At 40.9% G+C, this 72,089-nt stretch overlaps 1 protein-coding gene, 1 non-coding gene and 1 pseudogene across 2 annotated transcripts; 1 reads left to right on the plus strand and 2 right to left on the minus strand.

Annotated features, from left to right (window-relative positions):
* The first annotated feature begins 3,087 nt into the window (after positions 1 to 3,087).
* On the plus strand, positions 3,088 to 3,194 carry LOC141645239 (small nucleolar RNA R71). The gene has a single exon (XR_012544822.1). It is a non-coding gene; the product is annotated as a small nucleolar RNA R71 (small nucleolar RNA).
* A 6,610-nt stretch (positions 3,195 to 9,804) lies between these two features.
* LOC141643086 (BTB/POZ and MATH domain-containing protein 3) lies at positions 9,805 to 16,452 on the minus strand. The gene is made up of 4 exons (XM_074452116.1): positions 15,722 to 16,452; positions 13,484 to 13,832; positions 11,838 to 12,108; positions 9,805 to 10,213 (listed from the first exon to the last, which is right to left on the minus strand). Exons 1-4 carry the CDS (start codon positions 16,120 to 16,122, stop codon positions 9,990 to 9,992), a joined length of 1,245 nt encoding a protein of 414 aa, XP_074308217.1. The 5' UTR covers positions 16,123 to 16,452; the 3' UTR covers positions 9,805 to 9,989.
* A 2,581-nt stretch (positions 16,453 to 19,033) lies between these two features.
* On the minus strand, positions 19,034 to 21,944 carry LOC141641433 (uncharacterized; annotated as a pseudogene).
* Positions 21,945 to 72,089: the final 50,145 nt, after the last annotated feature.

The raw sequence follows: 72,089 nt of genomic DNA on the forward strand, positions 1-72,089 counted from the left end.
GTCCCCATTGTGCAAAATCATGTAATGAAATAAAAAGAAAACGGGAATTTGCGTTAAATTAACTACATAAGACATGAAGTAAGGACTCGGAAAATCACAAGACTTTAAGCGCAGCAAAAGGAAACCTCCCCAAACCAGCGTGAGCTAGGAGGTTTCAGTAGCCAGCAGTGCTACTATAAAGTACCTGAAAAGACAGAAAATACCGCACATAATTTCCGAGAAAGCAATTTATGAAACGTAAAATTATGTGCACAATAAGGAAATTGAAGAAAACAGAAATAAATCGGAGAATAAAGTGGAGAAAAGACTCCCTCAACTCTGCAAATCGACCAAACACAGCAGGGGAATGATCGAAAACAAGTACAGCAGCGGGCAGCGGTCGATCGACCACCTTACCCAGTCGATCGACCAAGATGACGGAACAAGCTCCAGGAATCAGAGCGCTCAGTCGATCGACTAAGATGGCCAGTCGATCGACTAAAATAGCTGCTGTAACTTCCTGATTTCTTCGAATTAGCTCAATAAATTGAGCTAACAAGGTTTAGAAACATGCAAATACACATAATAATGCGCCCAAAATTGCGCAAAACCCAAAGTAACAGTCTAAAGTGTTCAAAATCCTAAGTAAACTTATTAAAATGCGAAGTCTCGCGCACACGAAAGACAATAAATAGTCTTAAAAAGCAATAAAATGTTGTATGAAAAAGCCTTAATCAACTAATAGTTGATCAAGAACGGCCACGGAATGGCCCACTTGCTCGGCTTCTGGCTACAAGAAGTAGCCTCTACAGTGCTCATCTTCTCAGCTGCACTCTTCTCAACTCCAACATCCGCAGAACTCAACGGATCAACAGCTTCAGCATCTCCCCAATCAATGACCTCTTCTGGCTCATCAAGGTCCAAATCGGACTCCGTCACTTTGACTGGCTCCTCATCTGTGCCATAGCTAAGACATCCTAGGCCGCCTTTTTGAACGATTGGCTCCCTCACAGATGGAGCAACATGCGGCTCTTCCTTCCCCAAACCAACTCCTGCAATATCCAAAACAGAAGAATCTTCCTCCAATTTGCTCCCAATCTGGGGCGGAGGTGTTATAGCAGAAACAGGCATAGAGACAGGCATGTCAGATAGCATAAAATAGGATTTTTTTTTCAGAAACCGTATTACAAGTGACTGGCCACATGGGGCCTTTCTTCTTAGCTGTCTGGGCAAAGACAATGGAGTGCTTCCCTACTTTGAAGGTCAATGTTCCTGAACCAACATCAATAACTGCACCAGCAGTGTGCAGAAATGGTCTACCCAATATGATAGGAATGTGAGCATCCTCGGACATATCTAGTACAACGAAGTCAACAGGGAAAAAGAACTTTCCTATTTGCACAGGAATGTCTTCTAAGACTCCTATAGGCTGGACCGCAGATCGATCATCCATCTGTACTGTCATGTTGGTGACTGCAAACCTAGTCAGTTTTAATTTCCCAGCAAGACTCAAGGGCATGACACTAATACTGGCTCCTAGGTCACACAAGGCCTTCTCAATAGAAAAGGTGCCAATACTACATGGGACTGAAAAACTACCTGGGTCTTCTAGCATGTGAGGTGTCGTGTGGGTCAAATAAGAACACGACTCCTCAGTTAGTGCGACAGATTGCACAGTTTCAAGTGACTTCTTTTTAGATAAGAGTTGCTTCATAAATTTCATGAAGCAGGCACTTGATTAACTAACTCAAGAAAAGGAACTTGTACGTTTAAGCTACGAATAACATTTTCAAATTTGTTAAACGATACCTGTTCCTTCGTCGGCACCAATCTCTCCGGATAAGGGGCTGAAAGAAGTAACTTAGCCCTCTCCTCTAAGTCTCTCATGCCGGCATCGGTGGATTTAGGCTGAAAATCCACTATCTTCTCTTTGTTGTAGCTTGAACCTTCTTCAGACCGTCTCAAAAATGAACCATTAATCGTCATCGGGTCATATTTCGGAACGGGACTGACCCATCAGCATTTGGGTCTTGCCTCAATATTTTCGGAGTAGTCGTACCCCGAAACAAGTGATCCCTCAAGTTATTTGGTATTGGAGGACGAAAAGACTCACCATCAGCAGCGTTGTCAGTCGATCGACCATATTGGTCAGTCGATCGACTGACTTCTACAGGAACAGTAGTTGTATCTTTCCGCGGACTGGTCGATCGACTGGGTATGTCAGTCGATCGACTGACATACCTGCTGATCGTCTTTTTCTTGTTATTGTTCGTTACAGCCTTCTTCTTGCTTGGCTCCGCCTCATCTCTTTCAGTAGCTTCCTCGACCATAGCGGGCCCATCAAGGGTAGACCCACTCCTCAAGGTAATAGCATTAAGGGTCTCCTTTTGATCCGTCTGTGACGGTAAATGCCCCGGAGCTCGAGTTGCACTTTTGCTAGCCAATTGAGCAATTTGGCTTTCTAACATCTTCATCCCGGCCTCTCTAGCTTGAGACTCTTTTAGCAACAAATTTTTCAACTCGGCAAATTCGGAACCTTGGGACTGCTGCTGCTGCTGAGGGCCATACGGAGGCTTTTGATATGGCTGATGCTGCTTATGAGGGGGCACATAATTCTGCTGCTGCTGCTGTGGAGGTGGAGTCGGATTTAGGACATTTTGGCTACTCCACCTCAAATTCGGATGGACATTCGGCTCAAAATAAGTGTTTGTCTGCCTATAATGTTGAAAGGCAGCACAAGACTCATAAGGGTTAGGACAATGGTCTGAAACATGTCCCTCGGTCCCACATCTTTTACAGACGAAAGGACCATCTGACACAGCATTCACTTGATAGATCCCTCCTTTTGAAGCTCCTCCCAACTCGTACTTATCAAATCTCGCCGTAAGAGCCTCTAATGTAACTACAGAAGGGGATTTAGCACTCCTCCTTTGATTTCCCCTGGAATTTCCATATTCAGCCTTATGGGTGGCCAAATCATCAATAATTTTCCACCCCTTAGTCTCTCCAACATTCTCCTGGAATCTACCATTAGCTGTCGCATCCAGGATAGCCCTCTGATCGTCATAAAGCCCATTATAAAATTGATTGCATAGGCTCCACTTCTCAAACCCATGGTGCGGAATAGTTCGCACCAACTTCTTGAACCGGACCCATGCCTCATGAAAGTTTTCATCCGGACCCTGTTTAAAGCTCGTGATCTGAGCTCTAATGACATTTGTCTTCGAGGCAGAGAAATATTTCTTGTAGAATGCCAGGGCCAGCGACTTCCAATCAGTGATCCCGTTAACAGCTCGATCCAGGTCTCTGTACCACTCCCTTGCAGCATCACGAAGAGAGAATATGAACATAGTTTCCTTCACCTAGTCCTGGGTCACACCGGTTGGCGGGGGTATGGAACAGCAATAATCAATAAATGTCTTCATATGCTTAGCTGCATCTTCATTTGCAGCTCCCCCAAATTGGTTTCTCTCAACCAAGTTGATAAAGGACGGTTTCTGCTCGAATTTTCTGTCCGTCTCTGGTAATGCGAATCCCTTATAGAGATTCTCAGCTGTCGGCTCAGAGTGACTGGCTATACTTGCTTCTTCAGCCATGTCTGGGGATGTGACGGTCTCAGCTGAAGAAGTAGAAATAGGTGATGAGGGTGGATCCTCCTCAAAAATCTTGTTCTCGTAGTAACTAGACAGAGTACTCAGCTCTTCCTCTGTCGGCAATACTCTAGATGATCGTCTCAACTCACGCAAAGTCTTCTCAATCTCAGGATTGAACGGTAGTAATTCACCACCCTGTGACCTGCGCATAAGAAGAAACTACAAGTAGAATATGAGAATAGTTTAAGGAACATATGCCCCTTAAACTAATAGAAAGACTAACAATAGAAACAACTAAAAATTTTAAACAATTGCCTCCCCGGCAACGGCGCCAAAATTTGATGCCTGTCGTTGTGGGCACCAAAAATAATATTTATAATACCTATTAAAACTAACATAAGCTAGTGGTAACAGGGTCGAACCACAGGGAGGCGATGCAATTATTAGTTGTCTAATTTAAGTCCAAGGTAACAAATGTGTGGGGGTTTGCTTTGATTTGGTCTATAGCTAAAGGCAATAAAAGAAAAGTAAACTAAGCTAGCAGATGAAATCAAGAATAAAAAGGGTGCTAAGATGGTCGGTTCACTATAGTTTCGGCGGCAGTAAACTAGGTAGGTCTAAAACAAACACGTGAGACGGGAAAATAAGAAGTCCTCTCGGTCCATTCTTACAGGTAGCATCTTTCGATCTCGCTACAGGTCCCTAATATCACTAATACTAACTTTCGTCCTGAAAAGTGACTAAAAAGGCTAAATTAACTCATCTCTCGATCTTATTAATTTAGTCGTCTTAATTAGATAGGCTATCTCCCTTCCCTATCTTTCGATCTTTATTGGGTTGGTTAATTCCTAAACATTCAACTAGTCGCGTGCACTCGATTCGTCAAATATGGAAATTAAATTAATTAAAACGAAGGTAAAACTCACGAGGCCAGTCGATCGACCAAGGAACCCAGTCGATCGACCATGGCGCGATTCCAGGTCTACTATTCTAATGCCGCCTACTTCTACAGATTCCCTACATCCTAGCACAGGGTATTTAGCTACTCATGACTGTAACGAAAACAACATTAAGATTAAGGAATAAAACTACTGAATTCATGATTGAAATAATTAAACAAACAAATAACATAAAATGATAATTTCGGCTTCGGGAAACTAATCTAGCAATTCTATACTATCAGCAAATTAAAGCAATGAAACTGAATATAAGAACGGAAGAGTACCGTAAAGGGAATCGCAGAAGAAAGATCAAAACCGATTGCAAAACAGAAACTTTATTAATGAAAGAATCTAAACTAATGTATGTGTAGAACTTGATGATAAAACTGAATTAAAGCTTGATTCTTCTTCTGAATAACCTAGGTTCCGTTATATATAGAATATCGCGTAACACTTATTCCTAAACCTAATATACAATGGGCTTTAGAAATCTCGTTCTATTAATTCACGTCACGATTAACGGTATGGTCGATCGACCATAGCAGTCGGTCGATCGACTGAACTATGCTGAACAGTGGCTCTTGTAAGTCGTGTGTTGGTCGATCGACCATGAAGGCCAGTCGATCGACTGCTTTAGCTGATAGTCTGCTTCTAATTCTTCATAAAATTATCTTTCAGGCTTCGAAATGCGCACCAAGCTCGTTCCTTGGGTAAATACTTCGCGTCAAATGCAATGCAAGGTACTCGGGGACGGATTTAGCTTGATTTCCGCTGGATTCTTCACATTTCTGCAATAATGTACAAAAACACGAAAGTAGACGGAAATAGGGAGAATAGTAGCATAAACTACATAAATGAGCTCTGAAATGCGTGTAAAATGAGGTGTAAAACATCATATAAAAGACATGCATCATGTGGCATACGCCTAAATCAGTCAGCAGACTGACACGGCAGCTAGCTGAGTCTAAATCAGCCTTCTCAGGCTGACACAACTTACCTAAATCAACCAGCAGGCTGACACGGCAGCTCCCTAAGCTAAACATAACGGCAGGAAGCAAAACACACAAGATAGAACGAAAATTAAACTTGTCAAACTAAGGCAAGGGGAATTTCAAAATTTGGCCAAAACACGGCCCCAAGTTCAAATCGCCACCACGGTGAACAAACGAGAAAATGTTTAAAAAATCTTACAAATCTGCCCACACAGGGACAAACCACCACCCAGAAAGTTTGAAATTAAAAAACAAAAAACTTTTAACTTTAGGTCACATTGATGACCTCCACCTCTGGCACTTCTTCTGCCTCCTCCTGCTGACCTCCCGTTTCAGGTACAGAACCAGCTTGCATGCCCTCAGCAACAGCGGCCTCTTAAGCTCCCTCAGCTGCGGCAACCTCCTGGAAAGAGTCAGCATCCCCAGCAGTCGTCTGCTCCGCCAGTGCAGGAGAATTCACCTCGCCAACCTCAGGCATCAGCACGCTTAAATCAGGTTGCATGAGGTAAAGCATCTCTAGCTGCCTCTTCTCCTCCTCCTCAATGGCCTGCTGGGTTGGAGCTTCCTCAAGAGCAGCACACATTCCGCTAATTGTTCCCCGCCAGGTAGCATAGGCAACAATATTGGTGGCCAGGGTGATCAGTTTGCTGATCTTCTCTTCAGAACGCTTGAGAGAATCAGATAAGGTACTGCATACCTCCTGAGTACGTGCCAGCTGGTCAGCACCCTCCTTCAGCTTTTTCTTGGCTCCAGCAAGCTCGGCTTTTAGCTCCACCACTCGTCCTCTCAAGTCAGGACGCTGCTGCTCCAGCTCAGCAATAATTCCAGTCAGCTCCTGATTCCTAGCACTGGTGGCCCTACTGGTAGTCTGGACCACATTGATCATCTTCCTATTATATAAGGCTGACTGGAAGGCCTGCAAGCAGAAAAACGGAGAGTCAGTAGGCTTGTCATTTAAAAAAAAAAAAAAAGGGGGTTGGGAGCGAGCAACAGAGAAGGGACACCTACCATAAAGGCGTTGTGCACATCGTTCTCAGCCATCTCCTCTGGGGAGAACTCTGAGAAAGGCTCCACCAAGGAGGGGAAGAGCAGCTCGTCGATCTCAGGCCAGTATGACACCTTATCAATATTTCCAAAGCCTTCCGGAAAGTGGGCGATGATGCCATCACTGGCGCCAGCAGGAGGACTAGCAGGTGGAATAGGAGAATGTCGGGACAGCGAGCTAACCTCTAGAGGTTCAGGACAGACGGTGCTGGAATGGGTAGGAGGAGTCTGGAAGGAAGCAGCAGGGGCACTCCTCTTGGAGGCGGAAGCTACCTCAGGACTCGCAGCAGATCTCTTTCTTTTAGCACTCTGGAGGATGGCCTCCAAGGGGTTAACTTTTGAACCCGCGGGCAGCCAAGAATTCAGATGTCGGAAGCACCAGGTAGGCAGCAAGAGTACGTATAACCAAAAAAAGTACGAAGTGACCTACCAGAAGACATGCTGTGAGCGGATTGCTGTGGATTGGAAGAAGAGGCAAGTGAAAAGTCGGGTAGCAGATCAGGGAACTTTCTCTCAGACAATGGAATGCAGAACAGCTTGTTGCGAGCAGGTATCGGATCGCCCAGACGAGTCAGGTAGCAGGGACCTGCACAAAAGCAACAAAGTAAGCCAATAAGCAATGAGGTAAACAAGTCAGGCGTCAGGTGAGTCACTTACTCGAAGTAATGACCCATTTCTCGAAGATGTAGTCAGCAGGCGGCTGGATAGAAGCCTTCCTCACATAGAAGAAGTCCTCAAACCACTTCTCGTCCCTGGATTTTGACACATGCCTGAAGGGGGTCTCCCCAGAGCCCCGAAAGGAGAATTGGCCTCTTCCCAGAGACCTGATGTCATACATATGGGCCAGATCGCTCAAGGAAATGGAGCTGCCGGTGTTCTGGCTAGCTGTCAGAGAGTAGAGGAGAACCCTCCAAATATTGGTAGAAATTTGTGCCATGGCGAAGTTATTGGTGCAAAGGAAGTCTTGCATAAGCTTTGGGAAAGGAAAACTAAGGCCGTACCTAAACGGATAAAGATAAAAGCAGACCCACCCCGGCCGGATGGCGTCCGCCTTCTGACTCGGCTCCGGGATAGCAATATCAACCCCGTCGCCAAGGCCGAGCAAACCCTTAATCAAGGGTATGTCGGCAGTAGTCAAAGTAGAGTTGCAATCGTGGGGGTGAAGGAAAAGATTCCGAGAAGGGAAGACGGGGTCTGAGTTTTGGTCAGTTAAGGCGGAAGTTGAGGCGGTGTGACGGGTTTCGCCAATGGTCGGAGGAGAGAGAAAAGAAGAAGTTAAAGAAAGGTGGTAAGAAAGGAATACCTGGGGAAGAGTGGCGGCGAGGAACGTCGGCGAAGTCCGGCGAGAAAAAACAAGAGGAAGGAGGAGAGTTTTGGAAGGAAGAGAGTTTTTGAAGGGGAAGGGTTATGAGATTGTGGGGTTAAGTTGGGGGTTGAGATTATAAAGGAAGAGAGAGAGGGAAAGCGCGAGAAATGAGGGAGTAAGGGGACAAGAGCAATGATGAGTACGCAGGAAGGAGTGCAAAAGACGTCGCGGGTCATTTCAAAATAGATGCGTAATTCCTTATTCGACGCCTCGAGACGTATCTCACAAGGAATTAGGGGCAAACTGTTTGGGCCAAAATCTGCATATTGGCCTAATGGGGCAAGTCCACTTAATTCATGTGGGGCCCGGATGCGAAGAAGGATCCGCCTAAGGAGTTGGGCCAGGAGACGAGTGAAAGTGAAGAAGCCCATTGATAGAAGAGTCCCGCGTTTTGGAAAGCCTTCAGGGAGATTTTAGGGAGAAGTCAGGGAGATCAGGGAGAATGGAGGAAGATGGCCCGTTATGGAAAGAGTTGTAATAGAAGTAATATTCCTTTCCATAAACGAGGTAGGACATATCTAGGGTTCCTACCCTATAAATAGCCAAAGGAGCAATCAAGAAAAGGCATTCAAGATTTCATACATACTCACCACACATTGTGCTAGCTAGATTTACATACCGTCTCCATTGTACTCGTTCTCTCATTAATAAGCTAGTGCAATATTTTGTAGGGTACCGTCCCTCCCACGGTTGTTCCCACATTGGGTTTTCCGCGTCACCAAATCTTACGTGTCACCTTTAATTACGTTCTTCATTTCTTTATTTAGCATTGACATAAACATCCAACCAACATACAACGAGTGAGACCACATTGACCTAATAAAACCTAAATACGGTAGAAATTACCAAAACAATAAGATGAGGACGAGTGGTGATGGACGAAGATTAGAAGAGGGAAGAATGGCGAAAGAGAGATAAATAGAGGAGAAGAATGGCGGAAGAGAGAGAAAGCTAGGATTTTGTGGGAGGAGATGCGAATATAAGGCGGGAGTCATTAGGGTTAAGTGGGATTGGGCTGGTTGATTAGTGGGATGGGTTAGTGTCTTAGTAGGTTAGGTTAAGTGTGGGTTGGGTGGTAATAATAGAAAAGTTATAAGGATAATATGGTCATTTCATAAGAAAAAACTTTACCAAATAAAAAAATAGAAAAGTTATTGTAAATAGATGGAAAAAAAAAAGAAAAGAGAGAAGGTTATTTAGAATAAGAGGGTGTATTTAAAATTGGTATAATAAAACCATCTCACCAAGAATTTTCCCAAAGCCTCGCTTAACCACACTCATGAGTCATGAGTCATGTCACTCATGTGTCAATAGTCAACTGAATATGGGCACAGCAAATATGGAGCACATAAACATAATGCAGAAATCACAATCAATTACATTTAAGTGGTCGATCTTTCATTTCAAAGTATGATAATAATCCATTCATTTTATAAGTCGGCAAATCTGTAACGCGTTCCTGCCTCTGACTCTTATATAACAACAAAATCATCCACTCCATCAATGTCTTTAACATGGACACAAATTTCTTATAGTACTTGGTAATCATTTGATAGGGCCTTATAGTACGTCATATGCAACAAGATTTAAACCAATCGATATCGACTACATAGCTCAGTTGGCAAGTAAAAGATGTAAAATGATGAGATTAATATATTTAAGCAGGTGTTATATGAGACTTAACCTGCTTCGTATTAAATACACGAAATCCCCATAAAAATTACACGAGGGCAACTTATACTATGTGATACGAATCAACTAATTGTACACTCTGCTGCTAAAGACTAGAAGAAGTAGATTAACACTACGTATATATGGTTTGGTCTGACAAATGTAACACCATCTCGTACAAAATTAAAGAAAAAAAATAGAAGCTGTGGGCACTAACATTTGCTAAACAAAGACGAAATGGAGAGCATATTTCCATGAGATGCTATTGTTAAGTCACCAGTCAAAGCAGAAGAGTCATTTATGCTATCTACACCACATTAGCAACACAAACAAACAAACCTCCACATGGAGAAATTTAACAGAAAACATAACACTAATGTATCTACATTTTCAATACATTAATCTATAGAAACCGTCTTCGGACTCTCCTGCCAACAAAGTTAATTGGCTCCACAGCAGGATCAGGGTCTCCATCTGCTTCCACTCCAAGAATGCTGCTACTGCTCCTTTTCTTACTCAATGCCACACTGCCTATCTCATCTCCTGAGGCAACAGTCTGGAGTAGTTCAGAAAGAAGTGAGGGGCAACTTTGCTCCAGATACTTGTACCCATCCGAGTGCATCACCGCTGAAACAAACATAAAGCGCATCAATAAAGAATAACAAAAATTCTCAAAAGAGGCTGTGTCATATGGTATTTTTTGTTATTTACTTTAAGCCCGACATTGTTAAATGTATGTCTTATATAAATATGAGAGAGTGTCAAAAGAAACAACTCCTTTTCTGACACCCTAGAGTCGCCATATATTACTGATGAAGATCTATATATACTACTCCCTCCGTCCCAATCATTTGTTTGCCTTTAATTTAAAATAACCCCTCACAAAGAATAAAAAAGGCAAACAAATGATTGGAATAGAGGGATTAATGAAGATTAATAAGTAAAAAGTAATCACCAACCAATATGTGATTATACAGAATGGCTGCAATGTAGATAAAATAAGGTAAAAAGAGCAACAATATAAAATTTATAAAATACAACCTGCGCCTAGGAAATGCAATGAGAATGAAAAGCAAAGTCCAATAGAGCTATCTAATGAAGGTTTAGAAATTCTCAACACAAGTAGTCAGCTATATCTAAAAGCTGAAGAAAACATCCCCAAAAAGCTCCGGGCAAGTACCAATTCGTATAAACATGTCAACTAATTCAAGAGAAAAAAAATTAACTTCTAACACAAGGTCCACGACACCAGTTGTTGGCTTGTTGCCTGCCTGCCATATTACTTAAAACGCGTAGCAAGCGACCAAGAAGTTTACCACATTAACATTTTATGTAATATCAAATAGCTATACCAATGAAGTAGCTGTAACTTGTGAACAAACAAAACATAGTTCTATTCCACAAAGTGACAAGCTTTGCATTCAGCATCACAGCCAACTAGCCAAACAACCCACAAGTTTTACTATGGCTTAAAGGCTGTATGAGACCCTCTCTCTCTAACTATGAGTTAAGAGAGCATAACATCAAACAAGTCCTTTCCAGAAGAACCAAAATTCAGTGGCATTAAATGACATTCCAGTATAAAGCACTATAAATCAAAATCTCCATCAAAATAATCAGGAGATATTACAACTGCTACAAAATCAGTAACCAAAAATATAGATTGACTTAAGATTGAAGTATTGCCATGGAGCGGAGCATCAAATTGTGGGTTCATGGACAACATGGCTCATTTCCAGTCATTGGACTACTAGACATTGACAAGGCCACAAGGGAGAGACATTGTGCACAGCTCGACAACTACTAACCAACTCAGCCAGCACCAACTAAAAGTCTAGATCATGCCACACAATTACGACCGAAAAAGGTCAAGGCTTGCTTAGAAATGAAGCTACGTAACCACAGTATCAGTCAAGAATCCATCACTTAATATCCAACGCCTTTGTATTAAATCTTCAATGACAAAATATCACTAAAACATATATGCATGGTTAAACCATAAGTTACGCACAAATATAATCTTGGATTTAATAAATAGAGAGAAAAAAAAATATTAAATAACTGATGCCAGAAAGCCCGCCACAGCTTTACTTGCATGCAGTGTAAAACTAAAATTATATCATGTCCTCAAAGATTAGTCATGAAATATTAAGTTCACTTTCATCTCATGGTTTACTCCATATATATAATTTATTAAGTTCAACAGAAAGAAAGCAATTAAAGAATGATTTATTTATAGGGGTAGACGCACCATTCAAGTTTGCTGCAGCAAATTTTAAACAGGCACTCTTCAACTGCTTGCATCTGTGCTGTTCCGCTAAGGAGAGGGTAGTAGCAACAGTATCTACTGTGATTTCATCACATAACTTTGATTCACAAATAACTTTCAGTCTATCTAGGCCAAACCGATCAGCAGAAGCCAACAAATGTTGCACCATAAATGCCATTGAGCTTGAAGAAGTAGATCCTGATATCTCACGAAGATCTGGAAAGTTATCAGAGTATATGTACAGTAGCATAACCTGCAGGCCATTATCAGCAAATTAGGATATGGACATTGGAATAATAAAAGTTATAAAACAACAAAACCTTGTACTTTGTTTGGATACATATTGAAGAAGGAAGGGGAGGGAAAGGGAGGAAGGGGAAATGAAGAGGGATGGAACAATGTCATTTTCCTTCCAAATTTTCTCTGTCGATTTTAGTTTGGTTCGTAGGAAGTAAAAGGGATCCATCTATTTCCCACACCTTTAAATCCTTCCAATTCAACTTCCTAACCAAATAAGGGAATTTGTCGCCCTCCCTTTTTCTCCAAATCCCTCGATACAAACAAAGGGTTATTTTCAACCCTAAAAAAACGGTTTCTCTGAAACTGGTAATATAATTGTGCGCATGACAAATACCAGCATAATCCACACTAAGGCCTTGTTTGGATACCAAAAATGGAGGGAAAGGGAGGGGAGGGGGAAAGAGGGATGGGAAAGGGAGGGAAGCGGATGGGAGGGGAAATGGTGGGCGAGAGTTTTCCCTCCAAATCTTTCCTTTGTTGGAGGGGAAACACTTCGCCTTGCAGGAGGAAAATAGAGGGATCCATTTTCCCACCCCTCCAAATCCCTACACCCCCATTTTGCTATCCAAACAATGGAAATTGCCTCCTTCCAAATCCATTCCTTTTCTCTCCTTCCAAATCCCCTTGTCCAAACAAGACCTAACCCTTGCCAAGATGCTAAAGTATTCCTCATCAGTCGATTACTCAACCCCCTTACCCACCCCCCACGCAAATAAAAAGAAACAACCGCTATTCAGAGATCTACATGCCCTAACCACACTGTGACACAATTGGATTCAGCTAATTCTGTAATATAATTAGATTCCAAGGCTTTGAAAGTTTCATGTGGTTCAGTGAAAAGGTGCTCGGCTGGAAAGCAGTGTGTCACATAAGCGTCCAAGTATATTTTCTCCTCATATCAAGGGCTAAACCACATCACCACTACACCATAACATATCCAGCAAAAACGTAAAAAATGCCTATTTATGAGCACCCTAACGTAGACCCAGCAAATAATAACAATAAAGATCTAGAAAAATGTCTAGCAACAAAATTAAAAAATATAAATACAAACACAAGAAAATAGACAAACTTCAGCTATGTGTACTCTAGAAAGTTGTGAGCTGTCTTTCGTGGTCACCACCAATAGTATCTAAGAATGGCTAAGAGGAAGCTTATTTATTTTGTCTAACTCCGACTGTCAGACTAGGTAATGATCATGATATAAGAACTAAATCTAGGAATCCAAGTCATGGAAGTGACAAGAAAAAAATAGACAGGCAAATACACAAAAATTCATGTGGCCGAGCATTTAGGAGAGCAAAGTGGTAAGGATACATAGCACACACCTTAAAGATGGAAGGCTCAACATCTTCTATGGTCACTGTATCCATATTTGAGTTTCCAACAAGTCCGAAGAACTGAGCTCTAAAAACAGGCGAACGAGCAGCAAGAACCAGTTTATGAGCTTTAAAATTCTCATCGCCAACACTGAAAACAATGTCACACCCATTTCCACTCTCCAGCAAATCCTTGAAATTTTCACCCATATCAGATGGTGGCATAGATACCCTATATTGCTTGGGCCTCTCCATACGGCTTTTCACAACTCCAACAGTACACTTCAATTGCAGGCAGTCGTTCTGTAAAAAATCTGAAGTCTCCAAGATATTTCTTCTGAAGAAACGCTTATAGCCCCTGCAAGATATCAAATTCAAGATTAATCCCCTAACTTGTCAACACAAATAAGGCTTATAACGAATACTTAACCCAACACAAGTAGAAGAAATGGAGACAAGCAAAAAGTACAGTCTGAAAAATTGCCTAGATCCGAAATGATTTGGGGTGCCAACAACCCACAAGACAATGAGATTAAATTGTGTTACACTAAGGGGGCGTTTGGTTCAAATGAGGGAAAGAGAAAGAGAATTAGAAAGGGAAACAAAGGCAAAAGAAAGGAAATGTATTGAATTCCCTTTAATCTTCTTTATTGTTTGGTTGAAATAAGGGAATGAAAAACCAAAAAAAAAAAAGTAACAAAAAACAAGAACAATTGACACCCGCATCCACCACAATCACCAAGCCCAACACCAACCACCACCATCACGACCCTCTCCGGCATGGCTCAGGTCACCTACTGCCGGTGAGTCAAACCTGACGCCGACGAGTTGACCATACTACCGGCGAGACCTAATTTTCCCATCTTTATACCATTCGAAATGATTATCCCATCTCGATAAGCACCATACAAACACCACCAAACCACTCCCCTTGAACACAAATCCGTCCCCAACACCTCAAAACACCAATAAAGAAAGAAAATTTGGTGGTTTAAGGTGGGACTTGAGTATCTTATTTGTCACCAGCGAGCAAGAGGAGCGAAGGGGCGCGTCTCCGGCGAGGGGCAGAAGGTTGCGTCCGCAGTGACAGTAGTGGTGGCGGGATAGGGTGATGCCGTCAATAGTGTTAGTAGCGGTGACGTATGTGGTGGTGGTTACGGTGGTACTCTAGTAAGATAGGGAAAGAAATCCCATACCTTTGGGGAGGTAGGAGAATGAAATTAGAAGGATTAGTGGGTAAGGAAAGGAATGAGGAGGGGAAAGGAAATTGGAAAAATGGTCAAACAAACAACAACAAAGGGAATGAGAGGTCTTGATTCCCTTTCCCTTTTATTTAGACCCCAACCAAACGCCCCCTAACTTTTTTTTTACAAAGGAAAGCTTTACTAGATCACAAATTCTCATTGAAGACGGGCACTATCCGTCCCTCCCACTTGCCTTATTGTGAGGGGGACACTATCCGTCTTCCGCTTGTGACGGATAGTGTCCGTCACAAGCAAGACGCTTTGTTACTAGATTACATTATCATGAGATTAGAACAACAGGAAACCTGTGTTCATATAGCTTTTCCTAAGCAGTTCACAAATTTACAAAACAATCAGGCTACATGATATTTCACACACATTCACGTGCATAATTCACATAAAAAGCTGATCATCAAGTCATAAAACAACAACTGCATGCTTAACATTGCACCACAAACTACAGAAAACCTAATTTCACCATATAATGATAGATTCAAACTGCTAATTAACAAACAATACCAAGCCAAAGAAACTCGAGAGCAATATTACCATGAGCACCCCTTAAATGTGAAATAAAGTAGCTCGCTTAATGTTATATTCATCTAATACAAGGACATAACCTACACAACAAAACGATCATCATGTCATAAAACAGCAATTCTATATCTACATATCAGCATACTATCAACCGCTAGCTTGCTGTATGTTACATAGATAAACACCAATAACACGAACAAGATATCATCAACACAAAAACAATATCAATATCCCTATATTCGCATCACTTTCATCATACACGCGGATTACAAATCCTACTAATGTACTACAGGTAGACAAATGACTCGGACAGAGGGAGTAACTATACAACATACTTAAACAGAAACAATACGGAAAAATGATCACCCCGCCGAACAACAGCAAAATCCCTAAATTCGCACAACTTTCAACATACACACAAATTACAAATCCAACTAAAATAACTACATATCATCAGAAGCATTACCACATGCTACCCTTATACTTCAAAGTATATGGACCGCTATCAAGATTTCGAGCAAAATGGCTATGAACCTTATCCTCATTCTTCCCTGTTTGATCAACCAACGTCAATTCAAACAAAGCCCTAACATCCGTTCCCTCACTCGCTAACGCGATAAAAACCGACACATACAACGAATTATCCTCGGGATTTTTACCATCGGGGTAAAAATATATCGCCCAATCATAGCCTCCCACGGTAAACGTATCACTCGAGATGTATTTACCGGCTCCCATGCCTTTCGACAGCGAATAACCCTTGATTTCGAAATGATGCGACCCGTTTACCGTCTCAATTACCGATCTTGATACTGATTCCTCGCTGTTTTCCCCTCGTTTTGGGTCTTTTGAATTGAATTTGGCCATAATTTCATGAATTTTCTAGGGTTTCAAGAAAATTGCACCCAGACAGATTAAACCCCCTTTTGATGAAACCCTAGGTCGTGAAATTAGAGGGAATTGTAAGGGTTTTGGGATGAATTAGGAAATGTCTGAGTGATTTTGTGATCAGACGAAGAAAATTGGAAGAAATCGAACAACAAACGGTAAAGAAAATTAAAGGTGATTTCAAAGGCGGAAATAATTGGGGAAGATTTTCTAACTTTTTTTAATTTTGTTATTTGTTATAATGAGAAAGTAGATGATTTAGACGATGCTACTAGTGCACTATGGTACGTCTATTTAAGGAGGCACAAATGTGTGTGCTCTTGTTTGAACGTGTTAAAACGTGTTTTTCCTTCCCTATCTATTTTTTATCCGATTTAATTTTTATAGGTTAATAAGCGCGAAAGTGGTAATTAATTCTTTAACTTTGTTCAATTGTGAAATTATGCCATATAAGTTTCATTTGGAGCAATAAAGCCCCTTAAGTTTCATTAAAAGTGAAATTCAACTCCATTTTTAAAATTTTCACAAGAATTTTAATTAAAAATATTTTATATTAGTATTAAACAATTTATTACATACTAAAAATTATTAATTGCAACTTTACGAATTTATACATAATTTATTAATCATTGAAGAACACTTTTACATACATATTTAGTAAGAGCACCCACATTGAAGAGGACGGACCATCCTCTTAGATGAGAGAGAGTGCTAAGAGGATGTCCTCTTCAATGTGGGTACATACTCTTAGCATCCTCTTTGAAGAGGAAGAGGATGACATCCTCTATAAATAGAGGATGTTCTTGTCTTGGCCCTTGTGTTAAATAAGAGATAAAATTATACTTAAATGGTGAAAGAGGAGAGGAAGGTAGCATCCTCTTTGATGTGGACACAAAGAGAGAAAGAGGAAGGAGATAGTGGAAAGTGGGTTAATGAAAGAGAGTATGATGTGTCAAAAATATAGAATGAAAGAGAAAAAATAAGAGGATGAAACCATACTCTTCAATGTACATGCTCTAAATTGTTTATAATTTATATAGTAGTCATACATATATAATAAATTGTCTATATACTATAAAATTCAAAAAAAAACAATTCTCAATATTTAATATAAATATAAAAGTTCTAAAATTATAAAACAAAATATTTTATATTTGATAAATTATATTAAAAGTGATTTTAATATAAGAATTTGATGTAAATTAAGAAAATGAAGTTGGATTTCACTTTTGGTGAAACTTAAGGGGCTTGATGGCTCCAAATGAAACTTATGGGGCCTAATTTCACAATTGGACAAAGTTACGGGGCTTAATTACCACTTTTGCGGGTTAATAAGTAAAGGTTTCAATTGAAACGGTTTTGATTTAGAAATTAGTTGTTATACCCGTGAAAATTACGGGTTTGTTTAAGATTAATTATATAAGTTTCTGCATAAACGTGACCTCATTAGTTTGTAACTTGTTGACATCTCCCGTGTATTGCATACAGTGGTCCGCAAAAAGATTGCATAAGAATTATACTTTAAGTATTTTGTGAGAAGCAAAACAACTTCATTTTCAAGTTTACATAAATTAAGATATTATACGGGTACTTACATATATACTTAGCAATGGGTAAGTCGAATCTGATCAAATCTGGCCAGTTCGGGTGTCACATTTTTTGGTTAGTTCCCGTCAAGTGGAGTCACTTCGAGTTTCGGGTTTGTTTTGGGTTTGTTGATCGCGTCATTTTCAAGTCAATGATTAATAGAGGAAAAAGTCATTTAAGATTACTAAATATTTATAAGTTAATTTTGATAATTGATTCTTTATCTTAACGTAAATAATATTAAGTGTGTTTACATATTAGTCATTTCAAGTTATTTTATGTCAATTAAAGTTATGTTTTATCGCGTTATTTTTTAGTTAGGTGGTTTCGGATCGGTTCATTTTAGGCCGGGTCAATTGACGGGTCAACAAAGCTCATACCACGTTTGGGTCGATTCAGGTTTTAGGTCACATACAGGTGTTGTAGTTCGGGTCAATTACGTGTCTAGGGATAGATTTTTCGAGCCGGGTCACTTAGCTCGAGTTTATTTTGCCATGTCTTATTAGATGTGGTAACATACAATGTACATAACTTTAAACTACTTAATTGAACATTGATAATTTATAATTTTGATACAAAATTAACTATGCTAGTTAAATATCTGACACCCGCGTAGTTCATTTCATCGTTGGCCAGTATTTTCTTACATAGTATAGTATGAATGTATGTGTTTGTATAAAAAAAATCTAATGGCACAACTTTAAAACGGTCGTTAAATAAATTTCAGAATATTATGATCAATATTCATGTTAACTAACATAATGTATTTAATATGTAAAACACCTTTTCGTTTGCATACTCGTAACTTACAAAAAAACGTAAACTTAGTGCTCGTTTGGTTCATGCAGGAATAGAATTCTTGTGTTAATATGCTATTCACTGGAATCCAACTCCCATATGTAATTCCCATGAAATGTAAAAAACATGTTTGGTTGCCTTGTGAGAGTTTGTTTTTCCTAGGAATTAAACTCCCATATAGTGTTTGGTTGAACCATGTCAATTCACCTGAATTTATTTTTTTTACCAATATACCCCTCCATGATATTACTAACACCTTATTTATTTAACCTATAATATAACATTTTAACTCTACTTAAGGATTAAATCAAAGTAACGACAATTTCACACAAAAATCAACATTAACTCCAATTCATCTAAAGTTCCGTTATCGAAAAAAAAAAATGAAAAACAAATTATCTAGCTACACCGCATATGCGATCATAAGCTACAACTTTTGTCCAATTTCGATCTTGAACATAATTCAAATGGCAATTATTATAATTTAACTAATTCGCCCGCTAGAAGTGCTTCCAAACAAGCTAGAACTAATTAGACCGCTCCAGAATCAACAAGCCATGCACATATGCACTTCTATAATCATCCGGAAGGTTGAAAAAAAAAATCAACGTCAAGGGGATCTGTAGCAATTTTTTTTGAAGCCAAAATAACTTCAGCACGTGTTAACCCTTCAATCTTCATTACTTCCGAAGTCACTTGCATTCTTCTATCAGCAGACTCGGACTCATGTTTAAAACAATTGGCAAGCCTTCCTATGTGCTCGCCCGCGGTTTGCATCACATCAGTCATTTTATTAAGCTGACCAGAAAATTCTCTTAAGGCTCCAATTGTTTCAGTTCTAGCCTTTTTTGTCTTCTTATTAACAGGTGCACTTGATGGCGACGCCTCAACTTCAGTACTTGACATCCCTGATGTGTTAGAGATATGAATTTCTTCTTCTTCAATTTCTTCTTGTTCACCTTCTAGCTTCGTTCTCCATCTCCTCTAGTGCATCTTGCACGCTGCCGCCCTCGTTGCCGTTAGCCCTATCTTTACCCCAAATTTTTGCTAACTCATCATATAAGGGGAAAGGCCTATTTCTTAATCCTGCAGCATTTTTATGACTCTGTCGATAGAATATAATAATTATATAATATGTTAAACATATAGTTAAAATTCAGTAACAATACATTAAAATACATAAGTGAAAATTACCTTTAGCTAAACCTAGTTGGTAAACAAATAACATCATATATTGGAACCTTTTCAATGAATAGAAAGAGCTACGTCCTACTTACCACTTATACTGAGTAATACATTAGTCTTATTTAATAGAGTTGCTACACTAGCTAAAAACAATAACTTGAAGTCATCCCTCACGGACTAAAGAAAGGAGTACAATACTATCACTACTATGCATACTTTCCCACTACTATGCATACTTTCCTAGTACTAGTAAGAAACAACTTGAAACTTGAAGTTTTAAGATGGATGTAATCGTCTTAAATCATCTTAAGTCGGATATATTAATCCATGTGAGATGATATTTAACCCTTTTATATAATATTAAGACGGATATTTCCGACTTCAGAAGCCTAACAAATAACCGAAATGCTGGGAGTACATTAAAATAAATACATGTAGCTCAAAATTACCTTTAGCCAAGCTTCCCAAACCGATTGTTCACATGTAACAAACTTTTGTTCATCATTCCAACCGAAACCACTAGCCTGTGGACTTAACATATCCGTAATCGCATCAAATTGTTTTCTTAAAGTCTTAACTCTTGATTCAATATGAGGTTTGACTCTCTTTCCACATCCAGGCAATTTTTCCTCCAAAAAAGTTTCAATCTTGGAGTATGCGCCATTTTTGAACTGACCGTTATCTGCTTTCCATCCACCGAGGTCGAGAAGATCTTGCATAGCACTTACAAGTGCTTGATCCTCAGCACTTGACCACCTTGAGTGAGTTCTCATCACAATGACAAAAATTTGACTTTAAAAAAGATTTATAAATGAATTCAATAATCATTATAAAACAATAAAACATAGATATACAAAACAAAAATAAATGCATAAACAAGTTTATAAAAAAAAATTAAATAGAGCATTCTAACATCTCTCAATGGTAACAAATAGTCAAATACAAAGTACATTCAAAAACCAAATGTCAAATTTACAAAGTTGTTGTTTCCAACCAAGCATTATACATTTGAAAGCTAGCTCATTTCTAAATGCAGACCAAGCAACACTTGTCTCCATGGTATCAAATGCATTCATCATCATCCTCCCCACCACCATCTTGTATGAGAGATTCCAAAGGATATACCGTCATGTTTGTTCGAATAAAATTATGCAATAAGGCACACCCAAAAATTATCCTAGACATTGTTTTCTAGAATACCAAGTGGTATTTCTTAGAATACCTCATCTCATTTTCAACAATTCAAAACATCTTTCTATAACATTTCTTGCTTGAGAGTGCTTCATGTTAAAATACTCTTCTTTGCATGTTGGTTGAGCACCCTTCTTCCAAATACTCAAATGATATCTTACTCCTCTAAATGGTGTTAAAAATCCCTCACAATTCATATATCCAGCGTCGCATAGATAATAATACCCTAAAATAGAGACAATAATATCTTAAATTGGTTAATATTTTACAATAGCAAACTCAAATCGGTTATTGTTATTACCTTGCGGTACTCTCAAAGGATTATTCCTAGATAGTGCATCACGAAGAATTCTATTATCATGGGCCGAACCCTCCCAACCGGGCAACAAATAAACAAATTGCATATCCCGTGTGCAAGCCGCGAGAACATTAGTAGTAAGTTCTCCTTTCCCAGTTCTAAACCTAACTTTATCCTCCCCTCCAACACGAAGCTTAATATGTGTTCCATCTAAAGCACCCAAGGAATTCTACAAAATATAGACACACATATATCATTACTAAACTTTTTTTTTTTTTTTTAAAAAAAAAGAGAAATAAAATTGGAACTCATAAAGTCACCATGAAATCACGATTTATTTTCTTACCTTAAAACAGTTCCATCTTTCATATTGACAATTTTCAGTAATCGGTTCAGGTTTCTTGAATAAAAGACGATGACATCTAAGCACGGCTCGAAGAACTGAATTGAAATGTCTGGATACAGTCTCTCCACTTCTTCTAAAATATAACTGAGTTCTTTTATTTTTCGTGTCATGAGAAAGTGTAAAAAGAAATAATGCAACCATTTCCTCTAAACTCGTGTTTTTATTCCCTTCAAGCCTACAGACATCCCTAAGCAGCTCACATAACTTACCAAAGCAAGATCTATCCATCCTAAGGTTATCGAAACATACTACATCGTTCCCTTGTATAATTGACCTAAGATTTAAAAGTCTTGCTTGAATTCTTTCATCAATGGAGCTGTCAAACACATATGTCATAAATTTCGGAATCTTACTATTTAAATTTGCTAGAAAACATAATAATTCAACAATAGTCTCCATAGCCATCAAGCATTTGTCTATATATCACAATACATGTAACAACAATCTTGTTCCGTTTACTCAAAGACAGTCGAGCCATCGTAGAAAAACACCCACCTAAGATTAATAAACAATTGAAAGTTAACAATACCCAGCAAGTTATCAATATCACGCTATTAATTATAATAATAACTATACTTAACACATTCTACCAATGACACCTCTCTGTCCCGAGAGGGTGGAAGTATAATAACTACAGTCATTAACAACTACTACTGGTTAGCAATAACTTCTAGCAAACAATATACAATGATCATTGTATCCATTCTACAACTATGAAGTATGAAGCAATTATAATTGCTGCTTTTTAATAAGTACTGATTATAGCAATTCAATTTGTTTTATGGTCCGTTTGGAAACACTCATTTCATTTGGAAATCTGCATTTCAATCAAATTCCTTGTTTGGCAATTCAGAATATTTGGATTTGGAAATATTCTAGATTTGATTCAAATTTCAACTCACTGGTTTTTAGCTCATTCAAATTATGTCTTTTGAGGTACTTCAAAAACCTCACCCTAAAACCCTGGTGCATCACCTCATCCTACCATATACCTATTTGTTTTATCGGGGAAGTGACAAATAAGCCCCAAACATTTAGTTTGGCTCATAACCCGCCGTGGTGAGCCGTATTCTTCTTAAAATAGTTTGACTCATAACCCGCAGTGGCGAGCCGTATTCTTATTAAAATAGTTTGGCTCATAACCCGCAGTGGCGAGCCGTATTCTTATTAAAATAATTTGGCTCATAACCCGCCGTAGCGAGCCGTATTCTTATTAAAATAGTTTGGCTCACAACCCGCAGCGGCGTGCCGGGCATAAAAAAATGCCTTTAGTAGTTATATGAGGTGGAATGATTCCTACCTCCGCCATTAGATACTCTTCTCAGGCGCAGACTTGACATAGAAGTGTGCACATTGAGTCCATGGCCACTCATACTCTTCTTAACTTATTAGTATCGACTATCGAGGAAGTAAATTCTCCTATCTATTACTACTTGATAAATCTTGTGCGCGAACCATGTTGTAGTGACGAATTGAGTTTGTTTGTTTTATCATAGGAATTATTAAATTAAGAAATTTTCATTACTTCCTCTACTTCATTTTATTATAAATTGCGTATGAAATCTTCTATATTTAATTTTACTTATGTATTCTAATGTGTTAACTTACTCTGTTAATAAAATGCAGGTTAGTTAATGACACGGCTATCGCGTACCTGTCAAAAATACCAACTGGCTCTAACTAATATAGCTAGGGAAGTCGAGTCGAATCCACAGAGAGGTAGGAAATTGTCAGCTTAATCTAAGTTCGTCAAGGTAACCAAATTGGGGGGTTTTTAAATGTGATATTCTAAACTAATAAGAAGGTAAGGAAGAGAAAATAAGAGAATAAAGATCAACCAAGGAGAGAAAAACAGCAAAGACAGACGGTTCACCATAATCATTCGATCAAGTAATCTAGGTCTCAGGTCAATGCAAATACGATCTAAGGAGCAGTGAATATCTCCTTTCGATCTCAATTCGCCCTAAAGCGTAAATAGCTTAGCTTTCGCCCTAACTACAATACCCCATTGTTCGCTACTAGTCTCGCATTTTCCAACCTTTCGGTCCAGGTCAAGGGTCACTAAGATATAAATGTCTAATTGCGTCGACTCAATTAAACAGATACAGATAAATGTAGCAATTAACAACGAAGATTATACCAGCATTAACCCAATGAATCGATTACTATTCCCTCATAATTATGGATCCCCTATAGCCTTAGCAGAAGAAAGTTAGCTACTCATTATCATCGAATTAACAATAACAACAAATAAATAATTGAAACTAAACATGATAATAAACTAATAAGGAATGAGTTAAAGCAATTATGATAACAATAAAGGGAAGAAGGAATTAAAGCAAATGATTAAGAATTAAGAGATTAAAAGAGATTGATAATACCAATATATAAATCCAAATCTGAGTAGCAAATGAGTAAAAGAAGGGCAAAATCCAAAGAACAGTAACCAGTGATAGAGTAAAGTGAACAGATCGAAGAGAGAGTTACGTTGTTCACTCCTCCAGTCTTATACGAAAAATTCCATCCTAAACCTAATCTATGGACTAATTACAAAAGCCCATAAGATAATTAGGCGGAAAAAGTCTTTAGAAGGACAAACCACTCGATCGAGTGGTAATAAACTACTCGATCGAGCAACTATGCGTCAAACCTCTCGATCGAGTAGAAATAAACTACTCGATCGAGCACTCCTTGCTTTGTCTCCTCTTTTGTATACTCGGATTGGTCGATCGAGCATCCTTAGGCATATAAAGCATTCGATCGAGCATAAAATCTACTCGATCGAGCTGTTTAAGCACGTTAGACCTTGAAGCACTTCCCGAATCCAGCTCACGCGTCTTCCAAGTGTTAGATTTCCAAGCTCCGGCTCCTCATTCTCCATAAATGCATGCAAATGGGACGGATTAAGGCTCGATTTAGCTCCTCTTTGGTCAATTCCTGCAAATTACATAAAACGAACCAAAGTAGAATATTCGGGGGCATTTGTAGCTAGATGCTACATAAAAAGTACAGAAATGCGTGTAAAAATGAGGTAAAAACCTTATATAAAAGACACGCATCAGTTAATCTTCGTGAATTTCACGCGCGGGAATAAAAGGGGAGTGATGTAGGAACCAAGGGAAAAGTTATTTTGTTATAAGTTCACTCTATTTCCCTCATAATTTTGTAACCCCTTTATTATAGGTAACTTAGTTTGCTAGAAGTATGTAGTTTGACCACTAGACTCCACAGTGATGTATATAATGTTAAATGTTGGTTTCACACTTGATCCTTATAGGCATGTGTGGCAGTAATACTTAAATCTCCGGTACGTTTTTTTTATATATATATTCCCTAATTATGACTTACTTGAGGTTTGGGGTATTACAAATGCTCGTTATGTGTTATACATATCGATTAGATAATATGACATGTACGCATAAATATCAGATAATGATTTTCATTTAGCCATTATCCATGTCATTAAAATTTTTTTTTGTCTAACTTGATAAGATTGAGATCCTCGCAACTCTAACTTCATTCTATGAGAGCTATTTTTCAAAGAAAAAATGATGAATAAAAAAAGCAACACATACCCAAATAAAACATATATTTGAAAAATATTTTACTCATCTTAAAACAAAATATTTTACTCATCTTAAAACAAAAGGTGAGACAAACCCTATAGAGGAGAGGAGAAGCTGACCGAGAGGAAAGAAGAAGTAGCGCGGGCGGAAATTTCGTGTTTCTAAGACGGTTTCGTGCTAATTCCTTCTTGTTAATTCTTAGGTATAATTCTAAACTGCCTTTACGTAATTTACCTTTACATAATTCTTAGGTCTTAATTTCCTAAAATTTTAACAGTATTATCAATCAAACCTAGTAACTAATTTTCTTTAATTATGAATTCTAATTTAATTGTAGAACATGAGAAATGTAAGAAATTGAAGCCAATTTTGGATATGAATGAAAAATTTTCCGACTTCTCAAATTGATGGATGCCAAATAAAAAGGAATTTCCAATATAGTTTTCTTTGTATTTTAACCAACCTTTCAAAATTTTCTTATGTTACAATTTCTTTTCCGGAAATTAAAATTCTTGTGACATAATATGGTTTTAAAACATGACTTAATCACATGTACTATTCTTGTCCATCATCCAACTTGACCAATCTTGACTCAACAATGACACACTACATTAGTTTCTTATCATATTAGCCATTTGCCCAAACTTTGAAAATCTTAACACTTTAAAGTCTTACTTGAGTGTTTACATGTTGTTGCCACCAATTTAACTTGGTAAGCTCGATAAAATGAGAATTAGTTTGGTAAAATTTTAAAAGAGATCCGAGCAAGTGAGATGCTTCTTTTCCATTTTAAAGTCCTTAAATCGGTCAACTTTTCAAGGGTAAGATTACTTCAAACATCATGGTTCGGAGTTTTGAGAAGTCAAAAGTAAGTAGCAACACAAGTAGTGAGCATAAAATTAAAGTTTGTCATGGTTAGTGTCAGATTTTTCAAGAATTTGAGACACAATTTCCTTTAATCCCTCTTATAGAATAGTAATAACTATAAAGTTATCAATCCCACAACAAAGAAAAATTCCTTTAAGACATAAAAAAAAATGCATCGTTCTTGGGAGTTTTAGGAGAATGAAGTTGTAAAATTTCACCCAAATTTTAAGACGAAATTGGTTTCATTTTGGACACATACTATATTATCAACCAAGATAGTAGTCTCATAAGGCAATTAAACCAAGTTTTTTTTTACTCATGAAAAATCAAAAATTGGGCATGACTTGTCTAAAATTCGAAAATTTAAGACGAAATTTTAAGACGAAATTTATACCTATTAAACAAGATCCATTCATGACAACAAGGTTAAGCCTTTGTTGTCTAATTAGACACAACAATAATCAACAAAATTCCATTATTGACTCAAGAACACCAATTTCGAGTTCAACAATGGCGGACAAAATTTCATCACAAAAATTTGATTTTTATCAACAATGGTGTTAAAAGCTTACTAGTATCATGAATTAAGCAAAATGAACAATTAATTAGCAAAACTCAAAGGATTTAAGAGTATATCTAAAGAAAACTCAAATCGGGAAAAAAAATGGAAAAAGATGAATAAGCTTACCTTGACCAATTAGTGGGATTAGGTGAGAAAAGTGGAGTAATAGGATGAATTCCAAGCGAAATAGAACATCAATGGAAATTTTTGGGGGAATTTTGGTGAACAAAGGGATGAAGATAAGAATGAAAATTTGGGGGAAATAAGAGCTCTTAGCCGAGTAGTCCAACCCGTGTGAACCCAGGTCGAGTGACGGGTTATTCCAGAATGTATTACCTCTTGGAACTAGGTCCACTCGGTCGAGTCAAGGGTCCACTCGGTCGAGTGCTTGCTTACTCGGCCAAGTTGGTACTCGCACTCGGTCAAGTGATTCCGTTGGGTTAAAACTTTCACTAAAATCTTATCGATGGATTTCCTGCAAGACAATACAAGGTTCGGAAGTCCACCGTCTATCGGTCACTCGTCCCGAGTTAGTTCATGCGGCATCAAGATCGCCGTCTCTTATTTCCTACATCCACACTCGCGCTTACCCTACCAAAATGATCGAAATTTATCTACTAACGATAAAACCATCAAGCATGAGATAGATACTTGGTATAAATCAAGGAAATGGAATTATCATCCTCTAAGAGGTGTCATGACATGTAAATCTACTCATCAAATTTTTCCGTATCTCACAATACACATGCGAAACTCACAACATGTACGAATTCAACAACAACCATATCATTCATGCAATCATACAACATTGTCTATATCGTTCACCCTTACTTGTAACCATCCGCGTAGTGACCAACCGAGGCAATACGCACTAGTTTTGATATGAGGGCGCCCACTTATGCAAAACCAATCTCTTATTGTACTCATGTCGGGTTCATTTTATTAGACACACCTAGGTTCAATTTGGTTCATTCCTTTATGTTCCAAAATCTAACCTCTGTTACCACTTTGTAACACTCTCTTCTTACCCGGCCAAGGTAATTAGGAGATGTTACCTTCTCGGTTTCCCGAGGTAGTGAAATCGGAGTCACAATTGAGAAACAATTAACATAAATTAAATATTTAGTGGATTACATAGACATTAATGAATAAATTAAATGAATAATACAACTCATGACTACTAAACTAATCTAATCAACTATGCTCGACTCGAATGTCATCACGGCTCGTCCCCTTCTCCCGCATGCTACCAAAGCTAACCCGTGAACAACTGCTCCCCATATGATTGGAAATATCATATGGATCGACACGGGCCACCTCGTAAATAGGTGACAATTACACGGACACAACAAACGTCAATTTCAATACACAAACATAAGACATGACTCGATAAGTGTAGATGCGACATAATTATGTGAATGAGACTCGACTATGAAATCACCATACCGGTACCGGGACACGCCCAGATGTACCCACAACCACTGGTGCCAGAGACACGCCTACGACACCACACCTCACACAAAGGTACCGGGACACGCCCAGACGTACCGGGTTCGGAAGCCAACCAGATCCCCTGCCAGACGTCGTGCCTCAACCACACGAGTCCCTTCGTGACTCAAGCCATTAATGTGCACATCCTATTTGGAGAGGGAAGCTCCAAGGGGCGACCCGAGCGCAAGACGGTTTCCCAACCGTCTTACGTCTCCTCAATAATCAAGTACCACCACCAAAGATTCCCAACATAACACATTCACAACCATACATGATAGATGGAAGAACCACATTAAACATATGACTCTTTCATAAATGCAATCCCACATACATACTAACCGACTCATGTATGCACTAGTAAGGAAAGACACCCAAATATGCATACACAATATTGAAATCGAGTAGGATAACCTACCTTTTAGCATAATCCATAAGCTAATCGAAATCACCAAGTATCCATCTCATAAAACCATCTCATCAAAGGTAGATCGGGAATTAGGAGAGGTGTTCCACCATTAATCCAAGCTTGAAGGCTAAGGGAAAAGCATTGGGAGTATTTTAGAGAGGGGGGATAGTATTTTAGAGTAAGAAAGAAGAAGAAGAATGAAGGGGATAGGGTTTGGATATGATGAAATCCCGAAATATCCTTTCTCGGGTACAACTCAGCACCACTCGACCGAGTGACCGGTTCACTCGACCGAGTGCCAACTCACTTGGTCCACCTAGAGTTCTACTCGGTCCACTGGAAGTCTACTAGGTCTAGTTTAGGTCTTACTTGGTCTCGTAGGAGGGGTCATCCTTTACTTCCGAGTACACGTGGGTTCCCTCACGTGTCTCTAGGTCCTTTGTGGGTCCCAAATTATCCGAGTATTACATCATTGCAAAACAAACTTTAATGGGGAATTGACGTCTCTTTAACATGAATGGCCATTTTGTATCTGTAGGAGTCATTTCAATTCTTGGGATTGAGACAGGTGTACCCACATTGCTTCATATGATGACTTTGGCTTCAATAACTCTTGTTTGTATCCTCGTTACTGACTTACTATTAGTCTTGTTCCATTGCAGAGCCCAGCTGCTTGATTAATGTTTCTCAGCAGAATTATTGGACAACCCACTTTGAGATGGATTTTATGGTTTGGTAAGCCTTGAAACTTGAGTGAGTTTAAAAATTCAGTTGGGTATAAGTCCCCCATGTTTGATCCAGTTCCATTCATAGGGCATATTCGATCAAAACTCCTTGAGGTTACTTCATCCCCTGGTATGAGCCCTAGCATATAGTTGTTCACCTCTTCACCAGTCTCATTTTTTGGGGTTAGTATGGCTCTTGCCTCTAAATAGGCGACGTTTGTATAATTACATAAGAGTTGGGGATATACCTCATCCACTATCGAAGCAATTGGGTATGTGGAGGGTGGTAATAAGATATCTTTGGGTATGTTCATCCATGTTGCTTCTATTTTACCATCCCCAATATCAAGAACCCACTCAGTAAAAGTTTATAGTTCAAGTGTTTCTTCATCATTTGAACCATGCATTAGCCGCATATTCTTTTGTAGTTTCAGAATAGTACAATTCAGCCATATATGTGTTGATTTACTGATAGAGGCATCCACTATATGTAGCCTTCCTTTTTGTGGCACAATAGACAAAATTTGTCTGAAATTCCCACCTAGGACGACTGTTTTCCCTCTAAAGGTTTTACCCTTGACAAAGGGTCATCAATCTGCATTATATCTCTAAATGCTCGGTCTATAGCCTCAAAGGCATCCCTGTGTATCATTGGTGCTTCATCCCATATTATCAAACTCGCGCTTCTGATCAAATGTGTGAGGTCTGACCCTTGGTCAATTTTACAACTTGTACTGTCACTGAGGTTTATAGGTATAGCGAACCTTGAATGTGCTGTTCTACCGACAATTAGTAGTAAAGCTGCAATGCTCAGGGATGCAACCGCGAGGACTATTTGGCCCTTCGATCGAAGTCTTGAAATCAGAGTTTTCCAGAGATATGTCTTTCATGTTCCCCCGTTTCCGTAAACGAAAAAGACACCGCCCCTCTTATGGTGTACAGTGTCTAACACGGTGTCGTACACATTACTTTGTTTAGTGTTCAAATCAGCCTAAAGTTTGTCAGTTTCCATTCCCAAAGCTTCCTCATCGTACTGCTGCTCTTCTAGTAGTATGCGGTTTGTGGACCTATGCAGCAATGCAATGTCGGGCAAAGGGAAATCTGCATATTGACGGAGGCTATGACCGTTTCTATTTAGAATCGGCTCTAGTATCATGGAGAGCGTAGTTTTTTATTTGTTTTATACTTAAAGTCAAATCCCCAATCCCCACCATTCTTCTTCTTTGGCGGGGTAATATATCGTCACAAAGTTTTTCCTAATGTGTATCGCACAAGTTTTTTGGATCTGAAACTTCATAAAATAAAAGTATTGTTATAAATAGCTCTCGTAGCTGTGTATCAGTTGACCAACTTGGAGCGTCATTCAATGCTAAATGACACTCATCATCTCCATCAAGTAGACCCCTAGGATTGCACGCGACTTTGAATGTTGGGTGCAGTACATGGTCAAATGTCCTTATATCCTCATAGTTGGTTGCGCCTTGCACTATATTAAACAACAACCTTAAATAGTACAATTTCCCGGAATTTGGGGGGCCATAATAGATTCTGCCTATTTGCATCCGTTTCTCTCTTCTCTTCCATAATTTTTTCTTGCTCACCCAAACCCATTTTAAGGGGAACTCGGCATAAGTTAAGTTGCGTGCATCAAGATGTTTTTTGTTAGTCGCCATCCACTCTGTCAGAGGTGTTTTGGCTTCTCCTACTCTTTCAGAAATTTCTTCTAGCTGGTCATCGTCTTCAAAAACTATATCTTGTTCGTTTTCCAAGTAGAAGCATAGTCTTTGGACAAGGGGTGTTTATATTGGATCTCAAAAGCGAACATACGCCACCTAGCTTCAGAGGCAGAAACATACCTACAGCGTAAGAATGTCTCAATTTCGTCAATTGGTTTTTGAGATTGGCTGCCATCATGGTTTTCACCTCTTGTCTCCTTTATACTTGCCAAGGTCATGTCAGGTCCCTTTGACATGTACTTGAATAGGTAATTTAAAGATCTGTTCTTGTTATACCATTCGACATTCAAATGTGCTTGGTATTTTACTAACAAATCAATATTTTAAGGCAATACATTTCTGTTGTCCACTGTATGGTCATTCTTCTCTCCTTTTCTACCATCATTCCGCCTGCGATACTCAGGATATCTATCTTCGCTAACTGAAGTTTGGTCACAGAATTTCCGAGGTTAGTATTTTGAGCACTTGCCATCAACTATACATGGTGATTGAGATCCCTTATCACCACATGGGCCATGGATCATGAATTGCATAACAGCTTCATAACCAACTGGATCTTTGTCTTTGTCAGGTTGCTCAACGCCAACGATCTTATTTATATTTGCTGGGTCAGGCTTGTTGCATGGGTGTAAGAAAAGGCAAATGTGTGCATGAGGCAGACCTCTCTTTTGGAACTCAACTGTGTACATAACTGCATCATATTATAGAAGGTGTTAGTTTAATCTGGGTGAAATTGCATAGAGTTATATAAGGCGGTAAAGTTTGTGTTAGAGAAATTTCAAAATTATAAGTTGTAGCAATAGTTATCTTCTAGGATTCTCCCGAACAGAGCTCTTTTGGTGATATCATTAATTAGCTCATTGAGTTTGATTTTGAAGATGCGTGATACAATATCAGGATGGTCTTCTGGGCATTGCCCAGGTATGGCTGCTAGAAATTCTCTAATTTCGGGCCATTGTGGGTTGCACGTAAAAGTGATGAATAGATCTGGTGGGCCCATCGAAAAATAGCCAACGCATCTTGGTAGTTCTGAAACGGGAATCTATACCCCCTTGGGAGTGATGGCGGTAGAATTATGTGTTAACCAAGTAATGCCATGGTTGTTGCTCCGGCTGCTACAGCGTCAATTAGTCCACGTAAGGAGTATTTTCGTATGTCCTTTTGATTAGAGCGGACATAGTCTAGCCTTATTTCTTCAACACATGTAAAAGCATCGACTAAAAATTGCTGCCTTAGCCTCCCACATAAAACGAAAAATCCATCAATTAATTTACCCCCCTTTCGTCGTTCTTGGAATCGGTAAGCATAATACTCCCTCATAGTGATAAACGTTCTCTTTTTCCTTGTACTGTTTTCAGCATCCTTATGCTTGATATCTGGCTTATACCCATCTTCTCCATATGGGAATATCAAGGGATATTGCATTGCCATGAGGCTTGGGTGTAACTCCGAAATCCTTTTGAGGCCACTTGCTCGGTCATAAATGAGGATATCCCGAGAACCTTTTCTTTCTCCCTACCTCCGACTATTAAAGCAGCAAGTTTATTTGTTGTTGGTAGATTATATTATCTCCCGTCCTTTGTCCGGTTACCAATAAGTCGGAGTTGTATAGGTTGAAGGTTGGACGGGTCAATTCTTTCTCTGGCCATCTTGCAAGTCTTTGCTATAACATTGTGTTCATATAACATCTTCAAAAGGCCTTCAACAATACGAGGGTCTAGTTCACTTTTCCCTTTGGAACTCAGAGAGTTTATTCTTTGTGCAACCTCATGCTCATTGTCATAGAAGTACAATTTCATGAATCTAGGTTGTTTACCGACTGGAGGTAGTAAAGATCCAATGTTATGGTGGTTTTGGCCACCTAATCTAAAGCAATATGGTGCAGAACCTTTGTTGATAGCATTATCAACTTTGACATCCATTGATGTAAATGCAAAAATAGTGTTGTATGACCTTATTAGCCTTCTGAATTTTTTAGACTGTGGTCCGCCGTTTGGGTCTATCAATCTCTGGAGATATTCTGGTGGATCTTTTAATAATGGCAGGGTTACCTTTCCCTTTTGACAGCAAATGCTATATTTGGGGCGCCCATTTGTGCGGTTTCAAACTGATTCCTAAATCCACACAACCGCGTCACAAAACTCACATGTCTCAGCTGGCCCCCCAAAATTCCAGGGTTCAACAAACACTCCTGCTACCCGAAAACAATTGTTAACAGTATCCTAAGTGCTCTACAATATAACCCAGTAATTATGTTGACACTTAATTTCATTTCCATCCCGCAGATCTCTTTGTTCCGTAGTTGTTGCATTTTCTGATGAACAGTTGTTTGCCTCTGCATCTGCATGACATAATATCTGGCTAGTAATTCCAGTTCGTAGTTTCACATTGATAGTATTTGTTGGCCTAGTTTTAAACTTATCTGAACCTGTCGCACTGTTTTGGAGACGTATGACGGTTGGGAGACCGTTTTGCGCTTAAGTCGCCTCTTGGAGCTTCTCACTCCAAGAGGGATGTGCACATTAATGGCTTGAGTTACGGAGGGACTCGTGTGATTGAGACACGATGTCAGACAGGGGATCCAGTTGGCTTCCGGACCCGGTATGTCTGGGCGTGTCCCTGTACTTTTTTATGGTTATCGGTATGTCTGGGCGTGTCCCGGTACTAGTGTGTTTGTCGGTATGTCTGGGCGTGTCTCGATACCGTGGTGGTTGTTTGATAAGGGTTCATTCATGTTGTAGTCATGTTTCATGCTCACACACTCGAGTCGTGTCACACTTTATTTATTTATTTATTGAAACTGACGTTTGTTGTGTCTGTGTAATTGTCACCTATTTCCGGAGTGGCCTGTGTCGATCCATATGATATTTCCGATCATATTGGGGAGCAGGTTAAGTTCAGGTTGTTTGGATAACACGTGGAAGGCGGGACGAGCTTGATGAGTTACGAGAAGAGTATAGTTGGTTAGAGAAGTATAGATGTCATGAGTTGTACTTTATTCATCTGTTTACGTTTATGTAATTCATTAAACATTACATTAATAAAATGTTCTTTGATTGAAGTTTTGAAACACTACCTCGGGAAACCGAGATAGTAATGCTTCAATTATCTTGGCCGGATAATTGGGTTGTTACAAAGTGATATCAGAGCGACGATTTTGGAACCTAAAACCAATGAACCAAAAATGAATCTAGGAGAGTCTAAGTAAAATGAGCCCGACATGAGTGCCATAGGAGATCGCTTTTGTAACACCCCCATTTATTCAGGAGCCTTTAGCTAGACATTCCCAAATAAATAGAACTGTTACCATCTCGGTTTTCCGAGGTAGTGATAACAAAGTACAACAATACCAAAGTACTTTAAATTAAAACTTTAGTGAATACATGTTCATTACAATTTAATCAACTAAAACTTAATATAAAATAATTACAACTCGCAGCGGAAATAAATAAAGTGATAAAACTTTCTATGTGGTCTAGACTTCTAGGTAGGTTGTCCAAGTCCTCACGCATTCCCATAAGCCCCCAAGTCAGCTAATCTTTAGTACCTGTCAAATCTGCTCCCCATTATGGTTCACCGCAGGTGTTCACGAATACACAGTCAACCGCGAGGTTGAGTAGAAATAAACTAAACAACAATAATAATCCAACCAAAATAGATATCCTTCGTATTCTCATCACTTCATCCGTACAACTCACTTACATCACTGGCAGTAGCACAACTCCCTTAACACCGTGCTATGCTCAACTGGCAGTAGTACTTGCGTACCATGCTCACCTGGCAGTAGTAATTGCTTACTATGCACAACTATCTCTGGCAGTAGTAATTACTTACTATGCTCATCTGGCAGTAACGATTGCTCGCTATGCACAACTGGCAGTAACACCCTCCGTGTTATGCTCAACTGAATAATCACCTCTCCAATAATCAAATACTCAATGACAGTCCCGTCTTACTGCTCAACCAACAATTTAACATACTCAAATAATTTATTCCAATAATAAATCACAATTATTACCTTAATCTTATCAACCATCACAATTAAACATTCATTCACTTAATAACAAAACCCGTGTTGAGTAGGAAATTCCTACCTGATAGCAAATTCTCCAAATAAACAGCTCAAGCAATCCAAACAGTTAAGCAAGAGAATACCGTCACAATCCTTCACAAGATCGTCTCCTAACAATTCCGACAATTATAATTACTACTTTATCAATCAAACCATATAATTAATTGCATTAATTATAAATTAACTATTTCAATTATATTCTTCACGTAAATTATTAATTATTAAACCCGTCTTAAAAATTGGTTAAAACCCGCCTTAAAAGTCAAAACCCGATTACTCATTAAAACCCGAGTCAATCCGTGTTAAAAATAAAACCAACCCATGACCCAAAATCCGTGTTAATCACGTCAAACCCCAAACAAAACACACCCATTAAACATGGCTAAGCCGAGTCTAACACCCTTCCTTCACCCGTCTTTTCCCAACACCACAAGCCACCAATGACACCACCGAAACCCACCACCTCTAGCCTACACCACAAAGAACCCAACCGGCCCTTAACCACCATCTACAACCGCCTCTAGCCACTACAATATCACGCCCTAGCAATAACAACCACGACACCTAATACCGAAAACCCGACTTATACCAACGTTTTACGACTACCACTACAACCACAGACGGCCACCCTACTGACCACCGTGCCTCATACCGTCCTGAAACCCTAGCCACGACACCAACGACCCACCAAGTCCACCACTACAACCTCCCAAAATCGACAGCAGCAGTCGCACTACCCCCTCCTCTGTTTCACGCTAAAACGACCACCACCGCCTCAAACCACCGCCTAAAGCCGCCACAGCACCCCCAATACGGTTGCAATAACCACCAGGTTCCATCCCCTACTATTCCCAGTCAAGGCAATGAGTATAAAAATGGGTTCCAACGTGTTTAAACATACTCTGCCCTAGCGCGTGTTTCCAGCCAACAACCGCACGAAAGACCACCTACGACCTCTCTCTACCACCTAACTTGGTCGACTAACCACCCAGGCCACAACCCCACCGTACCCAGGTCCAGTCGAGTCCAATAAGGGTTCAAACCCGTGTTCAACGTGTAACCAACCACCCATAACCACCATTCGAAAACCCCAATAACAGACCTCCTCCCGCCGGTAAGCAGTGGTCAAATAAGGTCAACGGTGATCCTTGGTCATCCACGGTCACAACGGTACTTACGGCCTGATCTATGGTGGTCTAGATAACAAGTTATAGTGTCGCAAAGTATATACATAAGACGGTCTTAAAGAATTACCTTGAGGCGATAATAAAATTAATTGCTTTGCTTTTCTCTTCTTTAATTCTTCTCTTCTTTCTTTTAGATCTCTTCCTTCTTCTTTTATGAATTATTTTCAGATTTATTATGGTATTTATAGGGTAAGATTAAAGAGTATGTGAAGTCAATTAAGAAACTTATTATAATTACCTTTTTATAATTATTATAGGAATTACCATTATAAATTATATTATTATTATTATTATTATTATTATCATCATATATTACTAGTCTTACCATAACTAGAATTTCCACCAATTATCTTATTTTTTATTATTATTATGATAATTATTGATATAATTATTATTTCCATATTATTTATTATTAATTCCCGATACAAATCCCGATCACATCCATATTATACTACTAAATTTCGATCCACCAAAATATGGCACACGACCCAAGGTCCAACTATTAGCTAAACCCAATTCCCGACTTGCTTACTTCATTTATTATTTAATTAACGTCTTATTTGTAATTGTTATTAGAAATGTCATTTAATCACTTATTAAATTACATAAATTATTCTTATAAAATATTATTAAAATACGGAGTATTACAGTCCCCCCCGCTTAAAATGAACTTCGTCCCGAAGTTCGCCCACAACTACTACCGCAACACTTATAAATATTCTCATAACTACTATCATTCAACACAATTATCCATTTACGGTTATCAACCACATCAATCCTATCACAAGGTATACAATTAATAACTCAAATTGTTTGTAGTATTACATTCCTTCTCCCTAAAAATAAACTTCGTCCTCGAAGTTCGGAATATCTACCAAATGGAACAACCAAATCATTATTATAATATAAAACATGAAACACACATTGTAATATAAAACAACTTTCATTTCCAACTCTAATTAATGGTTAAATGAATACAAAATCTTTGATTTAACAGCAAGTCACATCATTTTAGATTTCGAACTAAAATTTATTTCAACTTCTTACTTAACTATTGACGAATACATTGCCAAATAAATAATAATCTATAACGAAAGATATGCATCACTATTTAATTAATTAATCTTTTCTTAATAATGATATTTAACTTAAACATGGATGCAATTATTGTAATAACATATATGGGCTTAGGGAATCACATTCCGCATATCACTAGACATGGTAATCTACTTCACATAATTTACAACATCAAATTATCAACGTGCAAAAGATAAGAAACAAAAACTTATACTTTTCAAGGCTAGGAAAACATGTTATAACTTCTAAAAATCATAAATAAATAATAACTTAATTACTCCTTGATAACTTATACTTTTTAGAAAATAGAGAGAGTTAGTAAATTATGAGAAAAAGAATCAAGTCAAAAACTCATAAGATCAATTTATAATGCATTTTACAATTTATTTGGTCAAAACAGAAATTTCACAACAACTTGTCAGAAATTTAGGTCAAATTGTAAAAATCACTATTAATTGTCAAAAATTTAAATTGCGACGTGGCTTATCAATTTTGAAACTTACACGAGTCTATTAATTAGTGGAGTTGGAATTATAATAAATCATTAAGTAGTTTTTAAATGACAAATTTTACAAAAACATGGCGCGAAAACACAACTGTACAGGAACATTCCAACCACTGTCCACTAAAATATTTATTTCTCCTAAACCGTATATTATTTGAACATGAGACCAGTGGCATATGAAAGCTAACTCATAAGGCTATTATTTATAAAATGTTAGTACAAGGATTTTAAATATGCGGTAAATGGCAGCCAAAACAATCAAGGGTAAAATTACGAGAAATCAACCAAAATCACATTCTTCATAATTCCACGCAACTTCTTTAACACTTCACATATTAATCATACTCTCACCTCCCACATACATGCCAACATACTTTTCCCATATCAACATGCCTATAATAATCTTAAAAGAAATCATATCATATCTCTTTACTATAAAGACAAAGTTACGTCCCCGTAACACAAATAAAGACAACATGCAAGGAAGGCAACAAACTTCCAAGGCAAAAAAAGCAATATTTCTGTTAAATTACCCCACACTCTCATGTATCCTCTCAGGGTTCCCGGTTCAAAACTGAGAGGGCCATGGTACGAATTAAGGGATCCTTCTTAACCGCACTAAGAGGGGTTCCTAACAGTTTCTACCCGGGGTTCATTTTAGTTAGACACATCCTAAGTTCATTATTATTCATTGGTTAGGCCTAAGGATCGTTTTGCTCTGATACCACTTTGTAACACCCCCATTTATTCAGGAGCCTTTAGCTAGACATTCCCAAATAAATAGAACTGTTACTATCTCGGTTTCCCGAGGTAGTGAATAACAAAGTACAACAATACCAAAGTACTTTAAATTAAAACTTTAGTGAATACATGTTCATTACAATTTAATCAACTAAAACTTAATATAAAATAATTACAACTCGCAACGGAAATAAATAAAGTGATAAAACTTTCTATGTGGTCTAGACTTCTAGGTAGGTTGTCCAAGTCCTCACGCATTCCCATAAGCTCTCAAGTCAGCTAATCTTTAGTACCTGTCAAATCTGCTCCCCATTATGGTTCACCGCAGGTGTTCACGAATACACAGTCAACCGCGAGGTTGAGTAGGAATAAACTAAACAACAATAATAATCCAACCAAAATAGATATCCTTCGTATTCACATCACTTCATCCGTACAACTCACTTACATCACTGGCTGTAGCACAACTCCCTTAACACCGTGCTATGCTCAACTGGCAGTAGTACTTGCGTACCATGCTCACCTGGCAGTAGTAATTGCTTACTATGCACAACTATATCTCTGGCAGTAGTAATTACTTACTATGCTCATCTGGCAGTAACGATTGCTCGCTATGCACAACTGGTAGTAACACCCTCCGTGTTATGCTCAACTGAATAATCTACTCTCCAACAATCAAATACTCAATGACAGTCCCGTCTTATTGCTCAACCAACAATTTAACATACTCAAATAATTTATTCCAATAATAAATCACAATTATTACCTTAGTCTTATCAACCGTCACAATTAAACATTCATTCACTTAATAACAAAACCCGAGTTGAGTAGGAAATTCTTACCTGATAGCAAATTCTCCAAATAAACAGCTCAAGCAATCCAAACAGTTAAGCAAGAGAATACCGTCACAATCCTTCACAAGATCGTCTCCTAACAATTCCGACAATTATAATTACTACTTTATCAATCAAACCATATAATTAATTACATTAATTATAAATTAACTATTTTAATTATATTCTTCACGTAAATTATTAATTATTAAACCCATCTTAAACATTGGTTAAAACCCGCCTTAAAAGTCAAAACCCGATTACTCATTAAAACCCGAGTCAATCCGTGTTAAAAATAAAACCAACCCATGACCCAAAACCCGTGTTAATCACGCCAAACCCCAAACAAAACACACCCATTAAACATGGCTAAACCGAGTCCAACACCCTTCCTTCACCCGTCTTTTCCCAACACCACAAGCCACCAACGACACCACCGAAACCCACCACCTCTAGCGTGCACCCCAAAGAACCCAACCAGCCCTTAACCACCATCTACAACCGCCTCTAGCCACTACAATATCACGCCCTAGCAATAACAACCACGACACCTAATACCGAAAACCCGATTTATACCAACGTTTTACGACTACCACTACAACCACAGACGGCCACCCTACTGACCACCGTGCCTCATACCGTCCTGAAACCCTAGCCACGACACCAACGACCCACCAACTCCACCACTACAACCTCCCAAAACCGACAGCAGCAGTCGCACTACCCCCTCCCCTGTTTCACGCTAAAACGACCACCACCGCCTCAAACCACCGCCTAAAGCCGCCACAACACCCCCAATACGGTTGCAATAACCACCAGGTTCCATCCCCTACCATTTCCAGTCAAGGCAACGAGTATAAAAACGGGTTCCAACGTGTTTAAACATACTCTGCTCTAGCGCGTGTTTCCGGCCAACAACCGCACGAAAGACCACCTACGACCTCCCTCTACCACCTAACTTGGTCGACTAACCACCCGGGCCACAACCCCACCGTACCCAGGGCAAGTCGAGTCCAATTAAGGGTTCAAACCTGTGTTCAGCGTGTAACCAACCACCCATAACCACCATTCGAAAACCCCAATAACAGCCCTCCTCCCGCCGGTAAACAGTGGTCAAATAAGGTCAACGGTGATCGTTGGTCATCCACAGTCACAACGGTACGTACAGCCTGATCTATGGTGGTCTAGATAACAAGTTATAGTGTCGCAAAGTATATACATAAGACGGTCTTAAAGAATTACCTTGAGGCGATAATAAAATTAATTGCTTTGCTTTTCTCTTCTTTCTTTTAGATCTCTTCCTTCTTCTTTTATGAATTATTTTTAGATTTATTATGGTATTTATAGGGTAAGATTAAAGAGTATGTGAAGTCAATTAGGAAACTTATTATAATTACCTTTTTATAATTATTATAGGAATTACCATTATAAATTATATTATTATTATTATTATTATTATTATTATTATTATTATTATTATTATTGTTATTATTATTGTTATTATTATTGTTATTATTATTATTATTATTATTATTATTATTATTATTATTATTATTATTATTATTATTATTATTATTATTATTATTATTATTATTACTAGTCTTATATATTACTAGTCTTACCATAACTAGAATTTCCACCAATTATCTTATTATTTATTATTATTATTATGATAATTATTGATATAATTATTATTTCCATATTATTTATTATTAATTCCCGTTACAAATCCCGATCACATCCATATTATACTACTAAATTTCGATCCACCAAAATATGGCACACGGCCCAAGGTCCAACTATTAGCTAAACCCAATTCCCAACTTGCTTACTTCATTTACTATTTAATTAACGTCTTATTTGTAATTGTTATTAGAAATGTCATTTAATCACTTATTAAATTACATAAATTATTCTTATAAATTATTATTAAAATACGGAGTATTACAGTCTCCCCCCTTAAAATGAACTTCGTCCCGAAGTTCGCCCACAACTACTACCGCAACACTTATAAATATTCTCATAACTACTATCATTCAACACAATTATCCATTTACGGTTATCAACCACATCAATCCTATCACAAGGTATACAATTAATAACTCAAATTGTTTGTAGTATTACATTCCTTCTCTCTAAAAATAAACTTTGTCCTCGAAGTTCGGAATATCTACCAAATGGAACAACCAAATCATTATTATAATATAAAACATGAAACACACATTGTAATATAAAACAACTTTCATTTCCAACTCTAATTAATGGTTAAATGAATACAAAATCTTTGATTTAACAGCAAGTCACATCATTTTAGATTTCGAACTAAACTTTATTTCAACTTCTTACTTAACTATTGGCGAATACATTGCCAAATAAATAATAATCTATAATGAAAGATATGCATCACTATTTAATTAATTAATCTTTTCTTAATAATGATATTTAACTTAAACATGGATGCAATTATTGTAATCACATATATAGGCTTAGGGAAACACATTCCGCATATCACTAGACATGGTAATCTACTTCACATAATTTACAACATCAAATTATCAACGTGCAAAAGATAAGAAACAAAAACTTATACTTTTCAAGGCTAGGAAAACATGTTATAACTTCTAAAAATCATAAATAAATAATAACTTAATTACTCCTTGATAACTTATACTTTTTAGAAAATAGAGAGAGTTAGTAAATTATGAGAAAAAGAATCAAGTCAAAAACTCATAAGATCAATTTATAATGCATTTTACAATTTATTTGGTCAAAACAGAAATTTCACAGCAACTTGTCAGAAATTTAGGTCAACTTGTAAAAATCACTATTAATTGTCAAAAATTTAAATTGCGACGTGGCTCATCAATTTTGAAACTTACATGAGTCTATTAATTAGTGAAGTTGTAATTATAATAAATAATTAAGTAGTTTTTAAATGAAAAATTTTACAAAAACATGGCGCGAAAACACAATTGTACAGGAACATTCCGACCACTGTCCACTTAAATATTTATTTCTCCTAAACCGTATATTATTTGAACATGAGACCAGTGGCATATGAAAGCCAACTCATAAGGCTATTATTCATAAAATTTTCGTACAAGGATTTTAAATATGCGGTAAATGGCAGCCAAAACAATCAAGGGTAAAATTACGAGAAATCAACCAAAATCACATTATTCATAATTCCACGCAACTTCTTTAACACTTCACATATTAATTATACTCTCACCTCCCACATACATGCCAACATACTTTTCCCATATCAACATGCCTATAATAATGCTTAAAAGAAATCATATCATATCTCTTTACTATAAAGACAAAGTTACGTCCCCGTAACACAAATAAAGACAACATGCAAGGAAGGCAACAAACTTCCAAGGCAAAATAAGCAATATTCCTATTAAATTACCCCACACTCTCATGTATCCTCTTAGGGTTCCCGGTTTCAAAACTGAGAGGGCCATGGTACGAATTAAGGGATCCTTCTTAACCGCACTAAGAGGGGCTCCTAACAGTTTCTACCCGGGGTTCATTTTAGTTAGACACATCCTAAGTTCATTATTATTCATTGGTTAGGCCTAAGGATCGTTTTGCTCTGATACCACTTTGTAACACCCCCATTTATTCAGGAGCCTTTAGCTAGACATTCCCAAATAAATAGAACTGTTACCATCTCGGTTTCCCGAGGTAGTGAATAACAAAGTACAACAATACCAAAGTACTTTAAATTAAAACTTTAGTGAATACATGTTCATTACAATTTAATCAACTAAAACTTAATATAAAATAATTACAACTCGCAGCGGAAATAAATAAAGTGATAAAACTTTCTATGTGGTCTAGACTTCTAGGTAGGTTGTCCAAGTCCTCACGCATTCCCATAAGCTCTCAAGTCAGCTAATCTTTAGTACCTGTCAAATCTGCTCCCCATTATGGTTCACCGCAGGTGTTCACGAATACACAGTCAACCGCGAGGTTGAGTAGGAATAAACTAAACAACAATAATAATCCAACCAAAATAGATATCCTTCGTATTCTCATCACTTCATCCGTACAACTTACTTACATCACTGGCAGTAGCACAACTCCCTTAACACAGTGCTATGCTCAACTGGCAGTAGTACTTGCGTACCATGCTCTCCTGGCAATAGTAATTGCTTACTATGCACAACTATACCTCTGGCAGTAGTAATTACTTACTATGCTCATCTGGCAGTAACGATTGCTCGCTTTGCACAACTGGCAGTAACACCCTCCGTGTTATGCTCAACTGAATAATCAACTCTCCAACAATCAAATACTCAATGACAGTCCCGTCTTACTGCTCAACCAACAATTTAACATACTCAAATAATTTATTCCAATAATAAATCAAAATTATTACCTTAGCCTTATCAACAGTCACAATTAAACATTCATTCACTTAATAACAAAACCCGAGTTGAGTAGGAAATTCCTACCTGATAGCAAATTCTCCAAATAAACAGCTCAAGCAATCCAAACAGTTAAGCAAGAGAATACCGTCACAATCCTTCACAAGATCGTCTCCTAACAATTCCGACAATTATAATTACTACTTTATCAATCAAACCATATAATTAATTACATTAATTATAAATTAAATATTTCAATTATATTCTTCACGTAAATTATTAATTATTAAACCCGTCTTAAACATTGGTTAAAACCCGCCTTAAAAGTCAAAACCCGATTACTCATTAAAACCCGAGTCAATCCGTGTTAAAAATAAAACCAACCCATGACCCAAAACCCGTGTTAATCACGTCAAACCCCAAACAAAACACACCCATTAAACATGGCTAAACCGAGTCCAACACCCTTCCTTCACCCGTCTTTTCCCAACACCATAAGCCACCAACGACACCACCGAAACCCACCACCTCTAGCCTGCACCACAAAGAACCCAACCAGCCCTTAACCACCATCTACAACCGCCTCTAGCCACTACAATATCACGCCCTAACAATAACAACCACGACACCTAATACCGAAAACCCGACTTATACCAACGTTTTACGACTACCACTACAACCACAGACGGCCACCCTACTGACCACCATGCCTCATACCATCTTGAAACCCTAGCCACGACACCAACGACCCACCAAATCCACCACTACAACCTCCCAAAACCGACAGCAGCAGTCGCACTACCCCCTCCCCTGTTTCACGCTAAAACGACCACCACCGCCTCAAACCACCGCCTAAAGCCGCCACAGCACCCCCAATACGGTTGCAATAACCACCAGGTTCCATCCCCTACCATTTCCAGTCAAGGCAACGAGTATAAAAACGGGTTCCAACGTGTTTAAACATACTCTGCCCTAGCGCGTGTTTCCGGCCAACAACCGCACGAAAGACCACCTACGACCTCCCTCTACCACCTAACTTGGTCGACTAACCACCCAGGCCACAACCCCACCGTACCCAGGTCAAGTCGAGTCCAATTAAGGGTTCAAACCCGTGTTCAGCATGTAACCAACCACCCATAACCACCATTCGAAAACCCCAATAACAACCCTCCTCCCGCAGGTAAACAGTGGTCAAATAAGGTCAACGGTGATCCTTGGTCATCCACGGTCACAATGGTACTTACGGCCTGATCTATGGTGGTCTAGATAACAAGTTATAGTGTCGCAAAGTATATACATAAGACGGTCTTAAAGAATTACCTTGAGGCGATAATAAAATTAATTGCTTTGCTTTTCTCTTCTTTAATTCTTCTCTTCTTTCTTTTAGATCTCTTCCTTCTTCTTTTATGAATTATTTTCAGATTTATTATGGTATTTATAGGGTAAGATTAAAGAGTATGTGAAGTCAATTAGGAAACTTATTATAATTACCTTTTTATGATTATTATAGGAATTACCATTATAAATTATATTATTATTATTATTATTATCATCATCATCATCATCATCATCATCATCATCATCATCATCATCATCATCATCATCATCATCATCATCATCATCATCATCATCATCATCATCATCATCATCATCATATATTACTAGTCTTACCATAACTAGAATTTCCACCAATTATCTTATTATTTATTATTATTATGATAATTATTGATATAATTATTATTTCCATATTATTTATTATTAATTCCCGATACAAATCCCGATCACATCCATATTATACTACTAAATTTCGATCCACCAAAATATGGCACACGGCCCAAGGTCCAACTATTAGCTAAACCCAATTCCCGACTTGCTTACTTCATTTATTATTTAATTAACGTCTTATTTGTAATTGTTATTAGAAATGTCATTTAATCACTTATTAAATTATATAAATTATTCTTATAAATTATTATTAAAATACGGAGTATTACAGGTTTTGGATGAGTAGGTACCCTCATGCCAAAGCTAGTGCCTATCGTCTTAGGTGGTCACTACGTGGGTGGCTAGGAGTATGAGAAACGTTATGTGAATCGTGATATGAATGCATATGTGTTATGGATATGGCATGGAATATGATCATTGTGGAAGTGGTGGGAATACGTGTGTTTTGGCTTGTTATAGGTTATCGTATGATAGAATCGCTTGTATTGAATGAGATAGCATGTGATGAATGGATAAATAGACTAATGTGAGTAGTATGTTGTAGATATGATTAGTGTGTGTTGATGTGAGGGATGCTAGTCTCGAATCTTGGCATGTAGATATCATATGCGTATTTGAGTTTGCTAGTGTCGTTGTTAGAGTATAAATGATGATGGTTAGTGGTAGAATAGTTATGATTTTGGGAGTAATGTACCAAAGATAGTGAGTGTGAGGCCAAACCGACCGAGTAGAGTACTACTCGACCGAGTTGACCAGTCACTCGACGGAGTGGATGAGTCACTCGACCGAGTGAACAGATCACTCGACCGAGTGGACCTGTCACTCGACCGAGTGGGCAAATTCAAGAAACTGGAAAACTTCTGGAAGATTTCCTCTCGATCGAGTAACTTGTCACTAGACCGAGTGGAGCTGCACTCGACCGAGTGTCCTAAGTACCCGGCCGAGTGGGCTTGTTGAGCTGAGGAATTCGTGTAAAATTTGCTTTCCTACCTTATCTTTTCATTTTTACCTCGAACCTCGTAACTTCGACATCGATTTATCTTAAAACAATTCAAAGTTTTCATATTGTGATTTGTTGTTTGAATTATACTTCGCTACTCCACTTTTCTTTATCTGTCTTCCCAAATTTCGACCAAGTAGTTGAGTCATAGTAAGGTTGACTTTCTATATCATTAGAGCGGTCAAAAATCAAATTTTCATGCTAAATTTTCTTTCCCACCATGGATGAGGTTAGAAACTTGTGCTTTTGAGTCGATAACCATATTTTTCATGTTTGTTGTTGGGTCATATTGAACAATAAAGGCTTTTTACCTTGTATGCGAAAATTTCAATTTAAAAGTTTTGACTTAATTTTCATTTTTGTGAGTGAAACTTGTTTTAATCGTCTTACAAAGACTACCGTCATCCCTAGTGGTAGGGTACATTGTCTTAAAAATGAAGATTTCGTTGAAAATTTTAGCCTAAAATTTTGAACCAAGTGAGGAATATGAACATTTTTTTATTTTACCCAAATATGGTTTAATAGTATTGTAAGGCTATGATATTATTTGGGATTTTTCTATAAAACGGTGTGAATCAAAATTTTCCGTCTCGAAGGTTGACAAATTTCCCGTAAATGTTGTGAAAAGTATACACAAGCTTTGATTTTACGCTCGTGACGTACTTCATTTATTCCTTATTATTCTAATCTTCGATTACAACATTTTGTGAAGTTGTGCATACAAAGTTTTTCGTCTTAAAACATTATTTTCGAAAAAGAATGGTGTACCTACCCAGATTTTTTACTTTTCTAAGTTATGTTTTGTAACAATCGAATAGTAATAATTTGAACTTGGTCTATAATGACATGTACCATCCTATGACGGATTACTTTGTATTAAAGTTTTCGAGAGATTTGAAACAAATGACCTTTATGCTAAAGTTTTAATATAACATTTCGCATTTGAGTCAAGTTTGGGTAAAATTTGCATTAGAGTTAAGTTTTGAAATTGTATCGTTTTACAAAATTCATCATATTTCAAGTGTGCTATTAGGGCGATTTTAAGGTGTCAACCATTGATTCCCTATCCTCTCCATGTTATTTGATTTCCTATCTTTTCCATGTCCGTTCTGGATTGTTTTGATTCTCATCACCCTATCCATTGAGTTAATCCGAGATTTCCGGGTATAGAGTTGTGTGTGAGCCCAAAAGAGTGTTTTCTCACCCTAGCCTTAGACATATGTCTCCGACAAGATGTGTGGAATTGGACATAGTCATCAAGTTTTATAATTTGGGAACACTAGGACGGTAGTTGGCCAATGTAATGTTTTGAGTATGGCGAATTGATCATGAGTGACAACATATAAATGATGAGTGGAGTGCAATCAAAATTTGATACTTAGCGATTGTGTGGAGTCATATATAGTGAATGCAATTTGAGGACATGTGAGGATGACCTTTTGAGCACAACTCAGATGTTTTGGTTAGCATATGGTCGAGTTAGAACTTGTGGAATGATGAGGGAATAGTTGAGGTACTTAGAGAGTTGAAAGAGGAGTGATAATATGGATGGTAAAAGTAGTTGGAATGTGTGAAATTTGGCTTAGGGAATGATGTGAGTTAAATAAATGGTGATAAAATTTAGGAATCTAGAATACGAGAGAGAGAGAGAGAGAGAGAGAGAGAGAGAGAGAGAGAGAGAGAGAGAGAGAGAGAGAGAGAGAGAGAGAGAGAGAGATGAGTTAGAAATTTTGCAAGTGGTAACCCACCATTCAGTGAGGAATTTGTTTTAAGTTTCAAGTGAACCCATGTGAGGAGGTATAATCGTGGACGAGTTGAGTTCTAGTAATTGGGATCTATGCAATTGTGGATTTAGTACTACCAAGTTTGGTTTTGTGGTCATGAGAGTAAGAGTGAGGCATTTAATGCTTAAGGATTCAATCTTATGGTTTATGAGTTTGATCATTTGTGATACATAATGTGACCGTTAACCTAAGTACATAGGCATGATATGTGAAAGTGTAGATACCCAGTATCTGCTGAGACTCCAACAAACACCCGATGATTATCGGACTACAACATGTTTTGGGATCGCAGCGTTTGATCGACAGTTTGTGTACAACTTTACGTCAGAAAACTTAAAATGATTTCGAAAACAAAACATTTCAAAACATTTCAAAAATACCTGGAGTGTTTAATGCACGACAACGGGGTCGCAATGACACTAACTAGAGTCAAAACCGACACCGGACCAAAAACCGACTCAAAAATTCAAATCCCGACTCCAACAACGAGTCAAACCGAGTCAAACACAAAAACCAAAAATATCTCAAGCCTTCTATACTAGGTTTTCCCGGATTCATGTTGGTCAAGTACCAAACATGTGACTACAAAACCTAGGATAGATTAAATCATGATTGCGTTTGTTGTGATAGTGACAACACAACGCGAACTGCCGCGACGTGGCTCGTGCCTCTTTGAGCAGCCCAGGTGGCCACGTCGCTCAAAACTCACACACACACACTCATTCTCCTATAAATACCCCTCAAATGCCACCCATTTGAGACTTACGCGAGTGTCCGCCCCCTCTTTTCTCCCTTAAAATTCTCGACTCGACTTCTTAAGTCACAACCCGACGCGTATTTACGACCTACCGATCGTAAATATGAGCCTTACACATTGTTTGGTACCGTCATCGTGCATTAAATCACTTGTCCGACCACTTTGACCACTACACCATCACTAAACTTTTAAAACACTCTTTTACTTACCAAAACGGTTTTAAACCGAGGATTTTCCGATCAAACGAGTTATTACACTTACGTCGGTCACTCGCCATAACCAAACATGTAAGTATGAGGGTGTAAAAATCCTCTTTTATTATGTTTTCATTTGTTTCATGACTCTAACATGCTAAAACATGCATAACATGAACCAAACACATGGAATAAACGAGCCAAAACTGATTTTTGGTCTGAGGCAGAAGCCCCTTAGTTCGCCAACTGGCTCGCGCCTAAATGGGGTATTCAGACCGGAAATCAACCGTGTTTGTTCTCGTCATTTCCCTTAATCCATTTTTCATATTTGTAATCGGTTTTTTACCATTTTAAATATTTTCGAAACCTTTTGTTTCATTTCACATGTTTTAACCATAAAGCATTTTTTCACCCTTGGTTCTTCATACCATGACGGTTAAATCCGTGTTTCGGTGATAATATTTGGTTAATGACATTTAAGAGGTATTTTAAAGCCTTTTATTTCATTTTCTTTACATTTTTCAAACAAGCATATTAGTCACCAACACAAAGTCATCCTTGGTTATACATACCATGCCGGATTTTAACCCGGGTACGATGATGAGTATCGACTAATTACATTCAAAATGGACTTAAAACAATTAGCCCATAATCATTTTCAAAACTATTCATGTCAAGCTTGTCAAACCGAACCCGACACCGAATATTATCAAACAATGATGATTATTCGAGTCTAGTTCTTCAAATCGACAAATGCGGTCTAAACGACCCTTTCAAATCAAACCGGGTTCAAAAACCCATTTTTAACATGTTTTATAACTGTTTCTAAACAGTCAGAACACGGCATACAACCGTTGGCTAACCCGCGCCTCAAGCAGGCCTTTTCTTTCTCATTTTCAAAACCAGAGGGAGGCCCCTTACACCGCCGGCTGGCTCGCGCCTCTTATAGCCGCCATGCACAGGGCCTGTTCCTTCCAAAGATTAGTCCAGGACGATCCCGACTCCGATTAACCCGGATATAGGACGGATCAGATGACTATTCAAACCATATTTGCAAAATGCCTTACTAAGACAAATGGATCATGTTATGCACCCTAAACCTAATACGGTAAATGGATGTTTAATTTCCGTCTTGCATGCAAATCAATCATTAATCCAACTCGACATCTTATACTTGATACTTGGATTAAATCAACCGACTTAGAAAGCTCTCACATGTTAGGTTTAAATTATTGGATGCGCATTCATGCATTTAAACCGTTTTATCAACTTTTGCATTCAACCAACCAAGATCGATCAGTAGAGGCCGCTAAACGCGGGCGAGATTGGGTGTCTGATTAAAGGGCTTCCCAATACGTACCTTCACCTCTTACTCAGAAACTTTGGATAGTGGACGACCTTATCCAGGGCGTACGAGAGTCATTCTAGAGATAGGATGCTAAAGAGGGACGATTTCCTTATCTTTAGTACCTATGTCAAACGCTGCTTTGTGCTTCGATTTGACCGAGGTATAAAGTGGGATTCGAACGGGTTCCAGGAATCCCACAAATGCTTGGTGGCGACTCCGAACATCTCTAATCGTTTCGAGACCCTTACCGAGACGAAACCGACTGATCTAAAACGATCCGGTCGAAGGCATTTTTACGCCGCCGAGCGTGGCTTTCAAAAAGACCATTTGTATGTCCGCAGATCGAACCGGACTCGCAGGTGGGCCATGTCCACAGATTGGCGACTACTGGGAAAACTAGGACACTTACGTCTTTGTGATCCCTAGATGGTGAGACTCCAACGAGGTCTTGGTTGGAATGCATTAATTGATATTACGGTCACGGTCGGGTTCCTTGTCTGGGCCCACAACCTAACCCTTTTCGACCAATTGGCTCGTCCTGCGGCGTGAGTTTTCTCATCCCCGCGTTTCGAATCCCGATTGAGTCAAGCATACCATTGACGTTACACATTTCTGTTTCGTCAAAGAGCTTTCATCACTTTCGAGCACGAGGCTAGGGCACCCTCCTTACACATTTTGTTTGGATTGGTATCCCTCTCGCAAATCGGGGTTTGATTGCTTGGTGTTTAACCCACCCTTTTAATCCAAAACCCGTGTCAGCATGATGCATAATATACTGAAACTGTGAGTGCTTATGTGCTACTTGATCATAGGTCCTTCCGTGTCATTTTCAAACTTTCAAAAACACATTTTGCGCCGTTATAATGGCCATTTCAAAACTCGGTCTTTCGCCGACCGATGCACGCCTTTCTAGGCCGTCGTAATGACAATTTTCAAACTCGGTTTTGTATAACCATTTCAACACGCCTTTCTAGGCCGTCGTAATGACGATTTTCCAACTCGGTTTTGTATAACCATTTTAACACGCCTTTCTAGGCCGTCGTAATAACAATTTTTCAAACCCGGTTTTGTCCAACCATTTCAAAATCACCTTTTTACGCCGTTATAATCGCCGCGTCTAGACACGGATTTTAACCCGTTTCGCGCCGACAATGGCTCTTTCAAAACCCGAGAAAAGCGCACACCCTTTTCTCGAGACACTTTCGGGATCCCGAGGACCATGCACCGTCCCCGAGACCTCTTCAAGCATTTCAAACTCGATTTTCAAAACATACAATTTTGAATTTCAAAACCGTCTTGGGAAACAATACACTGTTTTCCGAGCCGACTCAAACCCAAACCGTCTTTTGCAAACAAACTTAAGACAACCCTTTCAACTGATCGACTTGCGGAGATCTCTATCTTCGGAAGGCGCCCATTAAAGCGACAAATGAATCTTTTTGAAAATTTCTATTTTCAAAAACTTCAGTCCACCATTCCAATTCCGCCTCCTGTCTATCGAGTCAAAGCAAACGTACTTATGGGTCTTTACTTATGAGTCGTCTCACCACGAGACCCGTCCAATGGCGTCACGCCGTCATGATTGGACTCGTGTCAAAGATTCGGTCAAACACCGTCACGTCATAAATCGAGTCAGCACCGAGGTACCACACACGGTCACCCCGTCTTGTTGAGTCGATCTTGATCTCGTCCCTTGTGTTGTCTGCGTTCAGTCTTGGAACCGTGTCGGTTTGAGTTGTAATGTGAGCCGTTTTTCTGCCTCAGAACCATGGCCTCGTCTTCAGCTTCGTCCAACAACAACAATGATAACAACAGAGATGTCACAACTGATCAGCTAGCCAGCCTACTTACCGCTCTTAAGGTCACCCTGGATCGCGTCGAGACCCGTATCGACGCCCTAGAGAACAAGGAAATTGGGGAACATAATACCCCACCTCTGACTGAGACTGAAAAGAGGCTGAAACTCTTGGAAGAACAACTCCTAGCCCGGGGTAACAACATCCACCTTGAAAATAACCGAAGGTTCGAACCTGTTGGGGACCAGTTACCTGACAACTTCACCCTGACTGATGTGCCTAAGTTCAAGGGAGTGGAGGACCCATTCAACCACATTCGTGCTTTCAAAGACTACATGGCCATTAAGGGGGTCAAACAGAAACTTTTTACCAGGATCTTCGCATCCTCTTTGGAGCCGATTCCTCGCCAATGGTACTACTCCTTGGACCCAAAAAACCTTACCACCTGGGATGAGATCGCAGTTGAGTTTGCCAAACAGTATACCGACAATGTCGAGATCCAGGCCAACACCCGTATTCTCGAGGTGTTGACCCAAAACGACAAGGAAGGATTCACTGAGTTCCTAACCCGTTGGAGGAGGGTGAGTAATCAGTTGGTCAGTAAGCCGAGTGAGTCAACTCTGATGGAAAAATTTGTCAACAACCTCCGCCCGGTTTATGCCAACCTGCTGAGGTATCAAAATATCAAAACTTTTCAAGATCTGCAGATTCTGGGGACACGTATTTTGAGGACGACCACCGAAAGGGTGTCTTAGCAAAGACCACCGGCAGGGGTTATCAAGGAGCCACCTCAATCGGATCTCGCCCTTACGGTCAGACAAACAAGATTGATGAGGTCAACCTCGTCGAACCATTTGCCAAGAAAATTGAACGCCCCCAGAGAGTGTTCACCAACATAGGGTCAACTTATGCAAGTGCCATAAAAAGGCTCATGGACCAAGGGAAGCTACAACCGATCGGGCCCACCCCGGACCCGGCCGACGCCAAGAAATCCCGATTTTGGAACCCCAACGCCTACTGCCAGTATCATCGAGGGAAAGGGCATGATACCGAAAATTGCTTCAAACTCAAGCACCTCATTCAAGACATGATTGAGAACGGAGATTTGCCTATACCCCCACCAACTAAGCCAAACAACAAGACGAATCCTCTGGGAATTCACGCCATCTCTGACGATGAGCCGACCCTATAATGCTCTCATCTCATCTTGCCGATTGACGACGAGGTGAATGCTCTGGAAAAGGACCCTTCAGACGGAGTGTTCGTGTTCAGTGCTGCCACTATGCTCACTATGTTTCAGCAAGTTGAGGAGGCCATTGCCAGCCTTTCTGAGAGAATCACCCGACTCGACGACGCCTACCGTCGACTCATTTTCAATCCCCCGGCACCACGTCCGAGGGAGAATTCCCCAAGCATTCAAAACTACCCACCCCAGGATGGATTGCTCCCGCGACCATTCTGGCATAGACCCCACGAAAATCATCTTCAAAATAACCACCTTCACGAGAATTACCCTAAAAATAACTACCCTCACAAAAATATTCCCCACAAGAATTACCCACTGAGGAATACCCCTCCAAGGTATCCTCGAGACCCTGAAATTAACGGCATATGGCGGGATGATGTTGAGGATGTCTATGTCATCCCGGGGAAGGAAAAGCGGACGAGGGAAATCAGACATCTCACCCGGTCTGGACGCCCCTATCAAAATCCGAGCCACCGAACGGTCGTTCCAACAACGAATGACCAAATCGTCCCAGAGGTGGACACTCAACCAAAGGCTCCCGAGAACTCAATCCTGAAGCAGCTCCAGAAAGCAAAAGCCGAGATTTCTATCTGGCAATTGATCGCAACGTCTTTTGAGCACCGACAGGCCTTGCTGCAGGCCTTGGGGAAATTAACCGTGCCCTCCACCTCTTCTCCAGAAGAAATAGTGGCACACATGACGAGAGAGGCCCCTGACCTGAGTAATCCGGTCATCTTCTCCGACGAGGATATCCCCCTGTTCGGAGCCAATCATAACCTGGCCCTGTACATCACCGTACAATGCCTCCAGAAGAATATACTGATGGTGCTCGTGGATGACGGTTCAGCCGTGAATGTCATTCCCCTTAAAACTGCCCACAGGCTGGGCATTAAGGAATCTGAAATAATCCCAACGAATCAAGGAGTATGCGCCTACGACGGCACTCGTCGCAAGGTCGCTGGGCTAGTCACTTTGACCGTCGCAACCGGGCCACTGGAAAGACAAACCAGTTTTCAAGTGGTCGACATCGACGCGTCCTTCAACATGCTCCTGGGACGTCCCTGGATTCACGCTATCAAGGCGGTCACATCAACGCTCCACCAAAAGATCAGGGTCCCCTTCAACGGGAAAACGATCACGATCCCTGCTTCCCCAATCAAAGCAGTTATGAGAAGAGGGGTAGCCTCCCAAGCCATTGAGGAGGACGACAATGAGATGTGGGGTTTCCAGGCTGTAAACGCCGTAACTGATGAATCAGCAACCTCTGAGTGTGACCCGTTCACCAACCTCACGATCAACCGTATCATCATGCGTCAGGGTTACTTCCCGGGTTTGCCGCTCAATCCACTAAAGGACCCTTTGCCTCCCTTAAAACAGGCTAAGGTCCCCAACATTCCCTTTGGGCTGGGGTACGAACCTACTCACGAAGATATCCAGGAGATGAACCTCCTAGTCCGAAAATGCAAGAAGCGCGGAGTCATCCTCCGTCCATACCACCTAACCCTCAACGGATACTTCGTCCCTGAGGGAGAGTCTGAACTCTACCACGGCTTTCCGGAGCCAATCTATGACTCCGTGGCCAGGGCTAGATACCCGGGAGTGGAAGTCTTCCAGGACTGCTACTTTATCCCCGACAACATCGAAGCCGCATCAACTGAGTCCAAACCGTCACCATGCCTCGACGGACAAGCTGTCACACTACTCTTTGGGGAAGATAACATCAAACGCCTTGATTATGAGGACATCATCAACATCGCCTTGAAAGACAATCAGTTTGATCCAACCGCCTTGATCTCCGATACTAACCCGGAGAAAGCCACCCAGGGCTGGAGGAAGACCGTCAAGTGGACCGATCGCCAAGGCCGCATTCTCAAGATCACAACTGGAGAAGGCCGTATGTTCAAGGAGGAAAGTGAAGAAGGATCCGAGTCTGAGTCTGAGTCGGAGTCAGAGTCTGTTATAGCTCCTAACGCTCCGGAAGTCCCAGTCAAGGTCCCCTTCCCACTATTTTATCACAAAGTCGTGGCTGATTCAGAGGCTGAGTCTACTAAGGTCACCCCCACTCCCATGAAAGGTGACAACCTGGAGCCTGTTCCAGGGGCCACTTCTTCTGTCGTGTCGCCTCTGACTGACCATGAGATGTCTGTCCTCTCCGAGCTTTTCGCTCGTGTCAACTTAATGAACGCTAAGTTTGCTTATGACTCGTCTCAATTTAACTGCAATGCGATTCTGAATGATTATGAGGAATTTGACTTGAGTGACTACCCACCTCACTTAGCCAAAGAACTTGACAAACGGGAAACCAGAACCCCCATCATTGAGGAAACCGAGCCTATTAACGCAGGAAACGACAATACACCTCAAGAACTTAGGATAGGGACAACCCTGAACCCCTCGGAAAGACAACAGTTCGTTTACTTCCTCCACGAATACAAGGACGTGTTCGCCTGGTTTTACAGAGACATGCCTGGGATTGACAGAGAAATTGCAGATCACCGGATACCCATCAAACCCGGGGCTAAACCTGTGAAACAGAAGCTACGCCGGATGCATCCTGAGTGGGCCTTAAAAATCAAGGAAGAGGTGGACAAATAGTTCAAAGCCGGGTTCATCAAAGTATCTGAATACTCGGATTGGGTGGCCAACATTGTGTCGGTACCAAAGAAAGACGGAAGAATTTGGGTTTGCATCGACTTCAGGGATCTGAACAAGGCAATTCCAAAGGACGACTTCCCTTTGCCACATGTTGACATTCTGGTGGACAACACTGCCGAACATGCTCTCCTATCATTCATGGACGGGTATGCCGGATACAACCAGATTAAAATGGCTGAGGAAGACATGCACAAGACGGCGTTCACTACGCAGTGGGGTACATATTACTACACGGTCATGCCTTTCGGCCTCATCAACGCCGGGGCAACCTATCAGAGAACCGCTACCACTCTCCTACATGATATGATGCACAAGGAGGTAGAGGTATATGTCGATGACATGATTGTCAAATCAAAAGAACGGGACGGCCACATCAGTGCCCTCCGGAAATTCTTCGCTCGTCTGCGGAAATATATTATGAGACTAAATCCTCAGAAATGTGCATTCGGGGTCACCTCCGGAAAACTCTTCGGACATGTCGTCAGCAAAAGAGGCATTGAGATTGATCCAACCAAAATCAAAGCCCTTCAACAAATGCCTCGGCCTAAGAACGAGAAGGAGATTCGGGGATTTCTCGGTCAGGTCCAGTACATCAGCTGATTCATTGCCAAGCTCACTATGATCTGTGAACCAATATTCAAGAAGCTTCGCGCCTCCGATCACACCGATTGGGACGACGACTATCAGAAGGCCTTCGACAGGATAAAGGAAATCCTATCCAAACCTTCTGTCGTCATGCCACCTCAACCGGGGATTCCTCTACCCCTGTACCTGACTGTTACTGACACGGCCATGGGAGCAATGCTAGCACAAACAGTTGGCAACGAGGAGCGAGCCATCTACTACATCAGCAAAAAGTTCATTGAGTACGAGACGAGGTATACCCAACTGGAAAAGACATGCCTTGCCCTAGTACGGTCAACAAAGAAGCTGCGGCATTACGTGCTCAGCTACTCGGTCCACATCTACTCCAAGATGGACCCAGTCAAATACATCTTCGAAAAACCCGTACTAAACGGAAGGCTGTCTAGGTGGACACTCATGCTGTCCGAGTTCGATCTCAAGTTTGTACCCCTCAAGGTTATTAAGGGAAGAGCAGTCGCCGACTTCCTAGCATAAAATCCCGTCAACGAGGATCCAACGACCGACACATGGTCACTTCCTGACGAAGACATCCTTTTTGCCGACTCCGACGTATGGGACCTATATTTTGATGATGCATCTAATCTGAGAGGCTTCGGGGTAGGAATCCTTCTAATATCACCAGAGGGAGAACATGTTCCGATCTCGGTCAAGCTAGACTTCGCCGTCACCAACAATGCCACTGAATATGAAGCATGCCTCATCGGCCTACAAGCAGCCATCACACTTGGCATCAAGAGACTGAGGGTCCATGGCGATTCCTCACTCATCATCAATCAGGTATCTGGATCATGGAAAATCCGATCTGATAGCTTAGCTCCCTACCGAGCAAAGATCAATCAAGAGGCCGAGTTCTTCGACCAAGTCGACTACTTCCACTTGCCGCGAGAGGAAAATCAATTTGCTGATGCCCTGGCAAAACTTGCCGTGCTCGTCAACATACCTAACGACATGACATCGATGCCCCTATGTGTCGAGAGAAGGAGCGAGCCAGCTCACATTTGTGCCATTATCAACGACGAGGAAAGCCATGATGAACCTTGGTACCAAGCCATCCTCAATTACAAAACCAAAAACGAATTCCCTCCAAACTCTGACCAAAGAGGACAAAGAGCCATCCGTTTACTTGCATCACAATTCGTGATAAACCAAAATCAACTATACAAAAGAACACTTCAAGGAATTCTCCTCCTTTGCATTGACCATCACAAAGCCAAGAAGGTCATGGGAGAGGTTCACGACGGAGAATGTGGCCCTCACATGAGTGCAATGATGCTTACACGGAAAATCATGCGGCTAGGTTACTACTGGACAACCATGGAAGCCGATTGCCGTAACTACGTCAAACATTGTCACAATTGCCAAATCTTCGCCAATATACAACACGTACCACCATCCCTTTTATACACCATGACATCACCCTGGCCTTTCTCAACCTGGGGCATCGACATCGTCGGGAAAGTCAACCCGGTAGGCACCAAGGGGCATTGCTTCGTCCTCGTCGCCATCGACTACTTCACCAAATGGGTGGAAGCGCAGTCATATGCAGTCTTGACCGCCAAACAAGTGGCCAAGTTCATTCAAAACAACATCATCTGCCGATATGGGGTACCCCATGAAATCATCAGTGATCAAGGCTCTCATTTCCGGGCGAAAACTCAAGCTTTGCTGGATAAATACAAGATCAAACGACATCGATCATCCTCCTACCGTCCCCAAACTAACGGGGCGGTGGAGGCAGCGAACAAAACTCTTGTTACCATTATCAAGAAAATGCAAGACAACTACCGCGATTGGCCGAGCAAACTCCCATTCGCACTCTGGGGATACCGAACCTCCATTCGAACACCGACATGCGCCACACCCTTCTACCTAGCATACGGTATGGAGGCGGTTCAACCGGTAGAGTTAGAGGTCCCATCTTTACGCATCCTACTGGAGAGTCAAGTCCCTGAGGCGGAATGGACATGTCGAAGGTACGAACAGCTCACTCTTCTAGACGAACGGCGACTCAACGCCTTGCACAACGTCTAGCTATACCAACGACGTATACAACGGGCATTCAACAAGAAGGTCAAACCCAGAAACATCCAGGAGGGAGACTTGGTCCTCAAGTCAGTTCGAGCACCATTACCCGTCGATCCGAGGGGAAAATTCAAACCCAACTGGGCCGGGCCATACCTGGTCAAGAAAATACTTTCGGGGGGCGCAGTGAGACTGAGTGACCTAGACGGGGAGGACTTCACAAACCCGACCAACCTAGACCAACTCAAGAAATACTACCCTTGAGCCCTATCAACCAACAGCCTAGCCTAGTTTTGCAATCAGCCACCAACCTCAACCCTTTCAAGTCAAGTTCCTCAATATGTTCTGATTTGAAATTGCATGTTTTATCGAGTCTAAGCTACGGCACCTTGCCCGTTTCGAATGTCCTTTGATCCGTCAAAGGCAACGTCCATTTGCACTACAAAAACAAACCCCCTGAACTACGAGCATGGTTTGATTTCACCTCTTCAGGTGAATACGTAGGCAGTCCCTCTTATGCCTGAGGGATACAACCACAAAACCCAATTCAAATTCACAAAACATTTCGAACTACGATCATGGTTTGATTTCACCTCTTCAGGTGGATACGTAGGCAGTCCTTTCTTACACAAGAAGGATACAACCATTCCCACAATAAAAAAACAACCATCCCCACAATGAAAAAAAACATCCCCATCAAAAAAAGAAAAGGGAAAACCATTCCCTTTCCCCACAAAATACAAAAATGAGCCTTTCTCCCTTTCCACAAAATACCACTTTCCCAAGTGCAAACGTGTAGGACGATTCAAATCGAATTGCCTTCACAAAACGGGTGGAAGAAACAAGCGTTCACAATTTTCGACACGGGCAATCCTCTTATTTAATTAATAATGGGAGGGATTACAATTTCAACAACAAATAAGGCTCGACGAGTCTACAACTTGTCAAAGCTAAGGTGTCAACTAACATACCTCACATAATAAAACCAGCACAAAACACACAATAACTAGCTAGTACAACATAATAAAAACTCACAACAATAATACAACATAATAATAAAACGGGTAATGAAGGTCTTCACTCTTCCATTCTACCCTTACCTTTTCCCTCGGGGTACATCTTCCCCTTGTTCTTCTTGTTGGCCCGACTAGCATGGATTTCCTCCTCGGAACGGATCCTCAACGGATCTAAGACGGCAACGGTCTCCGGTCTAGCACAAGACCCCATATTCGACCCAAGACGAGCCAATGGATGGCCCACCATATTCTTGGGGCCGGAACTCCTCCTCTTAGGTGGTCTCATCACATTGGGAGTAGCTCCATCAACATACTCCTCAAAGAAGGCACGGTTGGCCTTGCCAACCTCTCGGTACTTCAAGTCGACAACCTCGTCCTTACGGAATTTGGATCTCTCTTCCAAGGACGGAGCACGTGACCATTTGACATAAGCGGGAGTCACCCATGTCGTGGCAACGGGGTTTGGCACCTCCCAAAGCGGCCGAGTGGCCCACCATCTTTCGAAGAACTCCACAAGTTCGGAGTTCCGGAAAACATTCTCTTGAACAAGGGTATCTTGAGCGGGCACCTTTTTGTTGACGCCCCACTTGCCTCATGAGCCTTTCGGGATAAATGAAGAAAACAACCTTCAAGCCCACCACCATCAAAGAACGAGGACTAGCACCCGAAGCGGGCAACCCCGTGAAGGACCTCAAGTGCCACCACGGCACCACCCAACGGATATGAGGACCACCCTCCTCCGCCAATCTTGCGGCCTAATAGGCCTCGGTGGAAGCAAAACTATCCGGGTATAACTTCTTCCTCATGGTAAGGTGACGGAAGGAGTAAGAAGAAGGATTAACTGGAGGCTCTACATACCTTAGCCTCTCCAATAGCCACACTTGGAGGATCCTTGGCGATCCAAAAGAGGGAGCTTCTCCACAAGAGCCTTCCGTGTCCAAAGCTTGGATAATCTCTCCAAGCACCAACCATGATGGATCTCTACCATGCTCCATTTGCTCGATCACGTGGATGAGGGTCATGCTACCATGGCATCTTGGCCCCTTCTTCTTCAAGACATCAACAAAGAGGTACACATGGACAAGGCAAAATGCAAGAGCCCTTCTCCTAGCCACCTCCGAGACGTTAGCATCTAACCGATTCGCGAAGATGTTGATAAGAGCCAACATATCCACCCCATGTGGAGCAAGAAGAAAGTTGACTTGGCTTGTTGACAAGCCCAACATGGAACAGAATTTCTCCTTGTAGCACAACCGAGTCGGAGGAAGCACCAGAGCACAACCCGGCCACCCACCAATGGCTCCAACTTCTTCGGCAAGAGGACAAAGCTCACCTTTCGGGAAAACGAAAACATGATGTTTCGAATCCGAAAACCGAGAACATGCTTCAAGAAACGAAGGTTGCACCTTGACTTGACGAAGCACCAACAATTGACCAACTCCCATGCAATCGAGTTGATACTTCTCGGGAGGCGACAAATCCCGGCACCATTGTCGCATTGCGTTCTCAAAAGCATCCATGAAATATTTTTGTGGAAGAAGAAGAGGTTTTGTGGAGATGTTTTTGTGTTTCGGATGCTGAAACAATGAAGCGCAAACGTCCCTATTTATACAAAATGATCAGCGCATTTTTCGTAAAAAAGAGGAGAGCCGGCTTCCATCGCCAAGACGCTCGCGCCTCTTTGAGGCTTCTCCAGGATTCCCGCTGTTGACTTGTCTCTTTTAACATGTGTTTTCTCCTGACACCTCAAACCTCCCGCCAGGAACCTCGCGCCTCTTCGGGATGATCCGGGAAATTTTGTGTTTCTTCACACTCACATTTCTTTGTTTTCGCGTTTTACGAAATCCGACACGGTTTCCATGACATAGCTTTAAACATACGGATTTTTATTTTTTTTTTAAGGGGGGAAGGGCTAGTCGCCCCGATCCGCGACGGATCGTTTCCATGTCAGTCGAAATTCCGAAAATTTTTCGCTTTTTCGCAACACAAAAATCAAAATCGAAAATTGATAACACGACATCAATTTTCCTCAAAATTCAAGCACTCACAAATTCGAGTCTTGACCTCAAAAGCCAAATATACTCGCAAAAATCCTTTTCCAAAATTCTTTCCTGACGGTTTGAGTTTTATATTTTTCGAGTCGTTTTCAAAATTTCAATGCAATTAATTCACGACACGAGTTAATTGCTCAAATTTTCAAATCAAATCCTTTTGAAATCCAAACGTGGCGATTTTGTCACGGAATTGTCAAAATTCATTTCAAATTTCAATTTTAACTTCAAGTCATCTTGGTTAATTTTGATTTTCAATCAAATGCTTTACGTGATTTTCAATCAAATGCTTTTATGTGTTTACGTTTATGCGTATATGCTATCTGTTGCCTGTTTTCTACACTAACGATGCAGGAACTAGTGCAAAGCAAAAGGAGAATCAACAACCGACAGCGCTCCTCCGAAACACAACACAAAAAGCCAAAAATCACAAAACAAACCACAATCCAAAAAACACATATATACAAACCGCCTTACGCAAAATACATCAACAAACGTCTATCATACAGACACTGGCCTAAAACAAACGTCTATCATACAGACACTGGCCTAAAGCAAACGTCTATCATATAGACACTGGCATAAAACAAACGTCTATCATACAGACACTGGCCTAAGACAACGAACTGGGGGCTAACCGCCACCTACCGAACTAAGCACTCTCTATCCTCTCAAACAGAAAAGAAAGAGAGCAACAGGGGAAACAGAGGAGCAAAATCGAAAGCAGAGGAGGTTACCATGATGATAACCCTCCGCTCCTGCTCCATGACAAAAATGAAGACAGTGTCTTGCAGACTTCGGATGATGAGGAGGCCAAGAACCATGATGCGATGCACCACTTCGGTGCTGACCCCCAATCATCAGCCATCCTGCCCATGAGCCACGACGAAAAGGACAAACCGGCCATATTAGCCGTCTATCCGGATCTCTGCAGACAACGACCAACGATCGATACCCGATCGTTGGCCGGACAAAGGCCGCCAGGGAGAAACACAACCAAGCCTGTAACAAAAAACAGTCGACTCTCCCCCTCCGGGATCGACTTCCTCCTCCAAAGACTCGACAGCGAATCCCATAGGACCCAAATGATATCCTGCAATAAAAAAAAAAAACAAAAACGTCAGCCGAGATTTCGGCATTACGACGGCATGAAATGGATAAATCCAAAAACAAAAAAACACAACCTGCAATGCAAAAACAAGGGCAACCCCGCCCAAAATCCAACCAAACAAAACGGTCCACAAAAAGACACAAAAACGACTCGCCCCTCTTTTCAAGCAAAAGACGAGTCAAAACCACAAAAACGGCATTTCAAGACCCATACAAGGTCTGCCAATAACCCAAAATACACTCCCGACACAATGGGGATTTTTCTGCGGCTCAAAAAGGCAAGTCATACGCTAATTTGAGCCCGAGCCGGTCAAAAATTCAAAAACGACCGCAAAAAGGCAAACGTGATTTTACCACGCCTCAAGGTGACCTAAAATACCAATAAGGTCCATTTCAAGGTAAACTGACTCAATACAAGCCCAGACAAGCGCTTATTTGGTCAGACGTAAGACCGTCGCAAAGGCAAAAATCCAATTTTGCCCACAAGCATCCAACGAAGGTCCTTAAATGGCAAATACGGGTTTTCCCAACTACAATGCAACCTAGTGGGACCCACTACCCAAGCAAATAAACTTGGCATTGTGAAATGAGACGGTTTCTCGCCTCAATCACGTTTTTCGAGCCTAGGGAGCGGGAACGGGGACCAAAATGCAAACTAAAAGCACCCCTATACTCCTAAACAGGTTTCTAACCTAATGCAAACATCAATTTCACTCGAAATTGGCTCAATCAAAAACGCCCAATTCGATTTTTTAGGGCGAAATCCGCCCTAATTCAACTAAGCTAACAATCAACAAATTTGAAAGGATTCAAGAGGAAATACTTACCTTGAGATGACATTTGTTGACAATGGCACAAGTGAAAGCGAGCTTGAAGGTCCTTTAATGGCGATTTTGCGGGATTTTGAGGTTGAAGATGAATAATCATCCGCAGCTCAATCTCGCGTCTTTTTAACAAGAAATAGGGAAGCCGGCTTGCATCGCCAGGTGGCTCGCGCCTAAACCAGGCCTCCCCCTTTTCTTTTTCAGCGAAATTTGGGCTTTGGCCCAATTTCCCACAACAAACTTCAAAACTTTCGTTGAGGATATAAATGTCGTCATTTCCTCAAAAACAAACAAAACAAATAGCGAAAATTTAAAACTCGCTATTTTCAAGCAAACGGCGATCAAAACCGCCAACTTCAAAATTAATAGCGAAAGTTCGAAAACCGCTATTTTCTCCAAATTTCGAGCAAACGGCGATCAAAACCGCCAATTTCAAAAATAATGGCGAAATCAAAATTCACCATTTTCCTTCAAATTTTCCAAAATAATGGCGAAAATTCAAAAACCGCTGTTTCAAGCAACGACAATTAAAACCGTCAATTTCAAAATAATAGTTGGAAATTGAATTCCACTATTTTCACCACACATGTCAACGGCGGCACATAAACCGTCACTTCAATCGATAGTGAAGATTCCAAATTTACTATTTCTTTCAACATGTCAACGGCGGCACATAAACCGTCACTTCAATTAATAGTGAAGATTCCAAATTCACTATTTCTTTCAACATGTCAACGGCGGCATATAAACCGTCACTTCAAACGCTATAGCAAACTCAAAATTGCTATTTTCCTTCAAAATTAGAACAAACGGCGATCAAAACCGCCACTGCAAATTCAAACCGAATGGTGAAAATTCCAAATTCACTATTCCTTCAAATACCAGCAGGGGGCTTCCTCGCGAAACCCACTCATTCCAAAGACAGTGATAGTGAGAACCCATACTCGCTATTTCCCCAGTGACATCACGAGTTCGCTACTTTCAAAACAAGCCCATTCGACGCGGCTACTCCCATGGTCCATTAATCGACCACCCCATTGGCTGGCGAGCCTTTGTCCGCAACCTTTTCAAGGATACATCCCGAAAATGCCTCGGGTACATTTCCTTACCTCTTCAAGGATACATCCCGAAGATGCCTCGGGTACATTTCCTTACCTTTTCAAGGATACATCCCGAAGATGCCTCGGTTACATTTCCTTACTTTTTCAAGGAAACATCCCGAAGATGCCTCGGGTAAATTTCCTTACCTCTTCAAGGATTCATCCCGAAGATGCCTCGGGTACATTTCCTTACCTTTCCAAGGACAGATCCCGAAGATGCCTCGGGTACATTTCCTTGTCTCGGCTGGCGAGCCTTACAACGCATCGCGGCTGGCGAGCCCTCCTCACATACGCACCATGGCTGGCGAGCCATTATCCGCACCCGTCCAAGAACAGATCCCGAAGATGCCTCGGGTACATTTCCTTGTCTTGGCTGGCGAGCCATATAACGCATCGCGGCTGGCGAGCCTTACAACGCACCACGGCTGGCGAGCCCTCCTCACATACGCACCATGGCTGGCGAGCCTTTGTCCGCACCCGTCCAAGGACACATCCCGAAGATGCCTCGGGTATATTTCCTTGTCTCGGCTGGCGAGCCTTACAACGCACCGCGGCTGGCGAGCCTTACAACGCATCGCGGCTGGCGAGCCTTACAACGCATCGCGGCTGGCGAGCCTTACAACGCACCACGGCTGGCGAGCCCTCCTCACATACGCACCATGGCTGGCGAGCCTTTGTCCGCACTCGTCCAAGGACACATCCCGAAGATGCCTCGGGTACATTTCCTTGTCTCGGCTGGCGAGCCTTACAACGCATCGCGGCTGGCGAGCCTTACAACGCATCTCGGCTGGCGAGCCTTACAACGCACCGCGGCTGGCGAGCCTTACAACGCATCGCGGCTGGCAAGCCTTACAACGCACCGCGGCTGGCGAGCCCACCTCACGCACGCACCGCGGCTGGCGAGCCTTACAACGCATCTCGGCTGGCGAGCCTTACAATGCACCGCGGCTGGCGAGCCCTCCTCACTTACGCACTGCAGCTGGCGAGCATTCATCCGTAAACATGCAAGGACATATCCGAAGATGCCTCAGGTATGACTCCTTGTTATGGCTGGCGAGCCTTCGTACGTAGTCTAATGGACTTTAAACGACCCGCACGGATAGTCGACAGACTCTAAACTGTTCCCGACGACAGGTCCTGGACTCGTACCCTCGAGTCGCCTTGGCGTCGCCCTTTCCGACGGCAGGTCCTTGGCCCCAATCCTCTCGAGCCGCCTCGACGTCGCTTGGGTCTTCAGGTTGTAATCTTGATTGATTGACTGAGACTCTACTTTGACTTTCGCCCGTCCAAGCCTCGGTCAAAGTGGGGGCTCAGAGATACCAAAGATCTCTGCCGAGACTCCAACAAACACCCGATGATTATCGGACTACAACATGTTTTGGGATCGCAGCGTTTGATCGACAGTTTGTGTACAACTTTACGTCGGAAAACTTAAAACGATTTCGAAAACAAAACATTTCAAAACATTTCAAAAATACCTGGAGTGTTTAATGCACGACGACGGGGTCGCAATGACACTAACTAGAGTCAAAACCAACACCAGACCAAAAACCGACTCGAAAATTCAAATCCCGACTCCAACAACGAGTCAAACCGAGTCAAACACAAAAACCAAAAATATCTCAATTCTTCTATACTAAGTTTTCCCGGATTCATGTTGGTCAAGTACCAAACATGTGACTACAAAACCTACGATAGAACAAATCATGATTGCGTTTGTTGTGATAGTGACAACACAACTCGAAGTGCCGCGACGTGGCTCGCGCCTCTTTGAGCAGCCCAGGTGGCCACGTTTCTCAAAACTTACACAACCACTCATTCTCCTATAAATACCCCTCAAATGCCACCCATTTGAGACTTACGCGAGTGTCCGCCCCCTCTTTTCTCCCTTAAAATTCTCGACTCGACTTCTGAAGTCACAACCCGACGCGTATTTACGACCTACCGATCGTAAATACGAGCCTTACACATTGTTTGGTACCGTCATCGTGCATTAAATCACTTGTCCGACCACTTTGACCACTACACCATCACTAAACTTTTAAAACACTCTTTTACTTACCAAAACGGTTTTAAACCGAGTTTTTTCCGATCAAACGAGTTATTACACTTACGTCGGTCACTCGCCATAACCAAACATGTAAGTATGAGGGTGTAAAAATCCTCTTTTATTATGTTTTCATTTGTTTCATGACTCTAACATGCTAAAACATGCATAACATAAACCAAAACATAGAATAAACTAGCCAAAACTGATTTTTGGTCTGAGGCAGAAGCCCCTTAGGTCGCCAACTGGCTCGCGCCTAAATGGGGTATTCAGACCAGAAATCAACCGTGTTTGTTCTCGTCATTTCCCTTAATCCTTTTTTCATATTTGTAATCGGTTTTTTACCATTTCAAGTATTTTCGAAACCTTTTGTTTTATTTCACATGTTTTAACCATAAAGCATTTTTTCACCCTTGGTTCTTCATACTATGACGGTTAAATCCGTGTTTCAGTGATAATATTTGGTTAATGACATTTAAGAGGTATTTTAAAGCCTTTTATTTCATTTTCTTTACATTTTTCAAACAAGCATATTAGTCACCAACACAAAGTCATCCTTGGTTATACATACCATGCCGGATTTTAACCCGGGTACGATGATGAGTATCGACTAATTACATTCAAAATGGACTTAAAACAATTAGCCCATAATCATTTTCAAAACTATTCATGTCAAGCTTGTCAAACCGAACCCGACACCGAATATTATCAAACAATGATGATTATTCGAGTCTAGTTCTTCAAATCGACAAATGCGGTCTAAACGACCCTTTCAAATCAAACCGGGTTCAAAAACCCATTTTTAACACGTTTTATAACTGTTTCTAAACAGTCAGAACACGGCATACAACCGTTGGCTAACCCGCGCCTCAAGCAGGCCTTTTCTTTCTCATTTTCAAAACCAGAGGGAGGCCCCTTACACCGCTGGCTGGCTCGCGCCTCTTATAGGCGTCTGGTACAGGGCCTGTTCCCTTCCAGCATTAGTCCAGGACGACCCCGACTCCGGTTAACTCGGATATAGGACCGATCAGATGACTATTCAAACCATATTTGCAAAATGCCTTACTAAGACAAATTGATCATGTTATGCACCCTAAACCTAATACGGTAAATGGATGTTTAATTTCCGTCTTGCATGCAAATCAATCATTAATCCAACTCGACATCTTATACTTGATACTTGGATTAAATCAACTGACTTAGAAAGCTCTCACATGTTAGGTTTAAATTATTGGATGCGCATTCATGCATTTAAACCGTTTTATCAACTTTTGCATTCAACCAACCAAGATCGATCAGTAGAGGCCGCTAAACGGGGGCGGAATTGGGTGTCTGATTAAAGGGCTTCCCAATACATACCTTCACCTCTTACTCAGAAACTTTGGATAGTGGACGACCTTATCCAGGGCGTACGAGAGTCATTCTAGAGATAAGATGCTAAAGAGGGACGATTTCTTTATCTTTTGTACCTATGTCAAACGCTGCTTTGTGCTTCGATTTGACCGAGGTATAAAGTGGAATTCGAACGGGTTCCAGTAATCCCACAAATGCTTGGTGGCGACTCCGAACATCTCTAATCGTTTCGAGACCCTTACCGAAACGAAACCGACTGATCTAAAACGATCCGGTCGAAGGCATTTTTACGCCGCCGAGTGTGGCTTTCAAAAAGACCGCTGTATGTCCGCAGATCGAACCGGACCTGCAGGTGGGCCATGTCCACAGATTGGCGACTCACTGGGGAAAACTAGGACACTTACGTCTTTGTGATCCCTAGATGGTGAGACTCGAACGAGGTCTTGGTTGGAATGCATTAATTGATATTACGGTCACGGTCAGGTTCCTTGTCCGGGCCCACAACCTAACCCTTTTCGACCAATTGGCTCGTCCCGTCGGCGTGAGTTTTATCATCCCCGCGTTTCGAATCCCGATTGAGTCAAGCATACCATTGACGTTACACATTTCTGTTTCGTCAAAGAGCTTTCATCACTTTCGAGCACGAGGCTAGGGCACCCTCCTTACACATTTTGTTTGGATTGGTATCCCTCTCGCAAATCGGGGTTTGATTGCTTGGTGTGTAACCTACCCTTTTAAGCCAAAACCCGTGTCAGCATGATGCATAATATAGTGAAACTGTGAGTGCTTATGTGCTACTTGATCATAGGTCCTTCCGTGTCATTTTCAAACTTTCAAAAACACATTTTGCGCCGTTATAATGGCCATTTCAAAACTCGGTCTTTCGCCGACCGATGCACGCCTTTCTAGGCCGTCGTAATGACAATTTTCAAACTCGGTTTTGTATAACCATTTCAACACGCCTTTCTAGGCCGTCGTAATGACGATTTTCCAACTCGGTTTTGTATAACCATTTCAACACGCCTTTCTAGGCCGTCGTAATGACAATTTTTCAAACCCGGTTTTGTCCAACCATTTCAAAATCACCTTTTTACGCCGTTATAATCGCCGCCTCTAGACACGGATTTTAACCCGTTTCTCGCCGACAATGGCTCTTTCAAAACCCGAGAAAAGCACACACCCTTTTCTCGAGACACTTTCGGGATCCCGAGGACCATGCACCGTCCCCGAGACCTCTTCAAGCATTTCAAACTCGATTTTCAAAACATACAATTTTGAATTTCAAAACCGTCTTGGGAAACAATACACTGTTTTCCGAGCCGACTCAAACCCAAACCGTCTTTTGCAAACAAACTTAAGACAACCCTTTCAACTGATCGACTTGCGGAGATCTCTATCTTCGGAAGGCGCCCATTAAAGCGACAAATGAATATTTTTGAAAATTTCTATTTTCGAAAACTTCAGTCCACCATTCCAATTCCGCCTCCTGTCTATCGAGTCAAATCAAACGTACTTATGAGTCTTTACTTATGAGTCGTCTCACCACGAGACCCGTCCAATGGCGTCACGCCGTCATGATTGGACTCGTGTCAAAGATTCGGTCAAACACCGTCACGTCATAAATCGAGTCAGCACCGAGGTACCACACACGGTCACCCCGTCTTGTTGAGTCGATCTTGATCTCGTCCCCTGTGTTGTCTGCGTTCAGTCTTGGAACCGTGTCGGTTTGAGTTGTAATGTGAGCCATTTTTCTGCCTCAGAGCCATGGCCTCGTCTTCAGCTTCGTCCAACAACAACAATGATAACAACAGAGATGTCACAACCGATCGCCTAGCCACCTACTTACCGCTCTTAAGGTCACCCTCGGATCGCGTCGAGACCCGTATCGACGCCCTAGAGAACAAGGAAATTGGGGAACATAATACCCCACCCTCGATTGAGACCGAAAAGAGGTGAAACTCTTGGAAGAACAACTCCTAGCCCGGGTAACAACATCCACCTTGAAAATAATCAAGGTTCGAACTGTTGGGGACCGTTACTCGACAACTTCACCCCCGATCGATGTGCCTAAGTTCAAGGGAGTGGAGGACCCACTCAACAACATCCGTGCTTTCAAAGACTACAGGCCATTAAGGGCGTCAAACAGGAACTTTTTACCAGGATCTTCCCATCCTCTTTGGAGCCGATTCCTCGCCAATGGTACTACTCCTTGGACCCAAAAAACCTTACCACCTGGGATGCGATCGCAGTTGAGTTTGCCAAACAGTATGCCGACAATGTCGAGATCCAGGCCAACACCCGTACTCTCGAGGTGTTGACCCAAAACGACAAGGAAGGATTCACTGAGTTCCTAACCCGTTGGAGGAGGGTGAGTAATCAGTTGGTCAGTAAGCCGAGTGAGTCAACTCTGGTGGAAAAATTTGTCAACAACCTCCGCCCGGTTTATGCCAACCTGCTGAGGTATCAAAATATCAAAACTTTTCAAGATCTGCAGACTCTGGGGACACGTATTGAGGACGACCTCCGAAAGGGTGTCTTAGCAAAGACCACCGACAGGGGTTATCAAGGATCCACCTCAACCGGATCTCGCCCTTACGGTCAGACAAACAAGATTGATGAGGTCAATCTCGTCGAACCATCTGCCAAGAAAATTGAACGCCCCCAGAGAGTGTTCACCAACATAGGGTCAACTTATGCAAGTGCCATAAAAAGGCTCATGGACCAAGGGAAGCTACAACCAATCGGGCCCACCCCGGACCCGGCCGACGCCAAGAAATCCCGATTTTGGAACCCCAACGCCTACTGCCAGTATCATCGAGGGAAAGGGCATGATACCGAAAATTGCTTCAAACTCAAGCACCTCATTCAAGACATGATTGAGAAGGGAGATTTGCCTATACCCCCACCAACTAAGCCAAACAACAAGACGAATCCTCTGGGAATTCACGCCTTCTCTGACGATGAGCCGACCCTAGAATGCTCTCATCTCATCTTGCCGATTGACGACGAGGTGAATGCTTTGGAAAAGGACCCTTCAGACGGAGTGTTCGTGTTCAGTGCTGCCACTATGCTCACTATGTTTCAGCTAGTTGTGGAGGCCATTGCCAGCCTTTCTGAGAGAATCACCCGACTCGACGACGCCTACCGTCGACTCATCTTCAATCCCCCGGCACCACGTCCGAGGGAGAATTCCCCAAGCATTCAAAACTACCCACCCCAGGATGGATTGCTCCCGCGACCATTCTGGCATAGACCCCACGGAAATCATCTTCAAAATAACCACCTTCACGAGAATTACCCTCAAAATAACTACCCTCAAAATAACTACCCTCACAAAAATTGCCCTCACAAAAATATTCCCCACAAGAATTACCCACTGAGGAATACCCCTCCAAGGTATCCTCGAGACCCTGAAATTAACGGCATATGGCGGGATGATGTTGAGGATGTCTATGTCATCCTGGGGAAGGAAAAGCGGACGAGGAAAATCGGACATCTCACCCGGTCCGGACGCCCCTATCAAAATCCGAGCCACCCAACGGTCGTTCCAACAACGAATGACCAAATCGTCCCAGAGGTGGACACTCAACCAAAGGCTCCCGAGAACTCAATCCTGAAGCAACTCCAGAAAGCAAAAGCCGAGATTTCTATCTGGCAATTG

This window comes from Silene latifolia, chromosome 2 (assembly GCF_048544455.1).
Source record: "Silene latifolia isolate original U9 population chromosome 2, ASM4854445v1, whole genome shotgun sequence".
In the NCBI taxonomy this organism is placed as follows: Eukaryota; Viridiplantae; Streptophyta; class Magnoliopsida; order Caryophyllales; family Caryophyllaceae; genus Silene; species Silene latifolia.

What these genes read in the sequence shown, in the direction of transcription:
- LOC141643086 (XM_074452116.1), bottom strand. Translation starts at nt 16,122, where the DNA reads ATGGCCAAATTCAATTCAAAAGACCCAAAACGAGGGGAAAACAGCGAG. An exon ending in TTGAGCCTTCCATCTTTAAG is followed by an intron (nt 12,109 to 13,483) that starts GTGTGTGCTATG and finishes AATGGCCTGCAG; the next exon opens with GTTATGCTACTGTACATATA. An exon ending in TGCTGCAGCAAACTTGAATG is followed by an intron (nt 10,214 to 11,837) that starts GTGCGTCTACCC and finishes TGTTTGTTTCAG; the next exon opens with CGGTGATGCACTCGGATGGG.